Below are 71,404 nucleotides of genomic sequence, written 5' to 3'. Positions count from 1 at the left end.
AACTAAACTCCCCCAAAATCAATGAAGCAATAAAGAAATGGGCAACTGAACTAAACAGAACTTTCTCAAAGGAAGAAATTCGAGTGGCCAAAAAACACATGAATAAATGCTCACCATCTCTGGCCATAAAGGAAATGCAAATCAAAACCACAATAAGATCCCACCTCACCCCTGTTAGAATAGCTATCACCAAAAACACCAACAACAACAGGTGTTGGTGAGGATGTGGGGAAAAAGGAACCCTCAATACACTGCTGGTGGGAATGCAAGCTAGTGCAACCACTCTGGAAAACAATATGGAGGCTACTTAAAAATCTAAATATAGATCTGCCATATGATCCAGCAATCCCACTCCTAGGGATATATCCAAAGGAATGTGACTCAGGTTACTCCAGAGGCACCTGCACACCCATGTTTATTGCAGCACTATTCACAATAGCCAAGTTGTGGAAACAGCCAAGATGCCCCACTATTGATGAACGGATCAAGAAAATGTGGTATTTATATACAATGGAATTTTACTCAGCCATGAAAAAGAATGAAATCTTTTCATTTGCAAGTAAATGGATGGGACTGGAGAACATCATCTTAAGCGAAGTTAGCCTGACTCAGAAAACCAAAAATCGTATGTTCTCCCTCATATGTGGACTTTAGATCTAGGGCGAATGTAGTAATTTCATTAGACTTCGGTGACACGCCAAGGGGAGAATGCATACAGGAGGAATAGGAAAGGCAAGAAACCCAAAACTTGAAAGTGTCTGATGTGCCCACTGCAGAGGAGCTAATACAATAACCTTGAAACAACAGAGGTCACTATGGGAAGGTGACCGGGAAGTAGTAAAGAGGACAGGTAGAGATGAATCAATTCAGGTCTTAATACACTTGCACATGGAAGCAATGCTAGGAATCTCCCTGTATAGCTACCCTTATCTCAACTAGCAAAAACACTTTGTCTTTCTTATTATTGTTTATGTCTACTCTTCAACAAAATTAGAGAAAAGGGCAGAACAGGTTCTGCCTGGAAGCAAGTGTGGTGGGGGGAGACGGGGGGGGGGAGAAATGGCCCAAACAATGTATGCACATATGAATAAATGAATAAAGAAAAAATATCTATTTGCACATTTTAATAAGATCTTCTCATTACTGAGTTTGAATTCTTTATGCATCCTGGATTCAAGTTCCTTATCAGATAAGTTGCAACTATTTTCTTCAAATATGTGGCTTTTTACTTCACTGATGGTATCCTTTGAAGCACAAAAGTTCTTAATTTTGAACAAGTCCTGTTTACCATTTTTTATTTTATTGCATATGCTTTTGTTGTTACAGCTAAGAAATCTTTGCTGTTAGAAAAAATCTTGAAGTTTTGAAGAATCGTTGCTATTTTTCTAAGATTTTTATAATGTTAGCTCTTACATTAATGCATATGATATATTTTGAGCTAATTTTTGTGCATTGTGTGAAGTAGAGATGTATATTCATCCTTTTGCATGTGGCTATTTAGGTGTACCAACATCTTTTGTTTCAAAGACTATCCTTTCCCCCATTGAATTGCATTGGCACAAGCTTTGTTCAAAATGAATTAGACACAAATGTAAAGATTTATTTCTGGACTCTCGATTCTGATCCATTGACTTGTATGTCTTTTCTATGCCATCATACTATTGTCTTGACTACTGTAACTTTTTTACTTTTTGCTACAGTTTGTAACTCTAATATCATCTAACTTTATTCCTGAGTTTAAACATCAGTTATCAATCTCTGTAAAAGGGCTCGCTGAGATTTCAACAGCGATAGCATGACTGTTAGATCAACTTGGGGAATGTTGCCACATTAACAATACTAGGTTTCTGATGCTTGAACATGGAATTTCTTGCCATTTATTGAGGTCTTTAACTCTTGACACCAATGATATGTAATCTTCAGTGTATAAGTCTTCTATATCATTTGCTATATTCATTCCTAAGTGTTTTATTTTTTGTTATTAATATGAATGGAATTATTTTTCTTAATTTCATTTTAGAACATTAATTGCTGGTTTACAGAAATGCTGCTAACTTTACGTGTACATCTTCTACCCTGAAACCTTCTTAAATTTGTTTTAGTTGTAGAATTGTGCTTGTGTGTGTATAAGCCTTAGGATTTTCTATATAGAATAACTTGTTTTCTGTGAAGGAAGAATATTACATATTTTCCAATTTGGATGCTCTAAATAGAACCCCAGTGCAATATTGAACAGGAATAATAAGAGTGGACTTCTTTCCTCTGACTTTAACTTTAGGGAGAAATTATTCAGTTTTTTACCACTAAGTCCAGAGTATGATGTCAGCTGGAGTGTTTTGCAAATGACTGTTAGCAGATTGAGGGCATTCTCTTCTACTTTCTGAGTTTATGGAGAATTTTGCTATGAATGAATGGTGATGACATTTATGAAATTTTAAAAGTGTCCATATGAATGACCTTGTGGCATTTGTGCTTTGTTCTTTTAATATTGTGAATTGTAGTAGTTTATTTTAAGATATTAAAAATAATAAACTAAAATTGCATTCACTGGGTAAATTCCACTAAGTCATGCATTTTTATGTTTTGCTTGGTTGTGTCCCATAAGACTTAAAGAGCCTGTTTCTTTTTTCTTCATTGTTCTTTCTTTCTGTTTTTCATATTGAATAGTCTGTGTTGATTATCAGATTGAATAGTCTCTATTGGTTTATCTTCAAGTACACTGATTCTTTTTCCTGCCATTACTACCCTAATGCTGATCTCTAGAAATTGTTTCATTTCAGTTACTTTAGGTTTCAACTCCAGAATTTGTAGTTGGTTCTTTTTTTTATAATTTCAACTTCTTTATTGGTAGTCTCCATTTAATGAATCATTGTCACCTTAATTTCCTTTAATTGTTTAAACATGGTTCACTTTATTTCTTTGAACCCAATTATACTAGCTTTATGACACAATATGGCCACACAGTGGCACCATTTAGACAGTCAAGAGATTGTTACCATTGTTTAGTCAGTGTCTAGAAACCCAAGCAACTATTTCCCAGCATTTCAACCTCTGCAAGTGATTTCTGCGAATGCTATTTTAAAATTCTTATCACAGTGTGGGGAAGGTATCCATTAGGTGGCATCATTAGTGCTTGAGCTGAGAAACACAAAGAGCCAATGTTTGGGAGTCTGAGGTAGAAGATGGAGATGTAAGACCACATTAAGGTAGAAATATATGGCAATAGGTTAGCATCAAGAACATCTAGGGAAATATTAGTCTTGATAGAGGTATGCTTTGAATTATATGCAATCTTCAGAAGCACATTACTTCAAATAAAATGGAACCACTTTAAAATTTTGAGGTATCATTCTTAAATCTGTCTCAAAATCAAATAGAAGGAATAAAATTCCATTCCCCAATGGCTCTTTAGATATTTGAGGGTGGACTGTCTTCATGTGGGCCAGTTTCAGGGCAAATGAAGTCACTAGCATGCCCTGGACTGTGAGGAAGGAATGAGAATGAACAGGCAAAGGAGCATGGCGAGGGTGGGTTGGGGCTACTGCAGCTCCATCCAAGAGGGTCTTCCTCTTGCATTGGGGATGGGAGCCCTGAGACCTAGGACAGCAGCCACCTCTGACCATGAAGCAGACACCACAACTGACAGGTCTCTAGATTAATTCCTGCCTGCCTGCTTGTCTCCCTTCTTTCCTTCCTCTATTCCTGCCTTCTCTGCAGCAAAGGTTTAGATATGTCACCAGAATTCATGTGTTGGAAACCTAACCTCCTGATTCATATGTTGATGGTGTTTGGAGGTGGGACTTTTGGGAAGCATTTGGGATTAGATGCGGTCATGAGGGTGGGGCACCCATGAGGGTAGTGATGGTTTTATCTGAAGAGGAAAAGACCTGAGCTAGCACTCTTGCTCTCTCTTACCACCATATTGCCACACAGCAAGAAGATCCTCACCAGATGACAGTGCCATGATCTCAGGCTGCAGCCAGCAGAACTGTGAGCCAAATAAACCTCTATTCTTTAGGAATTAATCAGTCTTGGATATTTTGTTTTAACAATAGCAAACAGACTTTTTTTTTAAAAAGCAAGTGACAGCACAAAATATACAAGGGGATTGTATTGTATATTTTGTGCTGTCACTTGCTTTTTTTCACCTGATGATATCTCACTTACATCTCCCTCATCACTACGTGTAAACTGATCACATCTTTTTCCTGGCTGTCTGGTATTCATTTACTTAACCAAATCCAGTCTTGGGGTTTCCCTTTCACACACAAATGTAGAGGTTTTGACATTTACACAGTATAACTCAGAGGCACAAAAATTCATATTTTTATCCATAATTGAATGAAATTACTGTAAGAAACCATTCCCACATTTTCAGAGACAGTGTAAACAAACAATCTTATGCCTACAGTTTGTTCAACCATTTCTAGATTAAATCTCACATGTTCCCAGGCTGACTCAGACTCCTTTTGGTAAACTCTTCACCCTCCATAGTTTCCCTTTCTTTCCATCCTGACAGTGGATGTCTTGGAGGCTTCTGAAGTTTACCCTACAGCCTCGGCAGTGCCAAGGAGGGTAGGGGTCACCTTTGCCTTTGGCCACTGGTATATGACTGACAGACCTGGGACAGTGTCCTGCTATGCTCTCCAGTGGTGACAATGAATCTTTCAGTCCACACTTGTTGAGTGTGTGGCTATGAGAACTGGTCTAGGACCTCTCTTCAGCCTTCTTTTGTACTGAGAAGGGCTCTCTCTGAGAAGCTGCCTTTAGTCTGTCACTCTCAACATCTCCTTGGCACTCACTAGTCTGTGTAGCACTCACTTTCTCTGTAATGCCATGTTATTCCTCACAACCCGCTAAGCCAACAGGCACTGCCTCCACACCCTCAGATATTCTCTAACCACCCTCTCATCCTCTATCCCTTCCTGAGCCAAGATCCAAGCAATGGGAACACCAAGTCCCTTTGCAGACATGAGCCTCATCTGACTCCTACTCAGTTCCTCTCTCATTCCCTTCTTCCTGTCCGCCTATGACATGCACAACCTTCCCAAGGGGACATGGTTCTTACGCCAGAGCTGCTTGCTTGCCTGCTTTGTGGTTTCATTCTATAAACTTGTGGTCTGAGTCCTCACAAGTTTGGCTTTTGCCAAAGTTCAAATAAAACAATTTCTTTATCTGGGACCACCTAGCAATTCCAAATCAAAAGCCTTCTATTTTTTACATTTTTTTCTCTGCTCTGTGTTTAAATTTTTTTACATTTAATCTAAAATTCGTAGTTGAGTCATTACTTCTTTGTGATCCTCTCTGCTTCCAATCCTCTGGCAGGCTGCTCTGGGCATGAGCATATGTTGTTGGGAGCAGGGTTGCTAGAGTGGAAAGGGACAAAATCTTCACGTTGTCACTTTTGCTGAATTCTCTTGACTAAAGTAAGACAGGAGGCCATCTCATAATCAAAGATAGAAAAATCTCTCTCAGTGCTTGATAGAAGAAGCTGCAAAATCACATCATAAGGGCTGGGGTGTGGTTCAAGTGTTACAGCACCTGCCTAGCAAGCCCAAGACCCAGAGTTAAAATCCCAGTAGCTCAAAAAAAAAAAAAAGCCAAAAGCACGTCATAAAAGTATGTGGATACAGGCAGAGGTAGGGATAGTGGCCATCTTTGCAATAGAAAAGAAGCAATGTAATAAACAGCAAGATAGTAGAGAAAAACCCAAATATATCAGTAGTTACCTTAAACACAACTGGGGTAGTGTCAAAGAGTGTAGGTCTATTTTCTTAAGCCAAAACTGGATCCTGTTTATGATAGATACATTATAAACATAAGGGCAGAGCTACAGTCTGTTCTGCTATAATGTTTGTTTTGAATATGTGAATTTTATGTATGAATGAAACTGATAAACTAGAAAAATTTGAGCATAATATACATTTTCCATGTGCTCTGGATGATTTCATTTGCAAGAAACATAAAGTGAATACAGAAAATGACACCCAGCCTAATGACTGATTTGTAGCATGTTGAGATGCACAGAAGGCACCTCACTTTCCAACATCTTCCAGCCGCCTGACTTCACTGTGCTTCCCCCCGCACCCCCGCTCCGCACTACTGAGGGTTGAACTCAGGGCCCCGAGCTTGCTAGGCAGGCACTCTACCACTTGAGCCACATTCTCAATCCTTGGTACATTGTCTTGTGCAGCATTTTAAGGTAGGGTCTGCTTCATGCCTCAGCTGGTCTGGACCACGAACCTTCTATTTGTGCTTCCCTACACAGCTGGGGGACACAGGTACATACCACTGTGCACAGACGTTGGTTGAGACAGGGTCAGGCAAACTTTTTTCCCAGGCTGGCCTCAAATTATGACCCTCCTTGTCTTTACCTCCCAAGTAGCTAGAATAACAGGCTTGAGGCACATCACCCAGTTGCATGTTACGAATCACTACCAACCACATTCGCAAGCCCCACTCCCACTGACCAAAGTGACTTCTAGGGGACTTAAAGTCAGGTGACCTGTTTCTCCCTTTATTTTTTTTTTCCCTTTTTGAGCCAGTACATTCAAAAGCAATTGCATATACAAGGAAAATTAGAAAGTGCCCATACATGCCCAGGGAAGCAAACTCCTGCACTGCCCTTTGTATAAAAGTATAGCTCATATAATTACACACAGTATGTAATACTTGCTAATGATAATAAACAGCTGTGATACTGCTGTGTTTACCATGTTGTACTTTTCATCATTATTTTTCACTGTACTCCCTCTACTTATAAAAAATATTTACTACAAAACAATATGTTGTTACACCAGCAGCAGCCACATGCATTTTGCATTTACTGCATCTCTTGATTGAATTGTTTTCTTGTGCTCCATTTAATCTTGTGTTGTTTCAGTCATCATGGCCCTAACATGAGATATTATGTATATAAACACACACACATACATACACACACACACACACGTATATGTACAGCATATAGCCTAAGTGTGTAGTAGTCTGTACTATCAAGGTTTATGCATGTGTACTGTGTGATATTAGCACAACAAAAAAATCAATTAATAGTACATTGCTCAGGACACATGCCCATCGTTAAGTGATGCATGACTGAATAAAGAACCATCACAGGTTAGTAACAAAAAGACAAAAGACTTTAACGGGCACTTCAGAACATAGTATATCCAAATACATGTAATGTAAACTAAATTTCCCTTTCTACCATAAACAACTAGACAAACTAGACAACAGAAAAACTAGACAAGATAAGTGAATCTATTCTTTTCATATGTTAGACAACAAGTCAGGTAATTATGCCTTATAAATGTCACAACTTCCTGGCTAGGACTACTTTCTGATTCAAGGAGAAGAAACCAAAATCAAGCATGGTAGACCTGCTGAGTTGAAAAAAACAGATTGTATAATGAAAGAGGCTGAGGCAGCTGGAATGTGTGTTACAGGAGCAAATCAGACAGAAAAGTGCACCAGAAATCTACAGATGACTCACAGTAAGTCTTTTGATGACTGATAAGCTGCATTTGCCATTGCACAAGGCAACATTCCAAGAGACTGGTCAGAGGTCTACAGACTGAGCCATATTCCCATAACTCAGAGAAGGCCAGAAGAGACAACAGCAGACGGAGAGACTTCAATGAATACAAGGCATTCAGTAGAACTCCAAGAGCAGAAAACAGTCATTGGAGAGTACCACTCATGCTTAAAGACAAGGTTGAAAAATAATTGTCAAAAGAATCACTATGAATACTCTTTGATGAAACATAACAAATCCAGACATTCAATGTCATAATATTCAAAATGTCTTCCATTCAGTAAAAAATTACTAGATAAAGAAGTTGGAAAATGTGTTCTAAAACCAGAACAAAAAAATCAAGAGAAATGAGTCCATAAATGAGAGAAATGATAGAATTAACAGATGGTGGCTTTTAATATTATAAATATCTTGAAGAATTTAAAAAGCAAGCAAATGAGCATAACAAGCCAATAATAAAGACATACAAGAGGGTCAGATAGAATCCTGCAGCTAAAAAAACGCAATATCCAAAATGAGAATTTTACTGAAGGGCTTAACAGCAGATGAGACCCTGTAAAACAACAAAAAACAAACAAACAAACAAACAAAGCAAGGAACTGGACAAAGTAACGTAGATACTATCTGGTTAAAACACACTAGGAAAACAGATTAAGACAAAGTGTTCAAAAGCACATACACACCCTACTAAAATTGGGTAAAGGAATTTAATAAATATTTCCCCAGAGAAGCACATGAAAAGCACCACTAATAATTAGGGAAATGCAAATCAAAACCACAATGTAACCCATGATGGCTCCCACTGTGTAGCCCAGGCTGACTTCACAATCCTGTCTCAGTCTCCCAAGTGCTGGGCTTACAGGCATACACTATTAAATGCAGTTCAAAAGCACAAACAGCTACCATCGTACACCTGTTAGGATGGCTATTATCAAGACAATCAGAAAATAAGTATTGCTGAGTGGGTGGAGACATTGAAGTCCCTGTACATTACTGTCAGGATGTAAAATGATGCCATCATTAAGGAAGAGAGCACAACAGTTTCTCAAAAAATTAAAAATGGAATTGCTGTATGATAAAGTAATTCTACTTTTGGGCACATACTCAAAAGAAATGAAAGCAAGGACCTAGTGATATTTGTACATCCATATTCACAGCATCAGAATTTGCAACAGGCAAAAAAGTACAAGAAAACCAAGTGCCACTGACAGATGAGTGGATGAACAAAATGTGATATTTGTGCATATATAATAATATATATACATATATAATGGAATATTATTCAGCCTTAAAGATGGAGGAAATTCTGAAACATACTACAACATAGATGAACTCTGAGAACATTATGCTAAGTGAAATAAGCATAAAAAGAAGTCACCATAGGATAAATACATGATTCCATTTTTGTGACATACCTGGAGTAACCAAATTCATAGAGACAGGTAGTGGAACAGTGGTTGCCAGGGCATAAGGGTAGGGTGCAATGAGGAGTTACTGTTTAGAAGGTGTAGAGTTGCAATTTTGCGAAATAAAAAGCATCCTAGAGATGGCTGGTGGTGATGGTAGTATAACAATGTGAATATACTCAATGCCATTTGACTACACCCTTAAAAACTGCTAAGATGTTCTACATTATGTGTATTTTACCACAATTTTCAAAATAAGAAATAAGGAAATTATGAAGCTGAAAATAATGAAGTATAAAACACTTCTAACTACAGTCCTCAAATAAGAAGGAAAAAGGAGACTTTTTCAAAAATGCATCTGAAAGGTGAAAGAATTCATCATTGGTGCACACACACTATTAGAAATGTTAAATGGTAAATATGAAAGGCTTTAAATTTTTAAATGTCTATAAAAGAGCAGTGACTAAACAAAAATAATGACAATTTATTCTGAGGGTTATGATATGCATGAGCAAAATGAGTCACAGCAGCATAAGAGCTGGGAGAGGAGAAAGTGGGAAAAATTATTGTAAGGTTTTCATATGAAGGTATATTTTATCTCATGAAGGTAGACTGTTGTGAATTAAAGATGTAGATATAAACATTAAGGGAAACTTTAAAGTTAGAAAACAGAGGATAGTTAATAGCCCAACAAAGGAAAGAAAAATGCAACATAAAAAAATACTCAATCCAAAAGAAAAAAAAAGGAAGAGAAAGAGGAAAGAGGGAACAAAGAACAGATGAGACAAATAGGAAACAGTTATCACGTCGACAAATTTAAACCTAACCACGTCAATAATGATATTTTAAATCACCCCAATTAAAAAGCAGATTAAAAAAGCAAGACTCACCCTTATGCAGAGTATAAGGAATACACTTGAAATATAAAAACACAAATAGTTGCTATAAGTAAAAGGTTATAAAAAGATATGCCATGCTTACAGTAATGCCACCAAAGCTGAAGTGGCCATATTACTTTCAAACAGTTCATTAAAACCACAGTGAGATGCTAAAATAGGCAGGGGGGAGTACTTGGTACTAGCTACTAAAGTTGAAGACACATATACCTAGCAATTTCACTTGTATTCATATACATATATATATAGAGAGAGAGAATAACACACATGTACACCAGGAAATATATACAAGAGTGTTCAGAGCAGCAACAGTTGGAAACTGGCAACAACTCCAGCTTCCATCAATAGTAGACAGACACATTAATTGTTGTGTATCAAACCGTGGAAAACTTGGCAGCAATGAAAATGAGCAGTGTAGGTTATCACAGCAATATGTAGATGAATCTCACAAATGATTATGAGTAAAAAAAAACTATGGTGTGAATACAATTAAATAAGGTTAAAACAGAAGCAAAACACATACTTAGGTGATAAAATGCAAAATTGGGGAAATGATAAGGCCAGGATTGTGGAAAAACCTTTGGGAGTTAGTGAGAGGCTTTGGATGGGAAATGGGAGAGGTCTCTGGAATGTAAATGCTTTTTCACATCCTGTGCTGGAAATGTGTTTGCTCTAAAATTCACATGTATGATCCATTGATATCATACAATTTCCTTAAGTGCATTACATTGCACAATAATTTCTTTTAAATTTCAAACTAAATAAAGAATAAAAATCCATGTATGATTGAAAAAAATCTAACTCCATTTATTATTTGGTTGCCTAATTTCCTCCTACATTATTTATTAAATTATCTCTGCTGATCTGTGATTCCAACTAAATAATATATTCAGCTCTTATGCGTACTTGAGCGAGTTAGTGAAAGTTGTTATCAGCAATCTGGTCTTGGTTTTTGGCAAGGATGAACAGACTTGTGAAGGGCATGGAAAAAGTGTGAAAGGGATGTAAAAGCAGTAGAGAAAGGTTGAAATAGTCACTGTCGTGGGATTTATTTTTAAATTGGAAAATTCTAGCGATCTGACTGAAAAGAGAAAGGAGGGTTTGCCAAGTCAGAAAGTAAAGTGTCACCTGATAAAAAAAAGGAGTTATGAATGAGCTCAGAGCAAAAATACTTGGAGAAGATCTAAAGCGGAGGCCAAACCTTCAGGGTTGGGGCGGGGGTGGGGTGGAATGTCATTTATTGGAAGTGCCGGGCTCAAGGGCACAGCCTCCATGGACACTATGGAGGTAGTAAGATCAAACCTGTTGAATGCTCCATAAAATTTAACATGCTGCTATTTAAAGTTGTACTTACTGCCTTTTTGATTACTCTAAACGTACTGTTTACTGATGGAAGAAAACTGCAGAAAATTACTCGCTGCCACATTTTATTCTTTGCCTGCGGCGCTCTTTTCCCTTCGCAGCGCACAAGGACGGTCAAGTGCATTACCTACATTCTTCGCCCTCCCACAGTGGCCCGGGAGCAGCTGGAGGGAGGGAGTTGACTTAGAACTGGACTCGCCCCCTAGATGGACGTCTGCTGGGCAGAGCGAGCACCCTTCTTATCTAGACTGGATGCTCCCTGGGAGGGCTGGGAGAAACTTGGAAGAGGGGAGAGGGGCGAGGGGCTGTCTAAGGCGACCATGGCCCGCCTCCCCCAGAGCCCCGCCCCTGCCCCGCCCCCAGCCCGCAGCCCGGCGGAGCCCGGCCCCGCCCGCGCCGCGCCTCTACACTTCCAGCCCCGAGCTGCGGCCGTGCAGGTCGGACCCGCGCGCAGCGGCCGGAGATGCAGCGGGGCACCGCGCTGTGCCTGCGCCTGTGGCTCTGCCTCGGACTCCTGGACGGTGAGTGCTGCGAGCCCGTTGCGTGTCCCAGGGCCTGACTGGTAGCTGAGGTGGTGGGGTTACGAGACGCGCCAGGAGCTAGTGGCGAGACCGCACCGACGGGGAACGGGAAGGGGACAGGGCAGCCCAAGAGCCTGGAGATGCGGACACCGGATGGAGCGCGGCGGGTTGGGGCCCGGGACCGCCGGGATGAGGAAAGAGCGGGCGGTGACTGCAGCCGGGTCAGGGACTGGGGTGGTAGGGCTGCGCCTTAGCGCCGAGATCGTCTTTTGGGTCCCAGACTTTGCGCCATCTTCAGTACAGCCTGTCCAGTCAGGCTGCATCCTTAGCCTGGATCCTTCGTGTCTTCACCCGCGAAGTCCAGGCGCTCAGCCACTAAGTCTTGTTGCGTGCGCACCGGGGATCATTCCTTCTGGCCCGTAGGCGACAATCCCCGCACTATCCCAGATTTGGGTGCGCACTTCCCGACGCCTCTTATCTGCGTTGGAAGTTTGTCCCAGGAGGCCCCCCAGAGGGCGCTTGGGATAGGCGTCCACCTTCTCCAGGCCAGGGACTGCTGGAGCTCGGACTCCAGACACTCCGCATCCCAGGGAAGAGCTGTCGAAGGTGACCGCGTGGGTGCAAGTTGGAACATAAGGCAAATCTTAAGACTGCAACTCGAGCCATCAGTGTCACAGAAGTGAAGGCGGGGACTCCAGGGATGTGAGAGTTCTGGGACAGGAACCTTGAAGGCCAACTAGGGAGCTTTCACCATAAGGTAGAGGCTGCCACAGAAGGTCTTAGGCAAAGGACTGGCAGGTTTAGGTTTGTATTGGCAATATGGTTCCGGTGGGGAGAGACCCAGACCTGAGTTGACGCTGTAGAGCTGAAGAGAATGAGTGTGGAGGAGGAAGAGGAGGAGGAGAAGGAGTGTGGAGGAGGAAGAGGAGGAGGAGGAGAAGGAGAAGGAGGAGAATCAGGAGTAAGGGGAAGATGAGCTGGGAGTCCACTCAAGATCCTGTATTCCTGGAAGTCAGGGGCAGACTGGGTGTCATGGAGCCCCCCTTGTTTGAGGGAGAAATGCTCCAAGTCGTGAAGGGAGAGATGGAAATTTTGTACTTTTGTACACCATAGAAATTGATTACAGGCTTTACACACGTCAGCCCTTTAATTCTCAGAGTATCAGACCTATTTTACACATAGGGAAGCCTAGACTGAGCCCAGGGTTCTCAGGAAGCAGATAGGAAGGGAAGAAGTCAATGCAGCTCTTTGGGATACCAGAGCCCAGTTCTTCCCTCTCCATCTGTCCCTCACAGGCTGACCACTAAGAACAGGAGAGGTGAGGGAGGTGTGGCCCAACCTGGACCATGGCTAGGAAACATAGTTGTCTGGGCCCAAGTAGGGCAGGTGTTATGGGAGGGTTGCCCCTTGACTTTTTCTTGCTCCCCTATAACCCAGTCCAGGGTCAGGTTCCCACAGGTGATCAGTGTGTGAATGTGGGGGGAATAGTGAATGGCACACCACTGTGGTTAGACAGCAGGGGTGGGGAGTGGGAGAGCTCCCCCTGCACGGGAGACATGTGACTGGCAGCTGGATGTAGGGCTGAGGCTCAGGAGAGAGGTTGGGCTGGTGACTGGAAAGGAAGCAGTGCAAAAGGCCCAGGAGGGGAATCCTGAGGAGGCCGGAGAGGAAGGGGGCTTCCAGGGAAACAGGAACAGCCTGCAGGTATGAGGGAAACTAGCAGAGGCCAGAGGGAGAGGGAGGTGGAGGAGTGAAGGGAGTGATGCTATCCCCTGCAGTAGGTGCTGGTGACTCTCACCAAGTCTGGCTGTGCAGGGGAGGAGAGGGTGTCAGCTGGAATGGGATGTCCCAGGCTGGACAAGGGTGTGGTGAGAGTTGAGATGCCAATGGAGACAGCTCCGCCCACTGCTGGGTGGAAGAGAATTCAGGAGCTCCCAGCCTAATGAGGGATGTTACATCGGAAACATAAATCCCTAAGTGCAGGGGCTGGGGGCTTGACTCAGTGGCTCAGTGGTAGAGCACTTGCCTAGCATGAAGGAGGCTCCATGCAGGAGGATTCAATCATCAGCTTCACAAAAAAAAAAAAAAAAAAAAAAGATCAGTCAAGATCAGAGAAGCCAGAATGGGAGGCAAGAGAGAAGCCTTGGGACCCTGATGCTGATTCCTCAAAGATGGTAGAAGCAGTCTTTTGTTCTAAGTCTAAGTCCCTGGGGTACGGCCTGGGCCCTCTCCCCCCGCCCCCCTGCAGTTCTGTTTCTCCACACATTGCAGTGGGCAGCCTGGTAAACACTGAGAGGCTGTGTGCTTGAGTTGGACTTCAAGATTCAATATCCTGGTCAGCAGTGTCTCTATGGAGTGAGAAGATGGCAGATGGCAGCCCCAAGAAACTTCATCTTTGAGATTCAGCCTAGAGAAAGGGTTTATACCTCTGGACACTGGGCAGAGAACTTGAGACGTGCTGGGGAATCAGGAGACAACTGGGCAGCTGAGTTGGCCTGACCTAGAGCAAGCTTGCCCTTGCCATAGTTCAAGACCCACATGGTCATCCCAGTTCTCTACTATCACTGATCCTCGGCCCTGACCCAGGCCTAGGGGAGTGGGAGCAGGACAGGGATGCAAGTCAGTGCTGTGTCAGTGCTAACAGGATGTAGGGGCTGAGCCCACCTTACTTGGTGGCTACCGACCTTCTGGCCCTTGTCTTGTGCGCTAATGTACATGCTGCCTATCCACCCATCATTCTTGAGACACGGAGCCAGTCCGCTGCAGGGACCCTGTTCCCTCCCCAGAGCACACTGACCCCTTGGCTAGGTTCAGGAGAGGGTGTCACAAGTAGACAGTCTGGAGAACCTCCCAGTGTGTCAGGGAGAAAGAGTGCAGTTCTGTTCAAGCCGCAAGCCACCGTGCCTGCTCAGGATCACCCAGAATAGGACGCTGCCCTATCCTGAAGGTGTTTCCTCAGTGCTAGACTAGTTGGAACACAGACATGGTATCAGGAATCAGTAGGCCAGATATGAAAGTGCTCAGTGATTCCCATGAGACTCAGCTGGTTTCTGTGGGCTACACAGAAGGGAGTGTCATTTCTAGCCCAGGGCTTCCTTCAGTGGTCTGCAGACTCCAGGAAAGGGAATTCCAAGCAGGGAAAAGATACACTCAAAGTCCCAGAGACAGGAATGTCCACATGGTATATGGGGACAAATAAGTGTTCAAATGAGGCTAGACGGGTGGCCAGGAGGTGGAACCAGTGGCTGGGAAGGCAAGGTAGAAGAGATGATGGGAACCAGCAGCAAACCAGCAGCAAGAGACAGCTGTCCAGGTGAGGCAGGAACCAGGGAACAGCAAGTGCATGGGCTCAGGAGATAAGGTCAATAATTGGAGATAGTAGGAAGAGAGGGAAAATGCCAGGTCTCAGGCTTAAGCAAACAGGGTAGATCATGGGATCACTTATTAGAAGTGGACCCAGGGAGAAGGAGCAAATGTGGAGAAGCACGAACTCCAGGTGGAGGCATCCAACGGGATTTTCCAGCAGACTCCAGTAAATGCAACTGGTCAGATAAGGAAGGGGAAAGTTGAAAGCACTTGAGTGCAAGAAGGGGATGAGGAATTCCATGGAAATTAAGTGAGGTCTTAGCATGAGGTGGGAAGTTCTTCTCGGTGTCTAGCTTACACCCCTCCTGCTTGTTGTTTGGGGATTTTTCTCCACCAGGTAGGTCTGTCTTCACCAGGCTCTGGCCTATGTTCCACAGCTTTTTGAGGTGCCCCTGGGAGCAGAGAGTGGACAGAGAGAGGAGTTCAAAGAACCTATCACACTCTCTGGATTGACTTCTGATAGAGAAGCAGCAGACATGCCCCATTTGGAGCCAGGGATTCCTGAGTTTCGATCCTTTTCAGACACTGGCTTCCTCTGGGATCTCAGCTTTCCGGTCAAGCCAAGGGGACAAGTCTGGAAGCAGGAAGGTGCGGGCATTCATTGCTGTGAGAGGCTCAGGGCGCCTGCCCTGTCCCTGTGGGCGGGGTGAACAGCAGGCACGCCTAGGCCCTGGCTCCTCTGCTCAGTCACCCCCACCTGCGTGTCCAGGCCTGGGCAGGAGCAGGTCTGGGTGGCAAGTGGGGGAGCCCCCGACACGTGTCCAGCAAGGTCAGCAGGGGTTCATGGGAAAGGACTTGTCGGCCACAGAAGAGGACATCCTGCCTGCGTTTCCCTCTTCCTGCAGCAGGAGCTGGTGGCCCCGATTTAGCAGCGCTGGGGGGCCACCTCTGAGCCAGCTGGGCTGTCTGATAACAAGGCTCGTGCTGCTGCCGGTGAGCAGAGCCCTGACCCCAGAGAGGCCAGGGCAACTGCCTGGCACAGCTGGCTGCACCACAGCTGCACTGTCCAGAATCTTCTGGGGTCCCCTCTACCCCTTAAACACCCCACGATGTACTCAGGCAACCCATGACTCCCAACCGGTCCATCTCCCACTCACCCTCCCAACCAGTCCAGACTTTGAGCATGTTCGTGACATTTACCTTCATACTGTCCCCAAGAAATAGCTAGCTCTAAAACAGATCTCAACCCTCAGTGCCCCAAAGATAGCATCAGTTTCTCAGGCTAATAGAAGAACAGGCTCTTCCTGCTGGAGTCCAAGGGCCGGAAGAACACTATACTGCCCCAAATGGAGGGGTCCACCAGGGAGGAAGGGGCTTCATTCCCACTCACTGGATTCCCCAAGAACACAAAATCCAGGCTTTCTGGGGGGTTTATCCTTAACCAACCCAGAGCACTATGCTTGAATTTCCTAAATTCTGCCACTGAAGATTCATTTGTACTAAGCTGTGCTTGTGCATACACGTGCATACACACACACACACACACACACACACACACGTCTAGCAGTGAGCCACACCTCAGTGTAAACCAGTTCATCGCATTGCTTCACACTAGACTTTGTGGCACAGGTGTCATTGTACCCATTTTGAAGATCAGGAAATTAAGGTCAGAGGGGTGAAATGGCAATGCCTAGCATGTCTCAAACTGTGGCATCGTTTTTCCTCCAGGTCTAGCTGTAGCCCAATGTGTCCACCTCAGTGCCTGGCATCTCCATTTTCCTGGGCACCACCTCCTTCACCTCTTCACCTGCCCAAACATTATGTATTGTTCTTTCTGTTCTTTGGGCGTCTGAAATCAGTCATGGGTTAATCACTCAACAAGTCCATGCTGGGAATGCCATAGTGAGAAGACAAATGAAATCTCTTGAGCTTGAACTAAGGAATTGTCAAGTGTGATAAGCCAAACTACAAGCAGCTGCAGGAAAATGCAGGAGTCCTGTGGAAGGAGCCTCAGTGTGTGACCCTGTGGTGGCAGCGCTGGGGACAAGACATCAGCATGGGGGAGGATATTGTCCCAAATAGATGACACGTGGAGGGCAGAGTCTCTAGGGCTAGAGGGTGACAGAAAGCCAACAGAGTGCTTAGATTCCACTCAGAAATCTATGTGGAAGGAGGGAGGCAGAGGATGTTTTAGGCAGGAGAGGGGCTTGTGTTCTAGCATGAAGTCAGACTGGACCAGTGGGGAGATACTGACTGGTGTGGTGTCCAGGGGAGATGCACTGAGGCTGACCAGACAGTGGGGTGGAAGGAGGGAAAATGGAGAGGAGTCAACCACAGCATGTCCAGAAGGGGCTCTCTGGCTAAAAGGTGCCCACTCCAAAGTGTCTGAACACTGAGAGCAAAGTGCTCTGTGAACCTGGCAGGAAGAGAAGAGGCAAGGGCCTGGGGATGGAAGCCATCCAGTCCTTGGTACCTTCGATCAACAGGCTTCTACGCAGTCTGCAAAGCCCATTTCAACTCTGAGAATAGGCACAATGTGGTGATCAGTTGGCTGTGGCAATGAGTGGGGTCAAGAAACCTGGTGAGATGACCATCACTCAAATGGCCAAACTAGGGAGAGGGAGAGCAGTGTTTCCAGTGCTGATGGAAGAAAGATGATTTGATCCTGTAAGGGCCTTTCCATTTCATAAATAATCATGTCCCCCAAAGGCAAATCCGTCACTAGCAATGTAATTTGGGGTAAGTTGACCTCTGTGTGCCTCAGTTTTCCCATCTGTATAATGGTAATGATTGCATCTGCCTTGGAGAATAGTAAAGGAGCCTAGGATGTACATGCCTGTAGGACTGTCCTGGCACATAGAAAGTGCTAAACACTCATTTGCTGTTATTATTGTAACAGGATATATCAGTATAAGCAGAATTTGGGGGTCAAAGTGTGTGAACATTTTTATTATTATTGCCTGAATGCCTGTTCCTCCACATCCTTGCCAACCCTGGGAAGTGTCGTGCTTTTCAGAATTTGCTCATTGGGTGAGTGGACACTTGTGTGCTCCCTGGCCCTATTTGTCCTCCAGTGTTAGATGTGGTCTGGGTTGTAGGCCCAGGTACGTAACCCAGATTCTGCCAAGAATGGGATACAGGGGAGCTGTCAGGGAGGGTGGAGGGAGCACAGGATGGGGTTGCAGCCCCTAGTATTTGCCACTGTCAAGAAGAGAGAATGTATCTGGTGAGCAAGGCAGGAACCTGAGTCTGGGCCTGTAACTCTGGGCCTTTTTCTATGTCCTCCTCAATCTCTACCATGATCCATCTGCTCCATCTCTCTGATTCTCTAAGTTACCCACACTCTGGCCTTTGCACATCACCATCTACTCCAGAGCAACCAGTACTTACCTTCAGGTCCAGTAAATTCCTATGCAGTCTACAAAGCCTATTTCAGTTCACATGAGCACCCTCCCTGACCTGTGTCCACACTCTGACCCCACACAGGGTCACAGTGAAATGCAGCACTGTAATAAGACAGGCACTCAGCTGGCAGGTGACAGCAAAGTTTTCAGTGTACCTGGGCCAGAGACAGTTTCTTCTGAACTCACAGTGGTTCTTTCTGTGTTATTATGGTTTTTGTGGTCTGTGGTTCCCAGCAATCCTAGAACAATCTGTATCTCACAGGGGGAAAACTGGGTCTTAAAGAGAGGAACCAAACTGTTCAAGGCCATACTGCTAGAGTATGGTATTGTTGGGTGCCAGCTGGACTCTGTGCACCCTGAGCATCCACTGGAAACATTCTCTCCTGCCCCTGTCACCTCAATCGTTCAGGTGAAAGGTGAAAGACTGGTGACCCTTTGACCCTGACCCCTGAGCTCTGGAAGCACAGGGGAGCTCTGGAAGCCTCCCTGCCAGGTGTCTGCTAGCCTGGCCCCAGGAGTGAAGAAGGAAGGTGGGACAGATCTCCCCACTCTGTCCAGCCCCAGGACCAATTCACTGTGACCTCCAAACCTCACCCAGCCAGCCGTCTCCCATCACCTCCCTCCATGGTTCATCTCAGTCTGCAGCTGCTGGCCTAGTCCCTAGCTAATGCCTTTGTCTTCCTAGGCATAGCTACCCAGGAAAGTGTACATCACACTACACTGGCAGGACTGGCACAGAGACCCCTGTCTTTTAAGTCACCCAGAGAGAGGAAAAAGAGGAGCCGGGCCCAATGTGGAGGAGACCCCCCAAAACTCCCAGATGATGTGATGTCATCCTGTGTCAGCCATGCTGGACTTGGGGACTGAACCACAGGCTGATGACATCCTAGCCCCAGGAGCCACTGGATGACACAGACCCTCCCTGTGCTGGGGGTCGAGGCCAGAATGGGGGTGCTGCTCCCAGCCTCAGGTGTCAGGGTAGGCTGCTCAGACCTGGGAGCAGGAGCTGCAGGTCTTTAGACATGGACAGTAGGGAGGACAGAGGACAAAGGCTGATCCCCAGCTGGGAGGTGGGCTAGTACCTGCTGTACTCATCAGGAGTACCAGGAGATGGAACCAAGCCCAGCATCAGTGGCTCACACCTATAATTCTTCCTGGGAGTCTACTTATGAGGCTGAGATCTGAAGGATCGAAGTTCCAGGCCATCCTGGGCCAAAAAAGAAAAACAAATTGTGAGACTCCCATCTCAATGGAAAAAAACTGGGCATGGTGGCATATGAATTTTGTCCAAGCTGTGGTGGGAAGCACAAAATAGTAAGATTGTGGTCCAGGCTGGCCTAGGCAAAGAGCAAGACACTATCTTAAAAATAGCCAAAGCAAAAAGGACTGGAGGAGTGGCCCCAGTAGTAGAACACCTTCCTAGCAAGCACCAAATCCTGAGTCCAAAACCCAGTACACAAAGTTGAGAGAGAGAGAGAGAGAGAGAGAGAGAGAGAGAGAAAAGAAGAAGAAGGAGGAGGAGGAGGAGGAGGAGGGGAGGAGGAGGAGGAGGAGGAGGAGGAGGAGGAGGAGGAGGAGGAAGAAGAAGAAGAAGAAGAAGAAGAAGAAGAAGAAGAAGAAGAAGAAGAAGAAGAAGAAGAAGAAGAAGAAGAAGAAGAAGAAGAAGAAAGGGGAAGAGGAGGAGAAAGAAGAGAAGGAGGAGGAGGAGGAGGAGGAGGAGGATTATGTTGCAGCCATCCAGGAAAGTAGGGGGACTGTTGGGATAGGCATAACCCTGAAGATCAGACCGAAGGCATGCATAGTTACACTTGGCAGAAAGAGACAGGAAAGGGGTCCTGAAGCTACAACACCCCTTTGGGTTCAGGGCTATTGGTAGCCAGCAAGGAGGCTGCCAGAGATCAGGGAGGGAGGGAGGCCAGTGCTCAGGGTGGTGATGGGAGAGAAGGAGAAAGAGGTGTTAGGGTGAGGATGGGGAGGAACTGCAAAGATGCTCCAGCTGACTTCTTGCTCTCTCGGGTTCCCGTGGCCCCTGTGCTGGGACCTGCTCTTGGTCATTCCCTGGTGACTTAGTGATAAAAAGGCCCAAGACCTTCTATCCTATGGATGCCCCGGTATAACCCTGAGGCACATTCACAAAGAAGACACCTGTCCCCTCCCTCTGTTCCAAACCTGCTTGTCCCATGTCCATTGCTATGTACGGAATTCGTATTTTCTCAGCTAATTCTTTCTCGGCCCACCTGGATAGGGCTCGGGGACACCCCAAGCCCAGGGACGTTATGTATGAAAGTAAGCCCAACTCTCTAGAAATAGTTCTTCCTGTGTTTGGATGGGTTTTGCCTCCATTTCTCAAGAAAGGTCCTTCTGATAAATGGTTTAAAGAGCTTTGCCCACAGTCAACCAGGCCATGGAGTTAAATAGAGGACCAGGCCCCTGTAACAGGTATGGGAAGACTGTGAGCTCAGGGGCCTGTATTGCTTCCTACATGAATTTTTGATTGCTGGGGATCTCTGAGACTTGGGTGGTTGGGGAGCTTAGAGGAGGGGTTGTACCACATTGTGATTTAAGGATCTCTGCCCATTGCTTTTGGCAAACAGCCTGGCCACAGGACAGGGATGAGCCTAGACTCAGTTGGACCTGGGCCACCGTACAGTTGCTGGGCTACCCACTGCTAGGAGACTTGCAGCCTTAGTTTTCTCATTTGTTGATTGGACTCATTATTCCTTCCTCCCTCCCAGGATGTTGTGAAGACCAAATGAGACAGTAACAGCCAAGCTAGCTGCCCACTGCCTAGCACCTAACCCACCACTAGACTTCTCTCCCCACACTGCCTGACCCTCAACAGGGGTGCTGGTGCTGCCCCAGGGGAGACTACAGGGCCCCTCTGCCATATACTGCTCATGAGCAGTCCTCCTTGACTAAGACTGACACCAGAGTCCCCATGGCCCAAGGTCAGAGGGTGTCTCAGGGCTGCTGACAGCACAGAGAAGAGGAGGTGTGCACTCTGGCCTTGCTGACCTCGGCCCGGCGCCTGTCCTGACAACTTTGCTGCAGGCTTGGGGGCCAGAGCCCTACTGGCCAGGGGAAGGAAGAAGCCAGTTCCTGGGCCAGGAACAGGAAGGCAGGGGGAGCGCGGCAGAGGCCAGGATGACAGCGCTTCCTGCTGCGGGAAGGGAAGGACAGCAGAGACAGACAACAGCCAAGCAGGAAGGATGCGCCTGCCTTCTTCAGGGCTGCAGGTGGGGGCTGGGCAGTCGTGAAGCTTCTGGACATGGCAGCCCTCGGCCCCAAATCTGCCCAGCTGCTGAACAGTCTGAGCTTTATACAGTCGTCAGGGAACCTGTCCTTCAAAACTGCAAATACTTTTTCCAAAGAGGCAACTCAAAGGGAAACCTCACAGATCTGTTTAGCCATCTGCCTGTCTATCTATCCATCCATCCATCCATCCATCCATCCATCCATCTATCTATCCAAAAATCTGTCCTTCAATGCATCCACCAGTCCACTCATCTATCTACCTTTCCATCCACCCATCCATCCATGTGTGTGTCCATCTGTCTACCCATCCAGCTTTCCTTCCATCTACCTATCCATCCAACCACCCCTCCATTTGTCCATCCAGTTAGTCACTCAACAATATTTATTTAGCCTCTGTTCTTTGTTAGGTGTTAGGCTAGGCATGGGGGCAGGATAGAAAAGAGAACTCTCTTGGTTCTTGCCCCATGGAAACTTATTGCCAACATGGGAAAACATAACTTAGACAAACAAGCAAATAAATAATTACAAATTGTGACCAGAAGGATAAAACTGAGATGGATCCTAAAAAGGGTGAGCAGAGATGAGAAGCAGCTGACTGTGCACAGCAGAGGAGAGAAAGCATATCAGGAAGTTAGGTGCAAAGGCCCTGAGGTGAGATGGAACATGACATGTTTCAGAGCAATGTGAAGGCATGGTGGTTGGAAGATGTGAACATGACTTAAGAATAAACTATGGTGGTATGCAGAGCTGGGCAGAAGTCAGGCCTCAGTCAGGAGTTTAGATTTTCCTGGAAGTGCAGAGGGAAGTCACAGACAGAATTTAAGCATGAATGTGATATGACCCCTTTGTGTTTTTAAAATATCACTAACAGGAGAAGACAAAAGCAGGCCCAAGAGGCCACTTTCAGACAAAGACAGCTGAAAGGCCTCCAGCAAGAAAGTAGGGGCCTGCTGTGGGATGCATCCAGCCTACCAGGCTTTATGGTAGATGGACAAGCTGGGGAGGGCTAGGTGATCTTCATTCAGAGAGATGGCAACTATCAAGGGAGGAGCAGAGAGTGGAGGGCAAGGAGGAAGTCTAAGTCTAGACTTTGGCATCAGGAACAGGGGACTTGGGGTGTCTGAGGGGTGTCTAACTCCACTGGACAGCTAGATACCTCAGGCTGAGTTGAGAGAAGTGGTATAGGTCAGAGATAGAGATTTTAGAGGTATGTGGACCCTTGGGAGGGAAGGTGGTAGGAAAGAGAGAATGAGGAGCAGCAGGAATTAGTGTTAAGATGGTAAGAAGGAAGCTGAGGGGAGAGTGAGCCAGCAGGAGTAAGGGACAGCTCTGCTCCCTGCCCTTGAGTGCTCACTGGATCCTGTGGCATGGGAGTCACCAGAGGTCTTGGTCAGTGACACTATGAAGTGGGAGTATATCCTATGGATGGAAAAAAGAGAATGTGAAGGGAGGAGAACAACAAGCAAAATGAGCACAGCTTTGGCTACCAAGGAAAATAAAGAAATGGGGCAATGGCCATAAGGGGGTAGGAAGCCAAGGAATTGTTTTGTTTTGTTGTGAAGATGGGAGATAATCCCATAGAAAAAGATTGGTGATCAGAAGAGAAAGGAATTATCTGTGGGAATCGGGTCTAGAGGGTTGGGATCCTGAGCAGGTTGGAGAATTTGTTTGGGGAACAGGAATGCCAGAGGGTTTCTAAGGCCCTGACAGGTGGTATGGGGTTCCAATGATGTGCTTCTGTCTGGTGCTTTGCTTTGTGAATGCTGAGGAAGGAGTGGACATTACTGAAAGCCTGTTAACAGGAAAACAAAAGAGACACAGCCAGTGTGGGGGGCTTTGTGCTGCAGTATTGAACGTCTTGAGGACACAGCAGTGGTGTGGGGTTGAAATGGAGGCTGAGAGATAAGGGGACAATCAGAGTGATGTACTATGATTTGCCACTGCACCAGGATGGGGGCTTCTGATGAGGCTGAAGGATTTAGCAGAGGTAGAAGAAGACACCTGGACAAGAAGGAAAGAGGAGGGGACAGAGGGGGAAACACAGGAAGATAAGCATTCAGTGATGGCATGGTTTCTGGTGATGACCATGTTTAGGGTGTGCCCCTGGAAGCCAGTGGCTGAGGGGGGAGGGAGGGGAAGATCTCAAAGGTGAGGGTGCTAGTGAGTCATCCATGTGGATGTTGAAGTCATGGAGAATTGTGTGAGTTGGGGTGGGGAAGAGGATGGTGAGCCTGGTGCTACGGTCAGTAGAGAATGAGGGGAAGTGATTTGGAGAGAAGCTGATGACAGATTTAGTGGAGAGAGGGTAGTGCCATCAAAAGCATGAGCCTCCAAGGGGTTGCCATAGGGAGGCCAAAGGAGTTCTCCATCTGGTACGGAGTGGAGAGCAGTAACCAGCCCTGGGGAACTGGTGTGCTCAGAAAGCCAGGTTTTACATGAAACAGGAGGGAACGGGATGGATGGTCCTATTTACCACAGTGATGTGGATGCATTCTTTGGTGGTACAAGTATATCCACCTGATAGGGAGAAATCTCCTATTGGTTCTCTTTCCCCCATCCATCCACCTATTCATCTTCTATTTACCTATTCATCCATCCATCCATCTATTCGTCTAAGGCTAATCATTTGCTTATCCTTTTTTCATTTATCATCCATCCAATCATCCTTACATCCATGCCCTGAATCTTTGTTGCACATCTCCTGTTTTAGGCTTAGGTAGATGAAAACCACAATTGAATCTAATTAGTGTTTTAACAACGGGAACCCCAAGGAGGAGGAGGTGGAGTCCTGCCTGAATGATGATGACTACTCCACAGGGAAGGGACAAGTGAACTAAACCCTAAAGAGAGATCTGCAGGAGGAAAGGAAATGGGAATGCCCCAGGCTGGAGCAGGGATGAGCAAAGCAAAAGTTTCCAAATAGGGAAAATCTTATCATTTTGGGAGTGTGGTCAGAGGGCCTGTGCCCCTCAGTGGCTGAATGGAAGATAGAGTGGCCAGAAGGTGTCTGCTTATCTCTTGTATCTCAGAAGCAAAGGGCAGTCACAAAGGAAGCTTGGCTGACAATTGCCAGCTCTGTAGCTGGTAATTGCTCGGGGTGTGCACATATGTGTATTACAGAGGAGTCGCAGCCTCCCTGGGGCCCAGCATGGAACCCTAGACCTCACTGTGGCCATGTCCTTTCTTCAACATTGAGGGCACATGTGGGACTGGGGCAAATAGGCACTTCTTAGCTATTGAAACCCTTTTCATGTGCCCATGTGCTGTCCTCAGGCTTGACCTCCAACTGGGTCCAGAGGACAGTTCTCTCACCTGCATAGGTTCAGACCCATACCTGTTGTCTGCTTCCTCTTCTGTAGTTCAGAGGTTGCCCAGACATTTGCCCAGCTGTCTGCCTGGCATGACCTTATTCATTTTTCACTGCCTGGAAAAAATCTGTCCTCTCCTTTGAAGCCCACTCCTGGGGATTCCTTCCTGGCCCCTCACTGCCCTGGGAAAAAGTCTTCTCTGGGGCTACCCTGCCTTGGTATGAACAGGCTCCCCTGTGGAGGTGCTCAGCAGGGAGCTGATAAGTAGTGCCCAGGCCCTGCTAACATGGATGGGAGAGCTGGACACCAACCCGGGGTGGAAGCTATAAAGCCCAGGGCTGTCTCCCACTTTGGGGTCCCAGAACAATGTGGGCCCTGGGGCCAGGGATGCTGAGTTCAGGAGAAGAAAAGACTTGGCAGCAGTCATAGCAGCTAGCCAAGCAAGGGGTTGCCTTATTAAGGCAGCATCCCAGTCTAGCTGGAGGGCCTCAGTTTCCCCATCTGCATAGTAGGTGCTTGATAAGGGCTTTCCAACTCTGACATATGGTGCAGTGGTGCCTAGAATGGTTTGGCTAGGTGGTAGAGGGATGGTGGAAGATAAATAATTGCAAATTGTGATCAGAAGGGAGAGGCTCATGGGCAGACTGGAGGCTGTGTTATCTTATCTGCATTATGCTTAAATGAAGACATGAGGTGTTACCACTTGAGTCAGATGGCTTGGGGTGTGGGTATATAAAACCATCTGTGAGGAGACCCCACCCTATTAGCTGCAAGGCAGGACCTTGGGGTGCCAGGAGCTGCCTGAAGCATAAAACAGTGGAGCAAACTACCACTCTGAGTGGGGCACCGGAGGCCCACGCCTGTAATCCTAGCTACTCAGGAGGCACAGGTCAGGAGGATCATGGTTCAAACCCAGACCAGGCAAATAGTTTGTGTGACCCTATTTCAGAAATACCCAACACACACACACGTGCACACACACACACACACACACACACACACAGGCTGGTGGAGTGGCTCAAGTGGTAGAGCACCTGCCTAGCAAGCAGGAGGCCTAAGTTCAAACCCCAGTACCACAAAAAAAAAAAAAAAACTACCACTCTGAACCCTGAGGGCCTGTGGGACTGGAAAAGACTTGGGGCAAGAGAGTGAGCTATGCTCTGCACAGGAGGACGGGGACTTGAGGGCAAGGACAGGACACAGCCCTGGGCCTCCAGCCACACAGTCCTCCCTTCCTGTTGTCTCAGGATGGTCCTGGCAGGATGCATCTGCCAGAGTTCAGGTCCGACCTCCCCCAGGGTCTGCTCCCACCCCCACCGGGATCGCACCATCTCCTTGTGCATGTATGTGCACACAAGAGCATGGCAGATACACAAACATGCATGCTCGTGTGCATGTACAGAACACTCATACAAAGTGTTCTGTACAAGACACAGATTCATACCCAGGCATACAGACAGCATGGCAGAGATACACAAACATGCATGCTCATGTGCGTGTACAGAACACTCATACAAAGTGTTCTGTACAAGACACAGATTCATACCCAGGCATACAGACACTAAAAGACATACACACCTCTCAACACATGCACGCAAACACACACACACCATTCCATTGGGGAAAGGACAGTGGCACTAAGCTACTTAAACAGGAAGGCTGGGAATCCCATAAGGAAAAGGGGCTTGGTCATAACCTGTCTTAAAGGTGGGTGTTTAACCAGGTAAAGCAAGTTTATTTGTGAGTCTGAGAAGGGGCTCCTTGGGAAGGACTGAGAGTGTTGAGGGAAGGCCTGGGCAGGAAGAGCCTAGAGGCAGCTGGAGCAGCCAGGGAGAGCCTGTGCAGGTAGAGAGAAGCTGGTGGTGAGAAGCTGGTGGCACCAAGAAACAGCTATGAGTTGGACTCCCTGGGACCTGGGAGGGGGTGAAGTTATACAGTAGGCAGGGAGGCTGAGCCCTGGGTATGTCTGGGGAGGGTCTGGGATGTGCAGGACCCCCTCATAAGCAGTGGGTGTATGTCCGGAGTTTAGGAGAGAGAGAGCTACAGGCAGAGCCTCCCCCAGTGTAGGACAAGGTCTGTAATCTCTTCCTTCTTCACCTTGGCAGCTCAGTTCATTCAGTCAGAGGTCTGTGGCAGGGGGCGGGGCTCTGGTGGGAATAGATGGCCACGGCCAGGGCAGAGGTCAGCCTGCAGTTGTCTTGGGGCCTTACTACTCAGAGTGCACATGAGGAGACTAAGCTGTGCCAATTGAGAGCCACCAGCTGCCTCTGCCCTGGAGGGGGTCCTAGAGGACCCAAAAGTGCTGTATCAGTTGTCCTGTGAACTCACCACCCAGCACGATGTATCTGTCTCCCACCCCAGGCCTGGTGAGTGGCTACTCCATGACCCCCCCGACTCTGAACATCACAGAGGACGAATACGTCATTGACACCAGTGACAATCTATCCATCTCCTGCAGGTACTGGGTCCCTCCCCTATGGCAGTCAAATGAGGCTGCAGAAAGTCAAGGCGGGTGGTGCTGGTTGAGGATCCAGAAAGCAGAAACTCCCCAGGGCAGAGAGACCTCAAAGCTGAGTGGGGTTCGCAGGATATGGGTGCCTGGAGGCCCTGCAGGTATAAGCACCTTGCACTCAGCTAGCTTCACCCATACCCTCCCCCAGATCACCTGCATCTAGTCCTAGCCACCCTTCACTGGACCCAAGCCCACCCACTCTGCTCCCAAGGCCAAAACAGCCCCAACTGTAATCCAAGGCCCACGTTTCTTTATAGCCCAGTCTTTCACACTCAGAGCCCTGGGAGCCAGGCAGACACTCCAGGGGGCTCAGGGAGTGCCCTGCCCTAGACTAATCTATGGTGTGCCCAAACCCTGGGTAGTCCTATCCTCACAGTGAGATAAGCAATGGACAAGGCTCTTGATTCTTGAGGGAGGCTTTTCAGAGATTGCCCCCTGAGCTACAGCTGAGATAGGGATCCCTCCTGACCTTTCCCACTCTCTATCAGGGGGCAGCACCCCCTCGAGTGGACCTGGCCAGGGGCTCAGGAAGCACCAGCCACCGGGGGAAAGGACGGTGAGGACACAGGTATTGTGCGAGACTGCGAGGGCACGGACACCAGGCCCTACTGCAAGGTGCTGGTGCTAGGTGAGGCCCACGCCAACAACACTGGCAGCTACCATTGCTACTACAAGTATATCAAGGCCCGCATCGAGGGAACCACAGCTGCCAGCACCTATGTTTTTGTGAGAGGTGAGGCCTCAGGACTGGTGAGGAAGGCTAGGCTTGGGCAGGGGCCTGGAGGGAGTGATTGGTGCCTATGTCCCACCTCCAGCTAACCCCAGGCTGGCAGGAGGGGAGAAGGAAACCTCACCCAGCTCCAGGCAGCAGTAGGCAGCTGGAACAGCACTGCTCAGCCCCATAGGGCTGCCCTACTGTCCCCCAATCCTGGTCAGAGATTCCTGAGTCCTCACCTTCCCCAACTCCTACTCCCTCTCCTCAGACTATGAGCAGCCGTTCATCAACAAACCGGACACACTCCTGGTCAACAGGAAGGACTCCATGTGGGTGCCCTGCCTGGTGTCCATTCCTGGCCTCAACGTCACACTGCGCTCGGTACAATTCCCATACCCATCCCCACCCCAGGATCAGACCCTCCCCTGTGCAGTCCCTGGGAAAGATGGCTGCTGCTCTGGCCAGGAGGAAGAGGGTAGCCAGGCACTGACAGTCAATGTGTCATCTCTCCAGCAAAGCTCAGTGCTGCAGCCCGATGGGCAGGAGGTGGTGTGGGATGACCGCCGGGGCATGCGAGTGCCCACGCCTCTGCTGCGTGATGCCCTGTACCTACAGTGTGAGACCACCTGGGGTGACCACGACTTCCTGTCAAACCCTTTCGTTGTGCACATCACAGGTAGGGACATACACTGTTCCTCACCCAGTCACCGCTTCTTGTGTGCTGAGGTGGAACTCAGCAGATGCCCACACCCACCCCAACAATTCCCAGTAACAGGGCTGTTGATGTCACACTGGTCTTCGGGAACACCCTGTGCTCTGTGCACAGTGCATGTCCTTGTGTGCCTTGTGTGTAAAGGGTTGGGAGTCACTATGCATGTGTCACCAGGCAATGAGCTCTATGACATCCAGCTGTTCCCCAAGAAGTCCCTGGAGCTGCTGGTTGGAGAGAAGCTGGTCCTGAACTGCACAGTGTGGGCTGAGTTCAACTCGGGCGTCACCTTTGACTGGGACTATCCAGGGAAGCAGGTGAGATCGGCAGCCCTGCCAGATGCCTTCCTTCTGCCCATCACTGTCATGCCCCCAGTACTAGCCCCAGGATCTTCATCTACTTCCCATACCCACCTGTGCCTGGCACACACTGGGCCTTTGTGGGGAGGAGGTGCAGATCCAGCCAGCTCTAAGAACATCCAGTCTGATGGGGCAATTTTCCACACCAAAGAAACCTGTGGGACTAGGCTTCCAGAGCCACTGCTGGTGGAGCAGGGTGTGAGCCTTTGGGGGGCTGGCTCTGCCAGAGCCTGTCTGCTGATGCTGGGCTTCCCCTGGATGCGGGTAGGCAGAGCGGGGTAAGTGGGTACCTGAGCGGCGCTCCCAGCAGACTCACACAGAGCTCTCCAGCATCCTGACCATCTACAACGTCAGCCAGCATGACCTGGGTCCTTACGTGTGCGAGGCTAACAATGGAATCCAGCGATTCCGGGAGAGCACAGAGGTCATTGTGCACGGTACAGTCTGGGGTTTGGGATCTCATGCCCAGAATGACGTGGGGATGGTCTGGCATCATCCAGCCTGGAAAACAAGGGTCCCTGGTCAGCCCCAGGTTCACACTGATGCCTCCTGTCTGGCAGAAAAGCCCTTCATCAGCGTCGAGTGGCTCAAAGGATCCACCCTGGAGGCCACAGCAGGTGATGAGATGGTGAAACTGCCTGTGAAGCTGGCGGCATATCCCCCACCGGAGTTCCAATGGTAACAGCCTTGCCCCCACCCCACCCCGTGCTACCCTGCCAGGCCCAGCACAGGAATCAACCAAGGGGCAAGACAGGCCGTGTCCTTCCCCATTACAGCCTTAGCTCTGAGTCTCTTATGGGGACTTGTCCCTCCCTATCAGGGCCTGTGCCCTGAGACCCAGGTGGGACCCTCTTTCTGAAGAAATCCCCTTAAAGGGCATGCACATGATGCTATTTCAGCTAGAAGAAGGGTTAGCCCAGAATACTGCTAAACCATGAAAGGTTTAAATATCAGCCTTCTGGGATGTGTTGTGATGGGTACAGCATGGGACTTTTAACTACTTCCACACATACACACCCCCCATCTCTGAGGCCTGCCAGCTGGATTCCCTGTACACTGAGTAAACTAAGGGGCTACCCCACAGCAGTGGCTTCAGTTCCCTAAGCCTCTTTCCAACTAGGGTGCCTCTTCTAAGACCCTCTGATCTAGAAATTTGGAGATGCCATAGGGGTTTTAAAAATTGTTATGGCACCCAGCCCTAGCCTATATGGAAGTGAGTGAGAGAGCTTCCAGGAGACCTGCAGGAAAGGTGAGAGAGTGAGGCTTCCCCTGCAGGGTGTACCCAGAGCACTGAGGGTCACCTCAGTGGTGGCTCTATCCTGACTGGGTACTCCCTAAAGAGCTCAAGAGGGCATAATAACCCCTTCAATGCGCCCTTCTGAGCTAGCCATCTGATTCAACCATGACGGGTGCCACTGAAGGCTGTGCGCCGCCCCCATTATACATATGAGAAAACAGCCAGAAGAGGGAAAGGGCAGAGACCTAAGCCTCCTGAGGGGGGGCTCCAGCTCTCTCCTTTTCCATTTAGCCAGAGAAGCCTTGCCCTTCCCTGCCTGGGGTACCTGCCACCCAGTAGAAGAACTTTTTCTGGTGTCAGGAAACCAGAGGCCCAAGGTATCTTTGGTTAGAATCCCACTGTACTGGCTATAAGGTAGAAACAGGTTTCTCCTAAGAAATCCTGGGATGCCCTGGCTTTGGACCCTACATCTAAGGTCACCTGGCACAGTAGGGCAGAGTCCTGAAGGCACTAATGTAGCTGAGAGCCTTGCTTGGACTAGTGCAGACCCTAGAGACACCAAGGCCCTCCAAGGTCAGCAGGACTGAGCTTGCACTGGGTGAGTGGCCAGCTCCGCTGCATCTGAGGTCAAGCCTGGTCTTCAGGAAGTGTATAGCCTCTCAGGACAGCTTTTTCACAAAATGTTCCTACCACACCTGGCCCTTCTCATGCAACTTGGCCAACATCTGTATCCAAGAAGTGCTCGGCAGCTCCAGGGCAGTAGTGGTCACTGTTCAAGAGGGATGACTTTGAGTCAGTGGTGATGGAAGGCATAGTGGACAGACAGACAAGCTGGGTCTTCAGCTACTACAGTGCCCACAGTGTCAGGCTGACACTATCTCAGTGAGCCCTCTTGGCCACTACAAGTGCAGTCCTCCAGTTTTCAGAGGAGGTCACTGAGGCTTGGCGCAGTAAGGGGGTTGCCCGCCAAGTGGCAGACCAGGGATTCTAGCAGCTCTCAGCACTAGAGTCAGGCAGACACCATAGCCTCTTTGCTCAAGAGATGTGCCTTTCTTAGGCCACACTGCAGTGTCTTCTGTGGCTTAGCACACCCAGCACCCAGAGGGGAGCATCTGCCTATGAGGCCTGACTCCTAGTTCTGCAATTCCTGCTTCTCAGGCAGCTTGCAGCCTCTTGGCACAGCTTTTCCATGGAAATGTTCCCACACACCTGGCCCTTCTTTCCCCATTTGGGAAGAGAAGCCACCCTGAGGCCTGCAAAGTGTCTATTTACTCACATGCAGCAAATATCTACAGAGCTACCACACATGCCCAGTGCAGTTCTGTGTATAGGGGGTATGGACAGTCCCTGTCCTCAGGAGGCTCTTAACTCAGTGGAAGGAGAGACAACCAACAGACACATATATCAAAACCAATGAGCTAGCTAGGGGTGTAACTCACTTGCCTAGCGTATGTGAGACCGTGGATTCACTCCCCAGCACCAACCAACAACCAAATAAACAAAAACAGTGGCCTGAATAACAGGAAGGCAGGGACAGGACAGACACCAGGTTTCTCTGATGAGCTGAATACCCCAATCTCAATAAAGGAGGGAGAGAGCCATGCAAATTACAGGCAAGAACATCCAAGCAAGAACAGCAGTAACACAAAGGCCCTGCCTGGGAAGGCTTTGTGTCTGCAGAGCTCAAGGAAGGACAGAGCTGCAGGTCAGACAGCCAGGCCCATGTACTCCAGGGAACTGCTCCTTCCTTCACTTCTTGGTGTGGACTGTGAGAAAGAAGACAAGGCCCACCAAGGACACTGTAGTTCATCCTTGATGCTCAGCTGGTGTGGAGGAGCCACCCGGGGGAGACTAGGAAGGTGGATAGGACCTTCTGAGTTGGGCCTGGTGAGCCAAGCTGAGCCTATGGGTAAGGCAGAGATAAGGTAGCTGTCCTGAGCAAGAACATGGTCTCCTCACTACTTGGAGAAAGATCTCAGAGGCTTTGGAGGAAAGGCCAGAGGTGCTATTGCAGGCCTTGGGGACATTCCTGAACCAGCCACATGATAGGCTGTGAAACATAGCAGATCAAGACCAGAAACTTTGGCTATCTGCAACTCAGACTAAGTACTGCTGCCCCACCCCACACTCCTGCTGGCCCTTTCTGGTATAGTTTAAGAGGGGCCACTTGGACTTCTTTTTCCACCTCTAACAGTATTTGTGGGCCCTCCATATCTGTGTGTTCTTCATCCTCAGATCCAACCAACCATGGACTGAAAAAATTTGTGTCTGTACCAAACATATACATACTTTGTTCTTATCATTCCCTAAACACATACATGACAGCATTTACATTTGTAAGACATTATAACTACTCTAGAGATGATTTCAAGTATAGAGAGGGATATCAATAGATTATGCAAATACAAAACAGTTTTATAGAAGGGACCTGAGCATCCAAGGATTTTGGTATCTGAAGGGAGTCCTACATCCATTCTGGCTGGGGGGAATGAAAGTGCCATCATGGGGCTGGCAGAGGGTCCTCACAGCCCTTGGACTCCCTTCTCCGGCCAGGTACAAGGACAGAAAGACAGTAACTGGACGCCACAGTCCACATGCTCTGGTGCTCAAAGAGGTGACTGAGGCCAGTGCGGGCATCTACACCCTCGCTCTGTGGAATTCTGCTGCTGGCCTGAGGCGTAACATCAGCCTGGAGCTGGTAGTGAATGGTACAGATGGGAAGGATGGGTAAGGGGACCAATGGGAAGGCCAGTATGAGATAGAGGTCAGTGACCAGCTGTCTGCCTGTACCCCTAGTTCCCCCGCACATCCATGAGAAGGAGGCCTCTTCCCCCAGCATCTACTCCCGTCACAGCCGCCAGGCCCTCACCTGTACAGCCTATGGGGTGCCCCAACCTCTCAGCACCCAGTGGCACTGGCGACCCTGGACACCCTGCAAGACATTTGCCCAGCGCAGCCTGTGAGTATGACTCCATCCCCATTCTCCTCTATTTTACAACCTCAGCGGTGGTAAACCCAGTTCCCAGCCTCTCTTGCTGCCCCTCCCAAGAGGCCTACTCTGAATTCTGACTATATCTTTGTTTTGTCACCTGTGTTTTTGAAGTCTTATGCAAAAAATCTTTGCCCAGACCAATGTCATGAAGCATTTTCTCTATGTCTTCTGCTAGTAGCGTTATAGTTTCAGGTCTTACATGTAAACCTTTACTCTATTTTGAGTTGCGTTTTGTAACTGGTGAGAGATAGGGTCTAATTTCATTCTTCTGCATATAGATATTCACTTTTCTCACCAACACACATTGAACTGACTATTGTTTCCTCAAGGTGTGTTCTTGGCACCTTTGTCAAAAAATCAGTTGGCTATCAATATGCAGATTTATTTCTTGGCTCTTTATTTTGTTCCATTGGTCTATGTATTTATTTTTATGCCAGTACCATGGAGCTTTGGTTACTGTAGCTTTGTAGGGTATTTTGACTTCAGGTAGTATGAGACCGCCAGCTTTGTTCTCTTGGCTCAAGATTATTTTAACCATTAGGGGTCTTTTGTGGTTCCATATGAATTTTAAGATTGTTTTTCTATTTCTGTGAAAAATGTCATTGGTATTTTGATAGGGATTGCATTGAATCTCTAGTTTTCTTCAGGTAGTGTGGACATTTGGCAGTATTAATTTACCAGTTCAACCCTAGGTAATTCCTGGTCACATCTCGTCTGAGCAAAGATCAGATCCTCACTTATATGCCAGCAGGCAAAGCTGGATACTAAGCATGGGACTTGCCCCCACCTGCCTCCCCCAAGAGTGAAGCTCCCTGGAAATATAATTGCATCAAAAACCAAAGGTGTCATCTCTGAGCACCAACGTAGCCCCCTCCCACCAAGTGGGCAGATCTAGGATAGTGTCATAAAAATTTGCTGAGCCCCGGGGCACACCAAGCATGCTCACACACCTTAGCTCATCTGTGCAGCTCACAATGATCTCCTTATACATGAAGAAACAGGATCAGAGAAGGGAGGCAACTTTTGCAAGGTCACAGCTGTAAGCAACAGAGCCTGCCCAAGTGCTCAGCCATATTCTCCTACTCCAAGCTGAACATCAATAAAACAGGTGGGCTGGAGAAAGCAGTCATGGCAGAGACAACTTAGACATGCAGGGGATAAGAGAGGGGGGTGCCAGTCTCAAAGGCACTAGGGAGCCAGTGAAGGACATTGAGGTCAGATTTGCCATTTAGCAAAATATATATGTCTAGGGAAGGACAGAAGCCAGGAACCCAGAAACCCAGGCAGGAGACGAGGGCAGCCCCACTAGACAGCACAGTCAGTGGGGGAGGCTGAGGAGGAATCGCCTGTGGGTGTGAGCCAGCCTGAAATATTCAGAGCTTAATAAAGGATTTTTCTAAACCATGTGGCCTATAGCTCATACTGGCACCTCCAAACTGCTTCCTTCTGATATTCCATCATAACGTTCTGTGTCAATCAAGCTACTCCCCTGCTAGGGACAGAAAAGAACCTCTCTTGCCCTGCCCCCATCCCAGCAGGACACCAAAGGTGCTGGAGATGCATACTCAGCCCAGGGCGGATGGGGGTAGAGGTGGGGAGAAGTAGGTGGAGTGGGCTTCCTAGGGCAGAATAGTGACTTGTGGTGCCCCTTGAAGCTGGGTGGGCAGATTCAAGATGGACTTCTCAGGAAGGGTCAAACAGAAGTTGAATGTAGTATTGCAAATGTGCAGGAAGGATTCCAGGGCCCTGGGAAATGTTCCAGAAGCAAAGCACCGCCCCCCTCCCCCGCCCCCCCGACACACACACACACACACACACACACACACACACACACACTCTGCTCTGCTTACTTCGGCCTGAGAGCTAGCCTCACTCATCATGATGTGAAAAGGTAACTCTGAGAATGAAAAGGTTTGATGTCCACCCCTAGCCTGAGCCTTGCCAGCCCACATCCCTGATTTGTCATTGTATCCCTCCTGGTCTATGGCAGACGGAGGCGGCAGCAGCGGGATCGCATGCCACAGTGCCGGGACTGGAGGGAAGTGACCATGCAGGATGCTGTGAACCCCATCGAAAGCCTGGACACCTGGACCGAGTTTGTGGAGGGGAAGAATAAGGCACGGGCCAGTTATGGCACTACTAAGAAAGAGGGAGGTTGGGAGGGCTCTCTTCTGTGCCTTTTCTGCACTGAGAAGAGCAGTCAAGAGCCAAGTGATCTTTCTGTCGTCACTGGGCCTCAGCTTCCCTGTTGGCACATCAGTAGGGGCCAGACCTCTTGCTGCTTCCCAGACAAGGAAGCTGAGAACCAAGATCTCCTGGATAGGCCACTGGCCCCAGCAATCCACAAGTCCCAGGGCCAGAGGGGATGGGGCTGGGGGCTGACTAGGTCTTCATAGAAGGCTACTGAGCCACTGGGCCAGCCTGGGGGCAATGCTGAGAAGAGGCCAGGAGGGGGAGGGGGACTGAACAAAGGCACCCACTTCCTACAGTCACTTCCTGTTTTCCTACACACCTCCAGAGCCTCTTCCTGTTCCAGGCCTGGCCAGGAAGTGCCCGGCTTGGGGTGGGGGTGGGGGTCTTTGGATGGTAGGCAGGGCCTATGGCTCTCTCTCCTCCCCTGCTTCTCATACTCCTTGCTCCCCAGAGGCCAGAATTTTTCTGGAAGCCTGGGAAACCTGTCCTCCCCTTGAGACTACCCTAAACACTGGGAGAGGTGCTAATGTGAGCACATCACAAAGATCTCCCATAGTGTCCAGTTACTGACCTTAGGCCACAACCTGACCCTAGTTTGGGAGTGGGTGGCACCTTGATCTGACTACAGCCTAAATTTTAACTATGCCAAGGACTGACCCAGTGGCCAAGCTGGCTCCTGACCCCTTCAGCATGGACACAGTGTGAGCCCAGTCTCAGGCAGAGGTTTCTCTGTACCCGCCAAAGTCTACCATCTGACCTTGACCACAGCCTAAGTCAATTGCCCATACACTGCCCCTTGACATTTCTGGGAGCCACCTCTTTCTGCTGCCTGCTGGCCTTGCTTTCTCTTCCCTGCCTCATCATTCCTAATCCTGTCTCTGGACTTTGGTCATCGCCAGCCCAAAGCTTCAGTTTCCATCATTACTGGTGGGCATAGTGACCACCTTGCAGAAGGGGAGGGTCCAGGACAGAGGAACTCAAGTGGAAAATGGATGCTTATGTCTATGCTCTGCCCAGACGGTGAGCAAGCTGGTGATCCAGGATGCCAACATGTCCGCCATGTACAAGTGTGTGGTCTTCAACAAGGTGGGCCAGGATGAGCGGCTTATCTACTTCTATGTGACCAGTGAGTGACCAGACTGTCCCCCAGGGAGGGCCACTTCCCCTAGGCAGGCCTGGGTGCAGTTTTGGGAGTCAGGTTTGGGTTCATTGAGTTTCTGGTGACCATGAAGAGAGATGTTCAGGGTCCTTGAGGCCCCTGGGACTGGATGGAGGGATAAATTTATATGGCCTGGGTGCTGGTGCACGAAGATAGAATGGCACACTCTGTCCTCTGCCATGGAGGCACCTCCCTCAGGGGTGCCCCTCCCTCAGGAGTGCCCTTCAGTTCTCTGTAGCTCCATCTACCTCCACCTCTCTTCCAGCTCTTCTCAGCCCTGGAGTCCTGTGGTTCATGTGTACATTTTGTCCTGTAGAGAAGGCCCATAGTCCACTCACATTTTCAACTGTGTTGTTGAACTCCAGAAAGCTGAGTCCCAGGAGTGGGCCCAGGGGTGTAGATGAGGGCAATTCCTGGGAACACGTGGGGACAGAGAGAAGCCCATAGATCCTGACAAGAGACAAGAAATCAAGAGTGTGGCACTGGTAAAAGCTAATGGAAAAAAAAACATTTTAAGGAGAGAACAGTGCTAAGGTGTGGTCAGTAGCAAGAGAGAATGAGGACTGAGGTCCCCACTGAGTCTGGAGATAAGTAACTTGATAATATGGGCTTCTGGGAGAGGTGAGGGTAGCAACCTAGTTAGGACTTGTCAGAGGTAGAGAAATAAGAGCCGACCCTGTAGGGGTGAGGCTATCTTCAAGCAGCTGGCTCCACTGGTCAGTGAGGAGGAGAAAGGAGAGTAAATGTATGAAACCCTGGATACACATGATGCATACCCTTGGCATCATGAGAACTGAGTTCAAAGGCCAATGGGGAAGGGGGAGCCGGCACTGTCAGGTGGATAGGCAAGCAAACATCGTGACTGTGTCACAGGGTTCCTCTCCCCTCCCCAGCCATCCCGGATGGCTTCAGTATTGAATCGGAGCCCTCAGAGGAACCTTTGGAGGGCCAGTCCGTGCGCCTCAGCTGCCGAGCAGATAACTACACATACGAGCATCTGCGTTGGTACCGCCTCAACTTGTCCACACTGCACGATGCGCACGGGAACCCGCTACTGCTGGACTGTAAGAACGTGCACCTATTCGCTACGCCGCTGGACGCCAGCCTAGAGGAGGCGGCTCCTGGGGCGCGCCATGCCACACTCAGCCTGAACATTCCCCGAGTGGCGCCCGAGGATGAGGGCGACTACGTGTGCGAGGTGCAGGACCGGCGCAGTCAGGACAAGCACTGTCACAAGAAGTACCTATCAGTGCAGGGTGAGGCTGGCCGGCCCTGGGGGTGGGCGAGGCCATGCTTTTCATCTAGCCTCGGCAGCTTCCGCCTTTGCATCCAGCCCAGCACCGCCTGGGTAGTCCATTCACAAGTCTGGGCGGACAGTAGTGTCCCCTTGTGCAACCCCATCGTGGAGGTGCACAGTCCTCCCTTGCATAATTTCTCCTTTAGTGTCCTGGAACCCATCTCAACTTTGCACCCCTCCCACCCTCTCTTCTGCAATTCCACTTAGCTCTCTCTCCATTCCCGTCCCAGCCCTTGAAGCTCCTCGGCTCACACAGAACTTGACCGATCTCCTGGTGAACGTGAGCGACTCCCTGGAAATGCGGTGTCCGGTGGCCGGAACGCATGTGCCCAGCATTGTGTGGTACAAAGACGAAAGACTGCTGGAGGAAGAATCTGGTAGGGAGGGTAGCTCCGGCCAACGGGCAGGATTCGGAGGCCTACAAGGCCAACGCCCCCCAGCCTCACCAGGGCTGGAACCTCCAACTTGCCCACTGCAGGAATCGACCTGGCAGACTCAAACCAGAAGCTGAGCATCCAGCGGGTGCGCGAGGAGGACGCCGGCCGCTATCTGTGCAGCGTGTGCAATGCCAAGGGCTGCGTCAACTCTTCTGCCAGCGTGGCGGTGGAAGGTCTGGCTGACCGTCTCCTGCCCCAGACGCCTCTAGATTCACCTCTTGCCCCTAACTGGCGCCTTCTTGTGGCCACCTCAAGGAAGACGTGCCCACTAGAAGTGGCGCTTCCCACAGGGTGCATCCTCTCCTCCCTCACGTGCACCCACTTTCCACCCACTCAGGATCTGAGGATAAAAGCAGCATGGAGATAGTGATTCTCGTCGGCACCGGGGTCATCGCTGTCTTCTTCTGGGTCCTCCTTCTCCTCATCTTCTGTAACATGAGGAGGGTAAGGTGCCTCCCCTTGCTGAGCCTCTCCTGGGCTCCTAATGGGGTCTCTGTTGTGCCTTTTCCCATCCCGATCCTACCCTCCATAGCCCTTAGGACAAAGAATAAGGTTCCCATCCTGGCAGCCTCCTCTTCTGAGAAGCCTCCCATACTTCCATGCTGAGATCCATTAGGGGTAGAGTCTGTCTGTAGATTTGTCCCTTCCTTGACTGAAAGCCCTAAAGCAAGTGCCATTTATCGAGGGCAAAGTTTTACTCAAGCCACAGTGGTATGGACAAATCAATGAGCTGTCCCCATCCCTACCCCCCAGCCGGCACATGCAGACATCAAGACAGGCTACCTGTCCATCATCATGGACCCCGGGGAGGTGCCTCTGGAGGAGCAGTGTGAATACCTGTCCTATGATGCCAGCCAGTGGGAGTTCCCCCGGGAGAGGCTGCACCTTGGTGAGGCCAAAACCCAGCCTACTCCACCCACCATACACTGCCTGGCAGAGGCAGCTTCAGCTGCTGCAGGATTGGGCAGAATGGAGTGCCGGAAATCCCTCCATTCTCAGAACTCATGCCAGCAAGACCTGCCTGGTCTCCACCTGCCCTGACCTATTCCATCTGGGCCTGCATCCCCAGAACCATAGCCAGGGCTCCCAATTCCCAGGCCCCCAAGGTCATTTCCTGCTGCTGTGAGCAGAATGGACATATCACACCTGCCTGGAGAGGATGCTGAGGCCTTCCTGTCGCCTCTCCTCTCCCTCTCTCCTGCTCCTGGTGTTCTTCCTGTTTGGCAAAAGAGGTTCCCTGTGTTCCTCCTGCTCCTGGCCCTTCCTTCCTGGCCCTTGGGACAGGTCGCCCTGCTGCCCACCCATCTCCACCCTTACTCCCATATAGCTTACCTGAAACTGGTTCCCTGCCTCCACAGGGAGAGTCCTTGGCCATGGAGCTTTCGGGAAGGTGGTGGAAGCCTCAGCTTTTGGCATCAACAAAGGCAGCAGCTGTGATACTGTGGCTGTGAAAATGCTGAAAGGTGTGGGATCAGCGGGTAGAAGGGGCTGCAGAGGTGGATGAGGAGCAGCAGCTCTGGGTGGAACTGTAGTGCAGGAAGGAAACCCGAGGTTCAGAACCCGAATCTTACCCAAGATGCGGCAGAAAGGTGGTGGGAATCAGAGCTAGGCTTCCACCTGAAGCCTGTGTCTCTGTAAGGCGAGCAGAATGTGCTGGGGACCCTGCGCCGCCCATCTTCTCTTGTCCTTCCCTCCCCTTCATCCAAAAGCACCGCTGACTGTGCCTTAACTAAGCCAGTATTGGGGGAGGAGGAGCTGGAGCCTGCCGGTATTAGGAAAGAGGCCAGGCAGGTCCCGCACCATGCTAAGGCCCCTGTGTCCGCTCCAGAGGGCGCCACAGCCAGCGAGCACCGCGCTCTGATGTCAGAGCTCAAGATCCTAATCCACATTGGTAACCATCTCAACGTGGTCAACCTCCTGGGGGCGTGCACCAAGCCCAACGGTAGGGAACTGGACTGTCCTGGGGATAGGATCAAGCAGGAGGGGGGGCACATTCTTGCTACTGATGGGAGGAGCCTGCCGGGTTTGGAACAGGTCAGATTGAAGCCAGGCGGGGCGCTGCCGGGAGAAGGCTGGCATATGGGGGGCATTGCTGCGCAATAGCCCTCCAACGGTGCCCTCTGTCGCCGCGTGCGTGGCTCCTGCTGTGCGCTACCCCAGGCCCCCTCATGGTGATCGTGGAGTTCTGCAAATACGGCAATCTCTCCAACTTCTTGCGCGCCAAGCGAGAGACCTTCAGTCCTTATGCGGTAAGTAGGCACCCCAGTCAGCTGTAGGATCTCCGCTGGAGAGCAGATGGACTACATGGTGGGGTGGGGGTGGTAGTGGGAGGAGCCTGTGTTTGGGAGGCGGGCTCCGCCCCAGACCCACTTTGCGCATCCGCAGGAGAAGTCTCCAGAGCAGCGTAGGCGTTTCCACGCAATGGTGGAGGGAGCCAAGGCTGATCGAAGGAGGCCTGGGAGCAGCGACAGGGCTCTACTCACAAGGCTCCTGATGGGCAAGGGAGGGGCGGGGCGGGCTCCTCCTGTCCAAGAAGGTAAGAGCCTGACTTTCCCTTGCCCAGACACCCTGGGATAACCCAGCCTGGGGGCGTCTGTGGAGGTGACGCCATAGGCTATACTTCAAGAAGGGAAGACACCTCACTAGTAGTTTTCACAAAGATCTTTCACATTTGACTTGAATATCACAGGATGAATAATAAGAGTTTTGAAGACGGGTTGTGGAAGTAGTCCAGTACCAAGTAGTGAATGCAAAGGTCCTGTAACACAATAGTGTTTTTTGTTCTTGGAGTAATATGCAGGTGTTCCAGACTGTGGTTGTAACAGGCAAGAGAGGGGTCTGACATGCTTGTTAGCTAGTGCCTGGGATTAACAAATGTTCCTTTTTGGAGCAAAGGGGAAGGTGGAAGTCACAGAAGAGGCTCCTCCTGAGCCCATCTTCCTCCTTTGTACAGTGGAGGATCTGTGGTTGAGCCCACTGACCATGGAAGACCTTGTCTGCTACAGCTTCCAGGTGGCCAGGGGAATGGAGTTCCTGGCCTCCCGAAAGGTAGATCCCCACCCCTGTTAGATTCTTCACGGGGAGAAGGGTGCAAACTCACCAGCAAGCATAGGTGTGCTTGGTTCTGATTTCACCTCACGGAAGCCCTTTGGTTGATAGTGTCTTTCCCATTTTACAGAGGAGTAAACTGAACCTAAAGTGAGGAATTCCCTTCCCAAGCTCTCCTGGTTAGTCATTGGCAGAGCTGTACATAGAATCAGAATCTGGTTGTCCCCAGTTTCACGCACCCTCTCCATCATAAGTCCTCAGGATTCATGGAAGTCTTTCCTCAAAAGAGCAGGACTCAGGCAGGGCATCCCCTGGGGCATCCTGGAGCTCCAGGCCTGGGTGTCACCTTGAGGATCTGAGCTGATTACTCCCACCACTCCCTCCCTGCACTCTTAGTGCATCCACAGAGACCTGGCTGCTCGGAATATCTTACTGTCAGAAAGCGACGTGGTGAAGATCTGTGACTTTGGCCTTGCCCGGGATATCTACAAAGACCCTGACTACGTCCGCAAGGGCAGCGTGAGTGCAGGCCACCAGGAGGAGGGGAGACAGGGTACTAAGTAAATGGGGGTGGGGGTAAGACCACAGACTTCCTGTCCAGGAGCAGGAGAGGTGGTGACATAGACTCCATGGTCTGCCAGGTCACCGTCTCAGTTGCTGGGGGAATTCGCTGCCCCCCAGGAGTCCACCAAAGTCTCAGAGATCCTAGAGACTCTACCCACTGAGAAAACCTGAGTCAGATTAGAGACAGGAGATGACAATTAGGGTCCATAGTGCCCCAGATGGAGCTTGTGTTTTGCACAGTGCCTTGATCTATTTGGTAATCACCAAATCCCTGTGCTTGCTCTGTGGGGGCTGAGTGTGCAGAGGCATCCAGAGATGTCTGTCTGGAGGTGGGCAGGCCTGGTGCAGAAGCCATCACAGAAAAGTCCATCTGAGCTTGAAGGCAGTGTGGTTCCAATTGGCAGAGCTCAGAAGCAGGTGCCTGAATGAGTATGCACAACTGATTAGGGGTTACCACCAAGGAGAGGAAGGAAAACGGTTAGAGGGAGGAAGTGAGCAGAATGAGTCCAGGGTGTGCTGTGAGGACCGCCCTGCCTAGCATGAGCAGCCATAGGAGGTTTTTGCCCTTTATTCTAACTCAGAGGTTTGTGGAGGCAGGTGGAAGTGGGGATTAGGTATTCATTTACAGAAGCTTCTCTCTGTAAACTGTGAGGACAGCAGATTGATGGGGCTGGGCTGGAGGCAGAGACCAGTCTGAAGGGCAGTGGTGTTCAGGACTCCCAGGTAAAGGCCATGAAAGGGAGAGGGACATACATCAGGAGCCCCAAGAGTCGGAAGTGACCACCCCGCATCTAGTGTAGGGATACAGTGAATGCATGGAGCATGTATATCTGGGGATGGTGAAGGTGTTAAAGGATGCATTACTTCAAAAGGCTGGGCCAAGGATCTGGAATTGTAGGAGGGGGTGCAAGAACCCCTGACAAGTAACCAACAAACTGAAGAGGATCCCAAGTTTAAGACTACCCTGAGCTGTACTTAAAAAAAAAAAAAGAGAGAGCCTTCCTCCCCCCAAGAAACCTAAGAAGATGAGAGGGGCCTCAGGACCCACAGAGCAGAACAGGGAAGATGCCTTCAATTTAGGCATAAGGAACCTGGTGGTGGGGGCTATTCCAGTGTCTGGCCTAAGGCCTCTCCCCTTTCCCCATGGGACACATTTCCCTCTGCCTCACGCCCCCCAGGCCCGGCTGCCCCTGAAGTGGATGGCCCCTGAGAGCATCTTTGACAAGGTGTACACCACACAGAGCGATGTGTGGTCCTTTGGGGTGCTGCTCTGGGAGATCTTCTCCCTGGGTGAGTGAAAGGCAGGTGCCCTGCCAGGGGAGGGGAGGGGCTCACATGGCTCCAGGGACTGGGATCCTAGAGGTGTGCACAAGAACACCCAGCCCAGGTCATACTGGTGCAGGTGGTTTCTCATGGGCCTCCACCTAGCCTGGCCCAACTTCCCAGAGGACTTAGCCTCCAACACAGGCCAACTGGCACCATCTTGACCCTGTGTCAGGAGAAAGCCTTGGTTGACTTGACAGTTCCATGGAAGTCCCAGAGGGAGCCCACTGCTATTCCGCAAATGCACCAACTTATGCAAGTCCCACGTGGGAACATGACAAAATCCCCATGAAGGGTGGACAATGAACAAAATGTAAAGTGTCACTAAGTGGTAATGATGATGACGCTGTTGCTGAAAATTAAAGAGCAGAAAGAGTTTAGGACGGTTGGGGGCTGCTGTGTGAGCCAGAGGGCTGGGAAGGATCCAGGCTGCATGAAGGGGGTTGGGAGAGTGGGATGTAGCTCAGCGGGAGAGCGTATGCTTAGCATGCTCTCATCCCATAAATAAGTAAATGCATATGAATAAATAAATGGACTGGGTAAAGGTAAGTGGCCTGAAATTCCCCTCAGACCCTGTGGGTCCCCATACCTGACCTCACTAACACATGTTGAACGCCTGGATGCCCACGGCACCCCTGACAAGTGAATGGCCTCATCCCCTATTAACCAAATGAAGAACTAGAGCTGGGGGAGGGGAGCAACTTGCCCAGCTCCAGCAGGGTGAGTCCTCATCTTCACACTGCCACAGGGGGTAAGAGGAAGAGAGGAGGGGACAGGACAGGGGCAACTGGGAGGCTGGGCTGAGCAATGAACAGCCTGCTCCCCACCCACTCCCATCCCCCATCCCCTTCTTGCCGGTAGGAGCATCCCCATACCCTGGGGTGCAGATCAATGAGGAGTTCTGCCAACGGCTGAAAGAAGGTACCCGGATGAGGGCCCCAGAGCTGGCCACTCCTGCCATGTGAGTATCCCAGCTGGTCATGCAGGTGGGGATGAGCACAGGGAGAGAGGTGTACAGTCACAGGTAGCAGGGAAGGTTGTGGGAAGGCATGGGACAGGACGCATGCAGGTAGAAAAAGGGGTGCACAGGCATGAAAGAGGGCCTGGGGACAGGTACAGGCAGAGGAGTATGCAGCCATGGGGGGAGTCATAGGAAGGGTGTCATGTAGGAACAGGGGGACAGGAAATGGTATTCAGGCACAGGAGAGAGAGTGCGAAGACAGGAGAGGGGACAGGTTACACCTGGATGGGCACAGGGCCCACAATAGACACAGTCTTACACTACCACTGACTCGTCCACTCATCCAATGGCAACTCCCCTCCTCCCCTACTGTGTGCTGTCCCCAGATAGTCCAGAGCCAATAAAGCAAGCCTACCCCCTGCCCCGTGCACACACACAGATAGTCGCATAGCTGTGATGGGCATGAGAAGGGGAGGCATGGGTGCTCTGAGAACACTTGACAGGAGCCAGACAGAATCAGGGTGATCCCAAAGATGGTTCAGTGAGGTGACACTTGAAGAAGGAGTGTAGAAACAACTGGATAATGGTGGAGAAGGGTGTCCCAGGCAGAAGAGACAGCAAATGCCTAGTCAAAAATTAGGGCAGTAGAGGTACAAGGGATGGTCTTAGTTTGCTTTATGTTCCTATAACAAAATACTTGACACTGGGTACTTTATAAGGAAAAGAGGTTTATTCAGGTCAGGCTCTTGGAAGTTTAAGAACTGGACCAGCATTTATTCAGCTCTGGGAAGGGCTTCTGGCTCCCTCACAATATGGAGGATGGTATCATGGTGGGAAATGTGAGAGAGAGATCACATTGCAAGACAAGAAGCAAGAGACTAGAGAGGGGCTGGGCTTTCTGTATAACAACCTGCTCTCTGGAGAACTAATTTATTCTTGTGATACCTAACCATTCCACAAGACCAGCATTAATCTATTCATGAGGATGGAGCCCTCATGATCTAATCACCTTGCATTGGGCCCCACCTCTTAAAGGTTCTGCCACCTCACCACCATCACATTAAGGACCAAGCTTCTAGCACATGAACCTTTGGAAGCCACATTCAAACCATTGCAGGGACCCAGGGGAGGTGGGAGGGCTGTGGTTAGCCAGCAGAAGGGTCAGAGTGCCTCACACCACAGGTCAACAGCCAGTTTTACTCTGCAGACGCCATATCATGCTGAATTGTTGGTCTGGAGACCCCAAAGCGAGACCTGCTTTCTCGGAGTTGGTAGAGATCCTGGGTGACCTGCTGCAGGGCGGGAGCCTGCAGGTGAGCCCCATCTCTGCCCTATTCTGCTACAACCTCTGGCTGTGTCCTGGGTCTTTGCCCTGACTGCCCCTGCAAGCCTCTCTAAGCTCTGCTCACCTCTCAGTCACCAGGCAAAGGTCATGCATGTCAGGTCCCAGACCCCTGAGCCTGCCCTCCAGTGCCCACTGCCCACAACTCCTTCTCCACACCCAACCACTCCAAGTGGAGACACGCACATCTTTCTTTTGGGCATGGAACATTGGTGCTTGCTCCATCTGCTTTGCAGAGATCATCCTTGCTCACAGGAATTCCCCAGCTAGTCCTCCCTGGGCTTGCAAGACTGTTCTGTCTTCCTGGAAGACTGGATTTGTGCATCCTGCATCTCTCCTTCCCCAGTGGTGTTCCTTGAGGGTGGGAAACCAGAGCAGCTCAGAGCTGATACTTCATGATTTAGGACCTGGATTGAGGATACTCAGCTGAGGCTGGTCTGCCTCTTCTGCACATGGGAACCTGGCAGGGCTGTTAGCAGAGCTGAACAAGGTTGTCCTGGCATGCCTTCAGCAACCGGTCTTCCATACCATACTGAAGTGTGCTAGGTCCTGCACGAACTTATTTGATCCTCAAAGCACCTTTCTCTCTCTCTCTCTCTCTCTCTCTCTCCCACTCACACACACACACACACACACACACAGCCTGTTCTGACCCCATTTCAGACATCAGGACACCAAGCAATCATGAGTGCAGGAGTAGGGCTGAGGAACAGTACATGTGTGGTCTCTGACCCTACCCACCTCTTCTCTTCCTGCCAGGAGGAGGAGGATTGCATGGCCCTGCATGGCTCTCAGAGCTCAGAAGAAGGCAGCTTCTTGCAAACATCCACCACAGCTCTGCACATCGCTGAGGCTGACACTGAGGGCAGCCCACCAAGTGTGCATCACCACAGCCTGGCTGCCAGGTCAGTCACCCTCCTCAAGTCAGGGAATGGGGGTAGTGGGAGAGAAGTTTGGAAGCAGTGTTTTAATCTTCATGAGTCATTGAGAAAAGGCAGCTTATAGTGACTTGAGAGATGCTGAATTGCAGACAGCACTGGGATCACTGGTGTTCTTGTGAACCTAGTCATCTATGGGCACCTTGAAGGCATGTGACCTGTGCTTCTCCCTTGCTATAACAAGGTACTTGAGGTGGGTACTTTATGAAGTAAAGAGGTTACTTTAGCTCACAGTTATGGAGGTTCAAGAGCATTTTCTGGAATCTGCTCAGCTGTTGGGAGAGTCTCATGGCTGATGACATCATGATAGCAGAAGCAAATAAAGAAGAGAGTGTATGGAGACACTGGAAGCCAGAGGGCTTCATGGACCAAGGTGGCTATTTTTATAATCATTCACTACCTGAGAACTAACTGGGATCCCAAGAGAACCACATTAACCCTTTTTGAGGGTGTTACCCTACCTTATACTAGGCCTCACCTCTTTAAATTTCCACCATCTCTGTACCACCACACTGAGGATCAACCTTTGAGGACATGAACCTTTGGGGGACACACTGAAGCCATACCCAAATCATAGCAACTGGCCTTCCCTGTAGTCCTGTCCCCCGAGGGCCCCTTCACCCCAATTTCAGGGGACTACCCACCTTGGGTACATTTTTTTGCAGAAAGACAAAGTGGAGTGGGGTGGGTTTGAGCCAAGACTCATCCCAGTATATAATCACTGATTTATCTCCAGGGCAAGTCCAAGGGCCACCAGTCCCTGGGATCAGGAAAGGTCACTTACTGCCCATATTCAGCCATAAGACTTAACCTAAGTTCCCAGAGTCCTGGATCCTGGGACTCTCACCCTTAGCGGTTTATAGCTCTGGGACATTGAGTTATCCACATTCCCACCAGTGTGGCTGAGACTTGGGCTCTAAGAGCCCTGCCCACAAAGAGTCCTCCTCCAGCATAAAGAAGGGCCAGGCCAGGCCTGGTGACAAGAACAGTGAACTGGTTCTTTCGAGACTACTTCTACTAACTGCCCACCAACACACACACACATAAAGCAAGTCCGTGGCTTGCAGCAGCAAGATCACCTGCCTTGCCACAGTGGCCCATCTGGGGGAAAAAAGTCACACCCAACACTCACCAGCTCCACGTCACACCTGGGATAGAGGCACTCCCCTCCCCTTCTGCTGCAGAGCCCTCACGGTGGACTCAGAGGTTTCATCACTCCTGTACTGGAGAGGAAATGCAGCTCAGGGGAGGAGAGAGGAGGGAGACCCAGGAACCCGGACTGGGGCTATGTGGTGGACATCTGAGGCAGGACCCAGGGATGAGTCAGACTCAGGCTTCATCCATATTCTGCCCCAGACTGGGGGTCCTTCTCTGGAAGAAGGGGACTGGAGAGATGGGGGCAGCTTTCAGGAAGGTGACCGGGGTATGCTTCTCAGTGCTTTCTGTGTGCTTCCCACAGATATTACAACTGTGTGTCCTTTCCCGGGTGCCTGGCCAGAGGAACTCAGACAGAGGGTCCCTCCAGGATGAAGACATTTGAAGAATTCCCCATGACCCCTACGACCTACAAAGCCTCTGTGGTAAGGGAAAAGAGAGTGCCATGCATCTTAGAGCAGGACCAGGGTAACCTCAGGGGAAGGTAAACATCAGGGATTCCTGAGCCAAGTGACAAAAATCAACTAGGACATCTAAAATAGTTTATTTTTGGTTAACATGTATAGATTGTAGATATAATTGGGTTCAGGGTGATATTTCAACCCATGTGTGCAGTATACATTAAAAAAAAAAACTACCCTCCCCTTATCCACTTTCCCTCCCTTTTCCTTACCTCTGTATTAATCAGTATTCTACTTTCAGATCATAGTTTTCACAAACGAGAAAAAACATGATTCTTGTCTTTCTGTGTCCAGCTTATTTCACTTAACACAATGTCCTCTGATGACAGGATTTCATTCTCCCCTCCCTGAGAACCCCAAGCCTTATCTCTCCCAGCAACATGGAAACCCCAGTGGAAACACAACTCATGTTCCAGATAGTTCCTGATGGATCAGCCTGAGTCATGGACCCTCCTTGGGTAGTGGATGCCACTAACCCAGAAAAAGGAGGACAGTGTCAATAGAAGAGGATTATGGGATATGGGGAGCAGGAAAAATTGCAGGTAGTTCACTCAGGTGTTGACACCTGTGTCCTCAGATCAGGTCAAGCAGTCAAGGTCAGGAAGTTCTGTGAGGCTGGACAAGTGTGTCTATTGTAAAAGAGGAGAGTGAACAGTCCAGGCCTGAGCTGTGGTGGCACACAGCCAGGAGTCATGCCAGGATTTCCAGTCCTAGTCCCATGCAGATAGGACCAGTGGAAGGTGAGTGGAGTCCTTGACCAGACCACATAGACTTAGGCTTGTGTCTCTAGGGCCAAAGACCTTGAAGTCAAAGACCAAGCTCTGAAAAGACTGATGTTCCCCCATTCTGTGGGATTCAAAATGAAAACCTTACCCACTCTACTCTCACCCTAAGTACATGCTTGGCCACCTTTCAGTCCTCTGGTCTGGAATATCCCATAGACCAGGCCTGGATCCCCAAAGTCCTCAGATTCTCCCTGTATGGTGGGTATGTGACCTTCACCTGTATGCTCTGGTGATGGAGTAGATACCCCTTATCTGACTCAGTTCCTACAGGGACAGGTGTCATGTCAGTAGGGTGTAGGTTCATGGTGGCCCCATCCTGGCTGGGGAACTTCTGCCCTGCAGAAGGGCCTAACATGTGGTCCACAGCCTTGGCTGGTTCTCTCTGAACAGGATAACCAGACGGACAGCGGGATGGTGCTGGCCTCAGAGGAGTTTGAGCGGATAGAAAGCAGACATAGACAAGAAGGCAGCTTCAGGTAAGGGCTCCCGGAGCCCCTTCTCCTGCAAAGTTGGGCATTGCCTTCCTGGGGAAGGCCTTGAGCAGTGAGTGGTCTAGTGAAGGAGGCAGGAGCTTGATTATGCCCTGTCAGTCTTATTCGAAATCTTTCATGGCTCCCTGTTACCTTTTGGTGTGTCCAAGGTGAACTGATTTGACTCAAGGCTTTTGATCACCCAATCCCCTCCCCATCTCCCATCTTTGAAGGAGCCCCCCTCTCCCATCACCATCCTGACCCAACAGCACCTGGGTGCTGGTCCCAGCACCTCCCTTGCATTGGACAGATGCTCACATGCTGCAAATCTGTGAAACTGTGCATAAATCTGTGAAACTGTGCACAATCCACCATGCCGCATCACGCATACACCCTTCCCCCAGCCAAGAGTAGGCCACCCCCAGCCCTGACCCCTCAGCACCTAGCCCTGTGGCCACAAGAGCAGATAATGTAACCTGAGTCCACTGGTGTCCTATTTTGCTAACAGAATACTCCCAAGATTGTCTGCACAAAGGGCAATCCAGATAGAAGGTGATTGCACTTGTTCAACAAAATAGTCAGCAAAAACAAGTTTGGCCCCTTGAATATTTAAATTTTTGAGAGTATTAATAAAAGAGTTAAATGTCCACTTAGAATATTCACTTTCTAAGTTGATGCACACATATTTAAATGACAAGCCCGACGATATTATATGAAACATTGGTCTTTCCTATTTTCCTCAGATCACTCCTTTGTACCTTTCACATTAGTGTCTGCAGGAGACCACTTTGGGTCGTTTTGAGGCAGGGTCTCACTGTGTAGCCCAGACTGTCCTCAAACTCAGGATGCTCCTGTCCCAGTGTCCACAGCGCTGGGATTTTAGGAGTGCACCATCACACCTGTGCTGCTTTGAACCAATGCATGATGCTGCCGCTAACTAGATTTATGGTTCCTACAACTTACCAACTACAGGTTGTCCAAACTCCATGGGACCAGAAATGTTTCAGATTTCAAAGGTTTTTAGATTTGGGATAATTAAGGATTAACACAGAGGTTTATGGTTATTTAGACTTTACCAGTTGAACAACCCTAATCTAAACATTCAAAATCCAAAACCTCAGATTTCAGAGAAGTCTGGATTCCCCAAGTACATGTATTTTAATTTAATTTTCATTTAGTTATTTAGCAAGATTGGATATTTTCTTGTGTTTGCTATTAAAATACTTAACTAAAACAAATTTTTTGGTGGTGCTAGGGTTTGAGTTTGGCCTCGTGCTTGCTATGTAGGCACTCTACCACTTGAGCCACCCACACCCAGCCATTTTTTGCTTTAGTTATTTTTCACACATTCTGTTTTTCATGGTTTTTGCCCTGGTTAGCCTGAACTAGGGTCCTCCTACTTATGTCTTCTGTGTAGCTGGGATTACAGACATGTACCCCCACAGCCAGCTTTTTTGCTGAGATGAGGTCTCACTAACTTTTTGCCTGAGCTGACCTTAAACTGAGATCCTCCTGATCTCCACCTCCTGAGCATCTGGGATTATAGGTGTGAGCCACCATGCCCAGCTCTAAATTTTGAATTTTTATGTTAGGGATGCTCAACCTGTATTTGATTTTTTTTCTACCAACCTACAAAGAGCATGTTTGCTGCACTGCTAACACAGGCAGACTGGGGGGTCCTGCCCAAGATCTGTATCTGTAGTGTGCATCTTTGCCTCTTTTTCTCTTAAAATTGATTTCCATCATCAGGTGACTTCTATTAGTAACATGGTTTTGGAAAAACCATGGGGATTCTATTTTGTGTGCATAGGGTGATGGGGGGATAAGGAACTCAACACCAGCAGAGCCAAGCCTGAGTCATCAGAGAGTCAGATGAAGGCCATTCCATGAAAAGAACATGTGGCAAAGTCCTGGGGACAGTAGCCACACATACGGGAGAGAATGGACAGACTGAGATCTGGTAGAGGAGAACAGAGCTTCTCATATAAGTCTAAAGCCCTAAGGACAGCCATCTTGGGAGGGTACTGCTTCCAGTGAACTGGAAGGAAATGCTGCTTAGTGATAAAGAAAGAAGAAAGTTCTGGAAGATAATGGTCCTACAGAAGCAAGACAATATACAGAATTCACAAGAAGACAAACACACACACACACACAGTGTGTTCATTACAGAAACTGCACCTCGCTGCAGAGGCAACAGAGGGCACTGTTCTTTGAACAGATTTCCTCGGAAATGCATTATAATGAGCCAGGAAAGGTGCAGCAGATCACATGGCTTACGTTCTCCAAACAAATGCAAGAGTAGACAAGAAGCAAGACATCTTGGAGGTGTCTACGGGGAGAAGAAGGAGGGAGTTTACCTGCCTAGGCCCTTCCTGTCTCCAGTTAGCTCTTAGTCCCCACTCACCCCACAGGGAATCAAGTCTTCCTGCCTTCTAGGTTGCATTATCTTTGCAGTGACCATTCAAGATGTCGGATCCCATACCTGTGGTATAGTGGTTTATCCAAGTCTGTAGATAAAAAGAGATCTAGAAAGTCTGGGCTTGTGGTTGGTTAGCATGGCCACGTAGCAGCACCCAGTGAGAGAGCCTAACACTCCCTGGAGAAGGGGCTGGTTGACCACTGATGGTGTTATGATACAGAACATGAATGGAGTCCTTGGTAGGAAGGATGCAGTCAAGGGAATTTGATGTGATACCAAAGATGTGTGTCTGATTCAGCACTTTTGAATGAAGAAAATTAGGAAGTCATCTCTCTCAGTTCAACTTACACTACTATAACAAAATACCTGAGTCTGGGTAACTTCTAATGAACAGAAATGTATATGGTTCTCAACGATGGGAATTGCAAGTGTATGGTGCCAGCATCTGATAAGGTCCTTCTTGTTGCATCATCCCACGGCAAAAGTGAGAGCAACTCACCCGACTGCCTTTATAACAAACCATCTCCTGAGCTGATAACGTTAATCCAGGTGACCCAGTCACCTCTCCACCCTGTCGTGTTGGGGATTGAGCTTCCAACACTTGAACTTTGGAGGATACATTTAAGCCACTGCAGCATCTAAATCCCCAGTCCCTCACACAGGATAACCTGCTATTTATGGTGTAGGAAATTCCAGCATGAATAATCATGAACAGAAAAAACAAGCACTGTCCATCCAAAGTTATTATAAACACTAAAACAGGAAATTAGAATTAAAACTTCACAGTAGGACATTCTTAAAAAAAGAGGAAACGTAACACAACATTCCAACAGGAATTAAATATATAATGAAACAAACAGATGTATCATGAATCAGAAATTAAATAATTCAGAATAGAAATGAACAATGTGAAGACTTAAAATGACTAAATTCAGGAACAAAATGAAATTAAAAGATAAATCCTCTCAAACATTAAGACCTTAGGGAAAAGGTGTATGACCAGACTTACAGTGGAGAACACAGAAAATAAACATGAAAAAAACAAACAAAATAATATTGAAATAAAGATTTTAAAGGATCAGAAAGAAAGTAATAGATACAGAAGATGAGTAGAAGAGATTCAATATGTGTGAGATTAGAGTCTCTGAATAAGAAAATGTAAGCAGTGGAGGAAAATTAATATTTTAAAATGTATAATTCAAGATATATACTCATAAAGAAAAGAACACCTGAATCTATATGTTAAAAAGATACCTGGGAAAATTGGTTCAGAATACTAAACTCTGGAGAAATATCCAGAACTATTTGACTTCAAAGATAAGCATAACCTGTTGAAATTATCATAAAAAAGGGACCCAAGATAGAAAGAAAAATGGAGGGGATGAACCAATGTGGAATATAATACATATATACATGAAAATGTCATAATGAAACTCCCTGTGTAGCTATCTTAAATAGAAATGTCTTTCTTTCGAAAACAAAAGACACAAAGGTAAAACAGACTCTGTCGGGGGAGTTGGTACCAGTGGCAGGGAGAAGATATAGGGAGAGGGTGAGTGTGATGGAAATATTACGTTCATGTTTGAAATGGAAAGATGAGACCTGTTGAACTTATTCTAAGGGGGAAGGTGAGATAAAGGAGAATGATGGAGGGGGCGAATTTGGCTAAAATATACTGTAATACTCACAAGGTACCCCCCACTACAATAATAAAATTTTTTTTAATAAAATTTTCAGGTACCAAGCAAAACAAAAGATAATCAGACTGCAACTCAGTCTTTTAAAAAAAGACAGAAACAGACAGAGAGAGAGAGAGAAGATTGGTGTTAAGATTTCCTCAAAAGCATTATGCTAAGCAAAACAACGATAAATCAGCATTTTCTAGAAAAGTCAAACTGAGAGCTAAGGATGAAGCACGATGGACTAACGAAGAGGCAGGAAGGGTCTGCAACCTGCCCCTCTCTGCTAGACCATGCTGAGAAGCTGGAATTTCACTACAATAGTGATGGGAGGCCTTTGGGGGGGGGGGGTGTCAGGAGACTGTGATGTCATACCTAACTTAAGGGGTTTCTGTGGAGATGGGACTATAGGGAGACAAGAGTGGGAGCAGAGAGACCTGCCAGGCAGATATCTCTGAGCCTGCAATGATGGCAGGCTCCCTCTAAATGAGGGGCACGAGGGTGGAGAAATGTACCTGTATGCTTTCACAGTTAGAATAGACAGGACTTCTGGATGGAAGTCACCTCTTTCTTTGAGTTTTCTTCTGGATTTCAGGACTAAGGAAAAGCAAGGATCATAGCTGGGTGCTTGGATTAAGTGACTGAGTAAACATTGGTGTCATTTACTGAGCTGGGCAAGACAGGGACTGCTGATTTAGGATGGCAATACACCCAAAACAGTAATGAGCAGGAAGGTCATGCCATACCTCAGATGCTTGGTGATGAAGGAAGAAGAAAATAGGGTCCAGAAAATAGGGCTCAATGGAAGCCAGATAGTATACAGAATTCAAAAGAAGACAGACAGACGCGCGCGCACACATGATCAGTTCATTAAAAGCACTGCACCTCTCCGTAAGCAGCAGCAGAGGGCGCTATTCTCTGCAGGGTTCTCTTGGAAACACGTGATGATGAGCTAGTAGAGGACACCTGCACTAAGCAGGTGCCTTCACTTGGTGTAGAAAAGCAAGTATAGTGGGATGAAATCAGACATTCCCATGGTCCTGTGTTCAGGCGCCAGTGAGTGTTACCAAATCAGATCTGGTTTGCTATTTCAGTCAAGGCTGTGTATTTCCCAAAGTGTCTGGGCCAGCTTCATGTGGGTTGTGTCACTGTGAGTCAATCAGCTGTGCCTCAGGTCCATTTCCTCTGTCTTTGCTTACCGACACCATCCTCCCTGTCTTGGCAGCTCTAAAGGACCTGGTCAGACTGTGGATGTTACCAGAACACACCCTGACCCACAGGGGAGGCGGCGGCAACCCAACTGGGGGACACAAGGAGGCCAGGTGTTTTACAACACTGAGTACGGGGAGCTTTCACGGCCATCCGAGGAGGGTGACTGCTCCCCATCAGCCGGCCCACCCTTCTTCACAGACGACAGCTACTAAGGCAAACCCAGGCAAGGCCACCTGTCCCTAGGGCTCTGACATCTGGGATAGGGGACTACTCTTGCAGGGTGAGCAAAGAGATGGAGGCCCCTGTTGGGAATTCATCTCCTCTGGTTCCAACCTGGAGATGTTCCTCTTCCCTCTCTACAACCTTCTTAGCTGGAAATAGCCAGCCTCCAGGCTCAAAAGCTCCCCTGAACTCTGTCACCATTACTGTCCCAGACTACCCTTCTCCCCTCACAGTGTGAGAGTCATAGAGTCACATGGTAATGGAGGTAGAGCTAGACTTGAGCCACCACCTCCCAGCACCTGGCCACACCAGTGCCATTCACAAATGCTCTTCCTTCCCATGGTGACGGACTTTCTTCTCCTGCCTCTCAAAGGCTGAAAAGAGAGTGCCAGGTTTACATCTCAAAGCAACAAACAAAACAAAATCGGGGAGAGTGGGGGAGGTCCTCTCCTGAGTGCAATCACGGGAGTGCCTACCCCAGGGACAAGCACTTGTGGACATTGAGCTAAATGAAATCTAAGATGGCTTACTAGCCCATGGAACGGGTATCTATCCACAATGAGCCAGTTACAAAGAGGGGAGCAGAATGCCCAGCCCTGAGGGTTGAGAAGAACCATTTAAAAGGTTTTTTCGTTTTTTGTTTGTTTGTTTGTTTGTTTTTATCAGAATGTCAGAGACTATTTCATCTGCTGTGAGGAATTTGCTTTCAAAACTCAGTCAGAAGAGGGCCCAAGGACAGCTTTACTACATCTATAAGGCTTTCCTTAACTAAGTCAGAGTCTTAGCAGATACCGTAGTCATATCTCTCTCCCTCCCTCCCCGCTCCTTCTCTCTCTCTCTCTCTCTCTCTCTCTCTCTCTCTCTCTCTCTCTCTCTCTCTCTCTCTCTCTCGTCCCCAGACTCCACCGCTCCACCGACTGGCCCAGAATCTGACTAACGAGCTGATGTTCTAAAGCTGCCCCTTTCGGTTCTTCTCCCTGGGTCTGGGATCTGACTGTTTCTCATGAGAGACAAACACTGGGTTCCACTGAGGAAGGCTCTGGGGCTGGCAAACAGAACCCCATTGCCAGGTGTCACTCAACCATCAGTGGTCGTTCCTGTGACCTTTAGAGGACCTTGCCTGTGTCTTCCCTTTCCCTGTGCCTCACAGTGGCACCTGGACAGGACAAGCCTTTGCATTCACAGGATTGCAGCTGAGAGGCCCCCTGGAGGCTGGAGCCATTCTGCCCAGAACTTCGGGTTTCAGCTCACACAGCCCACCCACTCTCAACAGGAAAAAGACCCTCATGTCAGTTAGTGCAAGGAGATCAGCCCCGATCCCCAGCCCCATCTCAATAAGACGCTTGCAGGACAGGCGACCATGCAGCAAGCAGGGGCTTGCTCATCAGACCCTCCCCATTGAGTATATCATTACTCTATGACACCTTGAATGCTTGTATGACTGTAGTCCTCCTTGTCCTCCATTGACCTTCATCGTTCCTCTGCATGTCACCTGCCTGTGGGATTTGGATCTCAGGCGTTCCTAGTGGAAGTCTGGAGGATGTTCTCTCTCAGAGACCAAAGCATGCAATGTGAATGCAGAGCCCCCTGACCCCTAGCCCCTTCCATCGTGTGTACCGCCAATTTGTGCCACCTCTCCTCCTGTCATGTAACTGCACACACAGAAATGTACTGGGGAAGCAACCTACTATGACCTTGTAGACAATGTTCTCTGAAAAGTTCTGAAATATTTAACAAAAGATAATAATAAATTTGATGCCAGTCTTTGAGTTACAATGAGTGGATTGTAAGTTGTAAGTGAAGTCCTAGCTGTAACATTTTGATCTTAACCTTCCTCCCAGACTGAAGAGGCCACTGGACAAGGTAATCAAAGAAACAGAGCAAGGAATCCAGGTTTCTCTTCAGTGAGTTCCTTGTGCCCCAAGTCAGCATCCAATCCCCAAAGTTGCCAGCAGAGGGCGAAGGGGAGTCAGCCAGGACTCTTCACCCCGCCCCTCCCGCCCCTCCCCCAATCCGGTCTGGCTTCCCCAGCTTGCTACAAATATGTTCTCCTTAATACCTACTTTATCTATAAAGTAACAGGCACTTTGTCTCCGCCTACTAAAGCCTCATGCAGCTGACTAAAGCCTCATGAGCACCAGTGATCCAAGACCCGGGGAACTCAGCCCAGGGCAGATTCCCTATGTCTCATCCCCAGATCCCCTTCCAGGCAGGGTGTGGATGTGCAGTGCTTATGATCACCTGCAATCACACCCAAGGAATAGGTACAGACAGATAAAATGCACTCCTAAGACCACCTCACTGGTTTTATGCTGGCGTGGACTTTGAGGTCAGGGAATTCTGAGCTGGGACCTCAGCCTCCGCACATGCTCGGGTGGATGAGTTCCAGGCAGGAAAAATGCAGAGCTCTCATGCTTCTGCTTGGCCCCTCAAGGCCCTGACTGCAGTATTTTTAAGGCTTTGTGACACCTGTGGGTATCTGTCACTATAGTTGTGGTATGCCTGTCTATCTGGACAGTTTCAGCCGACTCCAGGACCGGCTGGCCCAGCAAACGTCCTATGGGCTCCGGAGAGAAAGCCAGGAATAACCACTAGATGGCAGCATCCCTGTTAGCTGAACCAGGCTTTAGCTGGACCCAGGGACCTAAGAAAGGGCCAGGCAGGGCTGTGAGCACAGTCCCATGGAGCCCCTCACCCAGAAGAGCAGAAAATAACCCAGCAAAGGGCAGGAGCCAAAGGTACTGCCGTGGGGTGCAGACTGCAGCCTCTGGGCTGGCCCAGCCCCTCTGGAGCCTGCTTGTGTCACAGCAATGTTTCTTACTGTCCCAGCCTTGTTTTCAATGTTCCGGTGGAAAGAGCCCCTTCTCACAAAAGCAACTGTGAGAGGCGGGGTTGTTTGTTTTGTTGTTTTTTTCTTTCTATAATAAATCTAACGCTGAATACAGAAAAGAGCCTACCCTGAACACATATGACTGGACGTTTTGATTTTGCACTATAATAGATTGCATTTGACCACTGATTCTGAATGTAGGCTTCAACCCAGGTGCCAGCCAGTAGGATATTACCACACACCCAGGTCTGCACTGGTCACCAAGCACAAAGTGCACCCCCATGGGATAGGAACTGGCACCCTCCTCTGTACATGGATCCAGATGCAGCTGCTGCCACGCTTCTGGGCTCCTCTGGTCCTGCTGGACCTGGAGCCTCAGGGCTGGACGCCGGTGTCCCCCAGGTCCTAGCCTCACTCTCACTCCCTGGAGCACCATAGATTCCGGGTTCTGTGGACGGGAACTTAGCCAAGACAGGGCTGTGGCAGAGTCACATGAAGTTCCTACCTCAAGGGTCCCTTGGTTCCTCTGGTCTCAGAAAACCTTCTCATCTACTCCTTTAAGGCTCCAGCACATCACCAGGTGCCCACTGCCCCTCATCTTTCCTCCTAGTCACACCCTTATTCATTTTTGCCAGTCCCTTAGTCACCTCCTTTGGAGAGGCATGGGGCAGAGGGCACATTTGAGTATCCCTGGTTGCCATTGGTCCCATCCTGTTGTCACTACTGCCCCTGGGCATCCTGCACTGCTTAGGCTGGGGGTCTGTAGCCAGGTGACAGAGTTCCCCTGGTATCTGCTCTGAGCCACACACACCTAGGCCCTGGAACACAGAGCTCACAGTCCAGCGCCCCTGCTGGGAGGAGTGGCAGGTGAGTGAAGGGAAAGCAGGAAGTTTGGTGACAAAGGTCCTGACCAGAAGGAGACACAGCAGGGGCTAGGAGCCCAAAGTTAGGAGTGTTTCTTATTTTAAGGCAGGAAGGGAGTTCTGAGAAAAAGGCGATGTGTTCTACTGCCATTAAGTTCTGGAAAGAAAGGATTTTTTTTGTGGTTCTTTTTTGAGACTGGGTCTTCCTGTGTAGCATAGGCTGGCCTTGAACTCACCATCCTCCTGCTTCAGCCACCCTGGTGCTGGGATTTCACCTGTGTGCCACCACATCCAGCAAAAGTCAGGATCCTAAAAGAGGCCAGACTGGAGGCCTGGGGAAGCCTCTGGGCTGCAGGAGGATGGGCTCTGAGGGTGGTGGTCAGAGCCCTTAGGAAGAACAACAGGAAGTGGAGCTCTGTTCCTAGCTGGGTCTTCGCTGCCTGTACAAGGGCAGAATTCTACAGACAAGCAGGTTGGGAATGAAGAAAATATGTTTCCTTAGTGATCTTCTACAAGTGGGTTCTAGGACCTGCTCACAACACCTGAGACTCTGGTCTCTCTCAGCTAAATAAGAGAATTGAGTAGAAGTGCCAGGGGAAAGCTGGGAGGACAAGACAAAGGCAGAATGGAAACAGATGCTCTGACTCCAGCCAGGGCTTCTTCATGGCCTTTTCAGGCCTCAGAACACACCAAGGTCCAGATGAGAGAGGAAAGAGTCTAAAAGAGAGGGAAGAAAGCACATCATAAGGACGAGGATTGTCAAGGTGGGTAGTGTTATATCCTACAAAGTCAAAGGGACACTCCCCACAACAGGCTGAGAGACAGGACTCACAGCCATCAGCAGCCCTTGATGCTCGTGCACTTGGGAGAAGGGAAGCCAGGAAGCAGTTTATGGCACAAACACTGACTCCATCCCCCTCGCACTGGTGCCCGCCTCCCAGCCCACTCTCCAGCAGCCCCAAGTCACTCTAGAAGCTGGATGCTCATCCCAGATAATTAGGCACAGCATGTCTGAGATGGTGACCTGTGTCCACATCACTGGCACCACTGGATCTCTACATGCAGACTCAAGGAGGGAACCATAGCATCACAGAAGCAGGAGCCTACCTTCAGGACCACTGGGTCCCCTTATTCAGGGCCAGGCTGGATTCTGCTTGGGGCTGACAGTTGATGGGTGATCAGATGTATCACCCTGAGGCCAGGTGGCCCTGTTTCTGGCACTGCCCCTTGGAACCTCAGTTTCCCATCCATGACCTGCCTCCTTGCAGAGCTTTGGTGATAATAGCAAAAATGAATTTTGGGGTGCTAGAAGTGACCACACCATGGAGAAAACCCTACAACCACCAAGTCATAGCCACAGTGGCATCTGACTCTCCCACCACTGAATCACCTGCCCACCAATGTCCCAACTAACAGATGCCCCAATGCATCCCCCAATTAACACCTGCAGTGAGCTAAATGTTTGTGCACTCAAAATTCATATGGAGAACACTTCATCACAAAGATATGACATTAGGAAGTGGGGTCTTTGGGGTGTGAGTAGACCATAAGGGTGGAGCCCTGAGGTTGTTATGCCTTTATAAAAAAAAAAAAAAGCTAGGTGTCCCTTCACCCTTTTCCCACTACATGAGAACACAAGGAGAAGTCAGCTGTCAGCAAATCAGGAAGTGAACCCTCACCAGACATCAATTTGGGACTCCTTAGTTAAACTTACTGTCTCTGGTTTTTCAGGAAGGTGAATGGACAGCACAGTGTCCATTTGGCAAATGTTTCCTCTAGAGAAAGAGATTCAGGGTGTGGCCACAGGACCTACAATATCCATAAAACACAGGTGATATCGACCTAACCAGGAGCACCATTCCTTCCAGAAAACCCCTTGGAAGGTGGTAAATCATCCCAAGTTGAAAACATATTGTCCACTAAAATTGCATCCACAATCGCCAACAAAACATACCTATCATGCTCCAGGTGTATAACACAATGTCTCCCTGACAAAACAAGTCAAGAAAAGTGAAAGAAATAAGAGAAAACAATGTGAAAGTACACATACTGCTAACTATTAGCAAGCTATGGGTTGTCTACAGGTGGAAATGAACTGTGGAGGTCTGGGTTCATGGCTACACCAGCTCAGGATAGCCTTTGGAACTATGCCCAGTTAAAAAAAAAAGTCACACACGTACTCACCATAGCAAAGGCATTCCAGAACACCCTCTGAAATGTCAGATCCTCTGCTGATGAGCCTGCTTCGGGGGTATCAATATATTTTGCCTTCCATATGTAATTCTTGGGGACAAGATGACAAGATGCCTGAGAGCTTTTGGAAAAACTGAAATAGATCAGACCCAACTACCTGATTCAAGGTTGATATTAAAGATTTAAAAAATTAGCTCCCTGTGCCCCAGCCAAGGTTGTGGCCAAGAATGAAGCATGATCCCATGAGATTAAGTGTATATTCCTCTTGGTTTTATTCACAATGAATCCCTTGATCCAACTGGAGACATGAAGATCCCCATTGCAAAAGTTTTTCATGATCTGAGACTGGAGACCACCATCTCAATCAAGAGAAGGTCTATGGTCACAAAAAAAACTTCTGATTTTCAGTGTACTCTACAGGATGTTAGCACCAGGACATGCACACATCACCTGCCATTCCTCACCTGTGTAGGGCGCCTGTTCCCCACTGTGGACTCAGTCCTGGACATGTGCTCCGATGAGGGTGAACTAAGGTTAGATCACAAAGTAAAGGTACAGGTCTGAATGCATTTAGTGAGGACAAAGTACAGCCTCGATTCTTATTCTCAGGAGAGGGCTAACGACTTTGGTACAGCAGATTCTCTCAAGAAGAAATCCCCAAGCCCCAGGTAGATAAAGCGACACAAGCTCCCTTGCACCCATTGGCCAAGAAGGAAATTGGATAGGTCTTTGCAGATTAGCTGAGCCAACAATAGATTTCTCATGAAATGGAAAGAGGCCCCAGCCCTGGATATATGAAGCCCTTAGGACCAGACTCAGGGAAGCTTCTCTTAGGTCTCTAAGACCTAAGAGCATCTGCCCAGTTCAATACCATGAAGTTTGCCGCCACCTTCCTGGTTCTCTGTGTGGCCCTGCTCAGCAACTCTGGTGAGTGCCCTTGGGGATGTAGCACTTGAGGATCTGCCATTGGCACCTGATATACCCTGGTCCCCACTGCACCATGTCTTTACCTTACTGCCTCCCACCATGAACACCATGCTGCCCCTGTTACTCCTTCTTGCTTCACCTCAGGTGTCCCAGGCTGCTCCCCTGCTTACCCTTTCAAGGGCACCTCGTATCTCTTTTTCCTATAGCCTTTGAGGCCTTCTGTGGCCAAACATACTGGAGCCCTCTGGCTACCTCTATCATCTGTGCCCACTCTAACTTCTCCTCCTCATAGACCAATGCCCAAGGCTGGGGAATGCCCTCTGTCACCCCTGCTTGGGAATACCAACCAGTTCTTGGCTTGGTGTATGTCCCTTCATTATTCAAGGCACAAAAGTGAATGTCCCTCTCCAGAAAACCTGATCTGAAGCCTACCAGAGATCACCACTTCTCCCTCCAAACCTAAATCGCATCCTCTAGCTCATTCTGAAGTCATCCTGTCATTGGAATGTGGCTCTCTTTTTTCCAAGGCCACCTCTCCACAGTTATGTTTGTGTCCTGTGACTAAACACAGGGCAGTCATTAGGGTGATAGATTTGGTGTGTGATCAGAGATGCTGGGCAGGGTGGGACAGTTCCTTGGGTGGCCCTGGAGGAGTTGGGCCTTCATCAGAGTTCTGTGAGACCCCTAACCATGCACAGAATTGTCTCTCTTCTGTGTTGGCAGGTGATGCTTTGCTCACAGAGTCACAGAGTTGCCAAGGCTGTGGCCAAACCAGCTGCTGTCCTTGCTGCTGCTGCTGTGGGAGCTGTGGTTGTGGAAGTGCCCAGTCTTCTTCTCAACAACTTCATATCCCTGACTCTCATGCTGGCCACTCTGGGCGGCCCAGTGGAGCAGGTCAAAGATAGTCGTAGTAAGTAAATCACAGAGATGCACCCTAAAGACGTTGGGCCCATGATGATGCTTTTGGTAACGTGGGCATCTGGGCATCCTTCCTCACATAGTCAATCCCTCTCCTACTATCCTTGAAATCCTACAACAGGCTTCACAGCCCGAGTCAAGGATCACTTGATTCCTGCCATGTGCCAACAAGCCCTGCTTCTGGGAGACACTCAGTGTCTTTTGGTGTGACCTGGTTTGACCATACCTGAACTTGAAGAGCTTGGTGGTTCTCCATTATTGCCTCTCTTGGGAGGCTGTCAGGAGGCCAGGCCACTTTATCTCATTGCCCACTCCCCAGGAATGGTCCCCAGAGCCTGCAGCTGAAACTTTTGTTTTAGTAAATTAAGGTGACCATGGTTTCCGATCATTGGTGGCTGTGACAGGGCACACTCAAGCTTTATTTCTCTCTTCCAGGGACTCCTGACACTCTGGATGAGGTGAAAAAAACATGCCTTGTGACAAGATGCTACCTATCCTCAAGGCTGGAGGCCCAGCTAACCCCATCCTCATACCCATGCCCTTCCTCTATCCTCCTTAATAAACATTACTAAGAGCAGGACTGCAGTTGGTTTTCTTCCTAAAAGCCAGTCCCCTTAGGGAGGCACCTTACATAGAGAGTTCTTCTGTCTCTGCATCTGTGTGTGTGTTTGTGTATGAGAGAAAGAGAGAAATCAAAAAAGTGAAAAAAGAAAGAGAAATAAAAAAGTGAGAGAGTTCACATTTGGCAAAAAGGCTAGAGTAATTATGGTGACATTAAGGTAAATTCATACAAAAAGAACTGGAAACTTTATTCTTGTTATGCCCAGTATTTGATTGTTTCACATGGAAATTAATTAATACTTGAAGACTAGTGTCAACTCAAAAAACAAAAACCATTTGTTGCCAATATTTGAAATGCTATATCCCCTTGACATAGAATTCTTTTCTGTGCAGTGGAGCTGCAGCAAGAGAGACAGGAAATCTGCAGCTGTGTTGTTTTCCCTAGTTTCTGATGGTTTCATTCTAATAAGAAGTTGCCTTTGAATCCTCTGTCCTTCTCAAGGGACACCATTTCTGGACTGACCCCGAGGTTGGTGGGAAGGTGAGCATAAATCCTGATACTGACGTCCACTTCTGTGGAAACTCCCAGTAAACTCCTTCATTAAAGCATAATCATGTCTGCATCAGATTTCCCAGCAGTCTTTCTGTGACTTTGACTTTGACCATCCACACATCATGGGCAAACTGATTCCATTTTCATCTCTTTTATACTAAAACTCAGTTCTGGGATTTTTATATTTCAATTTTAAGAAGAATACATTTAGGGATTTAAATTTTTGAAATTTTCAGCCATTTATATGGGTATAGGCTAGAACAAGGAGGAAACCACCCGAATGCAGATTAAGTCTGAACCCGGAATCAAACACCTTGCCCCAAGATCTTCAGGGGTTAAAAGTCTTTGTGGAAGGCTCTGGCCTGGACAGCCTTGAACCATAGTGAAATTAATCATTCCACATCTCTAATGGTGAAAGTGATGGGGACACCCTGAAATGACTCCGGGCCAATATCTGTCAACATTACATGTCCAGGTTCTTTGTAGGTTGGTTGGTAACAACTCCTTAAGTAATAATCAACTGAATTAAATGTCCAGTTAAAATGTCTGGGAGCACTGTGTTCTAAAAAGGCTTATTGGAAGTGATGGTGGGTAGCCTTGTGATGGAAAGGAAATGATCCCATCCTGAGATGGTTCTGTTATCTCTGTGGAATCTCCACAGGGAATGTAGGGGAAATGAAAGTGCTTCCTGAAAAGAGACGATGGGCAGCAGTTGAAACTCCAGGACCACCCGTAGATTCTAGGTAATGAGACCAACATAATCCTGAAGAAGCTGGTCCCCCAGACTATAATAAGCAGGAATGTTCATAGGTGTGGTACATAAGGGCTGCTGCAGCATGCCAAAAAGAGTTCCCTTCATGAGGAGGTAATCATTTCTATCGCTTTGGTAGGTACTGGTAGCTGACCTTAATTGACCGACTTGCTTTCTGGGATTTTCCATCAGTCAGAGAAAGCCACTTCATCCATGGCCACAACCGAACTCCAGAGTCAATCTGCATCCAATGACTATAGCTTCAGAAACAAAAGTTTTGACTAAACACTTGTATAAAATTGAAAAAGGAAATCTTATGGTGTAGGCATAGATGTTGAAAAAGGTTTATCATAATAAAAACAGTGAGTGACTAAACAAAATCCACTTATCTATCTTTTCAATCACAGGAGACTCAGGAGTTAAGGTTCTTGTTAATTCTGTTTCAAATTCCCCATTCCTTTCTACTCTTCCTGCACTGCAAGCCCTTCTCAGCTAATCCTCTGTTAACTGAATGATACCAGCTAAACAGACACTAGGTACTCTTATTCTTTTCATCTGCCTCCACAGCACTGTCTACTCTTTTCATCTATCCTATTAAAACCTGTGTGGTTCTTTATACTACCTACAGGATGAAGCTCCACCTTTGGCATGTGGTTCAGACTCCAAAGGCACTGTCTTCTCCATCACCCAGTAAACCAGATGGCACTGGTAACAAACTGGAAATTCTAGCTCAAAATAAACCCATATCTTTCACAAGTCTTAAACCCAGTGCAGGGATATGTTGAGGCAGTGATTGCTCCTGTGTGGAAGGCTAGTTTTGAGGAAGAAAGATATTCTGTTGCCCCTTATCTTGTAGGAATGTGGGAGGCCACCCTCTTGAGAGAGGGCTTATTGTTTGAGATTGGGTTACTCTAGGGGCTTGCAAACAAAGAAAATTTACAGCTCAGGTAGACTTGGGAAACCCTGCTACAAAGTCTGGGTGGAAGATGGATTAATTTCTGTATTTTGGACTATCCTTGCATCTGTGGTATGAAGCCAACTTCATCATGATATTTGATCTTTTTAATGTGTTATTGAATTCTGTTTACAAGTACTTTATTGAGAAGTTTTGCAATAGTGTTTGCCTAAGAAATTGATCCATCATTTTCATTTTGTTTCTTGTTATGTTCTTATTTATATGTTTATAGACTGGAACAGAAATTAATGAAATTTTGCTATAGAGCCACAATAAAAAAAAAAAAAGTATGGTACTGGCCCCGAACAGACAGGTAAACCAGTGAAACAGAAGACCCAGAGATAAAGCCACATAGCTACAGCCATCTGATTTTTAACAAAGCTGCCTAAAACAGAAGTTGGAGAAAAGACAGCCTCTTCAACAAATAATGTTGGGAAAACTAGATACCAACATGTAGAAGACTACCTAGATTTGTGCAACAAATCATCCTAAATGGTTGGATATCTAAAAGAAAGGCCTGAAACTTTGAAATTACTAAAAGAAAACATAGGGAAGACCCTTAAAAACATTAGCACAGGTGACAGCTTTCTGAATAAGACCCTAATTGCTTAGGATTTAAGAATTAGAATTGATAAATGGGATTGTATCAGATTTAAAAGCTTTTGCACAATGAAGGAATCAATTACCAAAATCAAGAGAAAAACCTTAAATGAGAGAAAATGTTTGCCAGCTATTCACCATAAAATGAATTAATATTCAGAATATAAAGAGCTCCAAAAATTAAACTCCAAAAGAACAAACAATCCAATTAGTAAATTGGCAAGTGAATTGAACAGACAGTTCTCAAAAAACAACTACAAAAGGCCAATAAATAAATGAAGAAATGTTCAACACCCTTGGTCATAAAGGAAATGCGACACTGAGACTCCATATCACCCCAGTCAGAATGGCTGTCATCAAGAAAACAAGCAATAACAAATGTAGATGAGGATGTGGGAGGAAAGGACTCCTTGTTCACTGTTGGTAGGAATGTAAATTAGTGCATACACCATGGAAACCTGTATGGAGGTTCCTCACGAAACTAAAATTAGAATGACCATATGCCCCTATACCACTCCTGAGCATATATCCAAAGGAATGTAAGTCTGTATGCAATACAGATACCCACACACCCGTATTTATCACAGCACTGTTCACAATAAGAAAGCCATCAAATCAGCCCAGAGGTTCATCAACTGAAGAATGGATAAAGAAAACATGGTAAATATACACAATTGAGTACTCTTCAGCCATAAAGAGAAATTCAGTAATATCACTTGCAGGAAAATAGATGGAAATGGAGATCATCGTGTTGATCAAGATAAGCCAAGTTCAAAAAGACAAGTAAATATTGCATGTTTTCAGTTATATGTAGTATTTAGGCCTACAAATATAATAATGATGATTCAACAGGTCATAAAAGGGGGACTGTTTGGTGGGGAGGCACGGAGGCTAAGAAAGATTAATAAAGGGGATAAATGTTATAAAATACGTTACATGCATATTTGAAAGTATCACAAACAAAAAGCTTTGAATAATTAATTTATGCTAGTAATTTCTTAAAAAAGAAAAACAACTACCAATCTAAATTAATATATCCAACAAAAGCATCCACCAGAATTATAAGATAAATAAATATATCCAAGATAAGCACAAACTAAAGGAATTCAGGACCACTAAATCAGAATTAAAAATGATACTTAGGAATCTTATACAGAACAGGAAACTAGACAAACCCAATCTGGAGAAAATGGGAAGATGAGTCAAGAATGTGAGAAACAGGAGCAAACATGATTACTTCAATAAGAAAATCAAGTTGAATAGGGAAAGAGAAATGAACATGGGTTACTCAAAGCAACTAGAGGAAAACTACAAAATAACAGACATTACTATATGTAACTTTTCATAATGATCATGAGCATCAATGGTCTTAGTTCTCCAACTAAAAGATTCAGACTGGGCGCCTAGATTAAAAAGAAAGACCTAAACTGGGAATGGCAGTGACAGCCTGGTTTCTAAGGATTTGGGAAACTGAGGAAGTAAGATTTTGAGATTGAGGCCAACAGCTTGAGCTACATAATGAGACCCAGGAGCGCGCGTGTGCTCTCTCTCTCTCTCTCTCTCTCTCTCTCTCTCTCTCTCTCTCTCTCTCTCTCTCACACACACACACACACACACACATAGACAATGCTGCCTGCACAAAAATCACCTACCCATCAAGACATATGCAATTTATAGAAACACATGGAGATTGAGTGATACACTTATAAACAAAGGATCACTGAAGAAATCAAGGGGAAAGAGTTTAAATTCCTAGAATCAAATGAGAATGGAAACATAACATACTAGAACCAAGGAGATACAGAAGGTGTTCAAAATGAGAAATTTGTAGCTATGAGTGCCTACACTAACAAGACAGAGAGATATCAAACAAATAATGTAAAATCGGACGGTAAGGTCTTAGAAAAATAGAAGCAAACCAAACCCAAATTAGGAGAAGAAAGAGAATAAAGATCATAGTGAAAATAAATGAAGTAGAGACTAAAGAAAATACAAAGAATCAATGGAAGGAATAGTTGGTTCTTTGAAATGATAAATTGAATTGAATTAACCTTTAGCTAACATTACCACCAAAAGAGAAAACCTAAGTCAATAAAATTAGAGATACCAAAGGGGATATTGTGGCAGATAGCAGAATGAATCAATGGAATCACTAGGTAATATTTTGAAAAATTGTATGCCAATAAATTGGAAAATCTAGAATAAATGTACAAATATGTAGACACATAAGACCTACCAAAATTGAACCAATATGAAGAAAAAATCTAAAAGTAACAATAATAGACAATGATACTGAAGCTGTAATTAAAATCTCCAAACCAAACAAAAAAAAAGAAAGAAAAAAAAACAGGGCTGGATAGATTGACAAAGGAATTCTATCGGATTTTTAAAGAATGATGAACACACATACTCCTCAAACTGCATAAAATGGAACAAGATGGAATGAATCTAACTCATACTACAAGTCAGAATTAGTTTGGCACAAAAAGAAAAAAAAGGGAAGGAAGGAAGAGGAAAGAAGGGAGGGAGAGAGGCAAGGAGGGAGGGAGGAAAAAAAGGAAGAAATGGAATGAAGGAAGGAAGGGAAAGAAAGAAATGGAAGGAAGGAAAGAAAGGAAAGAAATGGAAGGAAGGAAGGAAGGAAAAGAAAGAAAACAGAAGTTCAATATCCTTCATAAACATAGATCCATAATTTTCAAAAAAAAGTATTTTCAAATCAAATTCAAGAACATGATTGGGAGTGTGGGGAAAGAGAGAGGGTGGGAGCAGAGGGAGAGGTGGCCCAATATGTATACACATATTAATAAATGTATAAACAAAGAAAAGAACATGATACAAATATTATATATCGTGATCAAATTGGTATCATTCCAGGGATGCAAGAATGGATCAACATATGCAAATCATGAATGTAACACAGCAAATACAAGGACTCAGAGCAAAAAACAGATTAAGAAAAGGCCTCTGACAAAAACCAACATCCATTCATGATAAAAGCCTAAGGAAACAAGGTATAGAAGGGTCAATAAAAGTTTGTATGATAAATCATAGGCAATATCATACTGAATGGGGGAAAGAATTTCTACTGATGTCAGAAAGAAGACAAAGGTGCCTACTGTCACCACTCTTATTCAATATAGTACTTGAATGTTTAGCCAGAACCTCCAGGAAAGAGAAAGAAATAAAAGATATAAAAACAGGAAAGGAAAAAGACAAATTATTCCTGCTTGCAGATGATTTGATTCTGTTGTTAGCAAACCCTAAAGACTCTACCAAAATACTCTTAAAACTCATAAGCAAAGTCAGCGAAGTGTTAGGATACAAAATCACATGTAAAAATCACCGGTTCACTGTGCACTGTGGTACAAACCTGCAATCTTAGCTACTCAGGAGGCTGAGATAGGGAGGTTTGCAGTTCAAGCTCAGCCCAGGAAGAAACTTTGCAAGACCTCCATTTCAAACAATGGCTGGATGTGCTGGCTTGCATCTATCATCCCAACTACACAGGGAAGCACAAAAAGGAGGACCAGGGTCCAAGCCAGCCTGGGCACAAAGCAAGGCCCTATCTCAAAAATAACTAATGCCAAAAAAAGGGCTGGCAGAGTGCCTCAAGTGGTAGAACATGTGCCTAGCAATCACTGAGTCCAACCCCCAGTGCAGCCCTCCCCCAAATAAAAATCAATGGCTTTCCTGCACAGTAATAAAGGTCTTCCTGAGAAAGGAATCAGGAAAAGAATCCCCTCACAAAAGGTTAAAAAGTACTGATGAATCAAAGAATGAAGGAAAAACTTCTACAATGAAAATTATAAAACACTGAAGAAAGTAAAGAAGACTCTAGAATATGGCAAGCCCTGCCATGTTCATGGATTCAGAGAATTAATATAGTTAAAAATGGCCATATTGCCAAAAGCAATATGCAGATTGAATGCAATCTCCATCAAGATACCAAGGACATTTTTCACAGATGAAGGAAAAACAAGGGTAAAATTCGTATGGAAGCACAGAAGTCCCTACATAGCCAAAGCAATCCTGGGCAAAGAGAGCAATGCTGGCGGCATCACAATAGCAATTTCAAAATACACTGTAGAGACATAGTAATAAAAACAGCATGGTCTCGGCATAAGGACAGTCAGGTAAACCCACACACATAACCAGAGCTACTGTGATTCTCCACAATCCTGCCAGTGAGTGTAAATTTTGATCATCAACTTGGTTGGATTAAGAAATGCCCAGGAGGTTAGTTAAGCACACCTCTGGCTTGTCGATGATAGTGTTTCTGCAAAGGTCAAGATATTGAGGGCTCTGACCTTATGAATGGATTAGTCCCATGGTGATTGATAGTGTGATGGCATAACTGAAAGGTGGTAAGACTTAGGAGGCAGTGCCACGTGGGGGAGGTAGGCTCCCTGGGAGTGTGTACTTGGCCACTATGTAATGCTCTGGTCCCTTGCTGACATCTTTTTCTGCTTCCTGGTCACCATTATGTGAGTTACTCAGATCGAGAATGCCCTCACGGCCATGATGAACTGACACCACTGAAACTGAGACAAAATCAATCTTTCCTTCATAAAGATTTTTCTTTATTTAGGATTCATTAGCAGTACAAGAGTGTTTTTATGTGAAAATTCCTTAGTTGCATACTTATATTCCATTACTCCCTCCCTACTCCTTCCCCTGTTGAAAGCAGTATTTGGTGGGTTTCATTATGCTATCTTTGTGTGTGTGTGTATGTGTCTGTGTGTGTCTGTGTGTGTGTCTGTGTCTGTGTCTATGTGTGTAGTGTGTCTATGTGTGTAATGTGTCTGTGTGTGTGTCTGCATGTGTAGTGTGTCTGTGTGTATAGTGTATCTGTGTGTGTGTTTACGTGTGTAGTGTGTGTCTGTGTGTGTGTCTGTGTATCTGTGTGTGTCTGTGTCTGTGTGTCTGTGTCTGTGTGTGTAGTGTGTCTGTGTGTGTAGTGTGTCTGTGTGTATAGTGTCTGTGTGTGTGTCTGTATATCTGTGTGTGTGTCTGTGTGTGTGTGTCTGTGTGTCTGTGTGTCTGTGTCTGTGTGTATAGTGTGTCTATGTGTG

The 71,404-nt window shown here is 47.8% G+C and overlaps 1 protein-coding gene across 3 annotated transcripts; it reads left to right on the top strand.

The window, feature by feature from the left end:
- The first annotated feature begins 11,613 nt into the window (after nt 1-11,613).
- Nucleotides 11,614-56,957, top strand: Flt4 (fms related receptor tyrosine kinase 4). 3 transcript variants are annotated; one of them, XM_074057485.1, is made up of 31 exons: nt 11,614-11,719; nt 27,354-27,450; nt 27,993-28,237; nt 28,488-28,600; nt 28,733-28,895; nt 29,106-29,245; nt 29,556-29,724; nt 29,848-29,965; nt 33,078-33,232; nt 33,321-33,483; nt 35,507-35,633; nt 36,727-36,835; nt 37,762-38,124; nt 38,396-38,542; nt 38,644-38,775; nt 38,940-39,046; nt 39,356-39,491; nt 39,961-40,065; nt 40,431-40,544; nt 40,763-40,851; nt 40,988-41,138; nt 41,556-41,650; nt 42,047-42,169; nt 43,393-43,504; nt 44,399-44,498; nt 45,706-45,811; nt 46,600-46,745; nt 48,238-48,358; nt 49,570-49,655; nt 54,973-55,182; nt 56,367-56,957. In XM_074057485.1, exons 1-30 carry the CDS (start codon nt 11,662-11,664, stop codon nt 55,169-55,171), a joined length of 4,089 nt encoding a protein of 1,362 aa, XP_073913586.1. In that variant the 5' UTR covers nt 11,614-11,661; the 3' UTR covers nt 55,172-55,182; nt 56,367-56,957. The 3 variants fall into 3 exon arrangements, with proteins under 3 accessions (XP_073913586.1, XP_073913585.1, XP_073913587.1); XM_074057484.1 differs by having other exon boundaries at nt 56,081-56,957; XM_074057486.1 differs by lacking the exons at nt 49,570-49,655; nt 56,367-56,957 and having other exon boundaries at nt 54,973-55,107.
- The last annotated feature ends 14,447 nt before the right edge of the window (nt 56,958-71,404 follow it).

Source organism: Castor canadensis, chromosome 16 (assembly GCF_047511655.1).
Source record: "Castor canadensis chromosome 16, mCasCan1.hap1v2, whole genome shotgun sequence".
Lineage (NCBI taxonomy): Eukaryota > Metazoa > Chordata > Mammalia > Rodentia > Castoridae > Castor > Castor canadensis.
The sequence above is the reverse complement of the archived record's forward strand: the minus strand, read 5'-3'. Positions and strand labels throughout refer to the sequence as shown.

What these genes read in the sequence shown, in the direction of transcription:
- Flt4 (XM_074057485.1), top strand. Translation starts at nt 11,662, where the DNA reads ATGCAGCGGGGCACCGCGCTGTGCCTGCGCCTGTGGCTCTGCCTCGGA. An exon ending in ACTGCTGGAGGAAGAATCTG is followed by an intron (nt 38,543 to 38,643) that starts GTAGGGAGGGTA and finishes TGCCCACTGCAG; the next exon opens with GAATCGACCTGGCAGACTCA. An exon ending in AGTTCCTGGCCTCCCGAAAG is followed by an intron (nt 41,651 to 42,046) that starts GTAGATCCCCAC and finishes CTGCACTCTTAG; the next exon opens with TGCATCCACAGAGACCTGGC.